The 71,013-nt window shown below is 49.2% G+C and overlaps 3 long non-coding RNA genes across 8 annotated transcripts; 1 reads left to right on the top strand and 2 right to left on the bottom strand.

Moving 5' to 3' along the window:
- Window positions 1-16,833: 16,833 nt before the first annotated feature.
- LOC125755241 (uncharacterized) lies at window positions 16,834-25,508 on the bottom strand. 6 transcript variants are annotated; one of them, XR_007411138.1, is made up of 4 exons: window positions 25,289-25,508; window positions 23,211-23,420; window positions 18,615-18,809; window positions 16,834-18,149 (listed from the first exon to the last, which is right to left on the bottom strand). It is a non-coding gene; the product is annotated as an uncharacterized LOC125755241 (long non-coding RNA). The 6 variants fall into 6 exon arrangements; XR_007411139.1 differs by lacking the exon at window positions 16,834-18,149 and adding an exon at window positions 20,691-20,728 and having other exon boundaries at window positions 18,177-18,809; XR_007411140.1 differs by lacking the exons at window positions 16,834-18,149; window positions 18,615-18,809 and adding exons at window positions 18,913-19,632; window positions 20,691-20,728.
- A 24-nt stretch (window positions 25,509-25,532) lies between these two features.
- On the top strand, window positions 25,533-35,761 carry LOC125755240 (uncharacterized). Its single transcript, XR_007411134.1, has 3 exons — window positions 25,533-26,168; window positions 29,331-29,540; window positions 32,388-35,761. It is a non-coding gene; the product is annotated as an uncharacterized LOC125755240 (long non-coding RNA).
- Window positions 35,762-42,457: 6,696 nt separating this feature from the next.
- LOC125755242 (uncharacterized) lies at window positions 42,458-49,632 on the bottom strand. Its single transcript, XR_007411141.1, has 5 exons — window positions 49,509-49,632; window positions 49,048-49,207; window positions 45,465-45,576; window positions 44,932-44,999; window positions 42,458-43,947 (listed from the first exon to the last, which is right to left on the bottom strand). It is a non-coding gene; the product is annotated as an uncharacterized LOC125755242 (long non-coding RNA).
- Between the last annotated feature and the right edge of the window lie 21,381 nt (window positions 49,633-71,013).

Genomic DNA, 71,013 nt, shown 5'->3' with positions numbered 1-71,013 from the left:
GACAGTGAGGGGGGCGGAGGCAGGATGAAAATGAAAGTAGGGAGGCCTGTTATAAGAGGTTACTGTGTATTGCAGGTGAGCACTATTTGTGGCTCATGTGTGGCGGTACCAGCAGAGGTGGTAAGTGGTCAGATGGTCAGATCCTGGATGTAGTTTGAAGACGGAACCATAAGATTTCCTGATAGATTGGATGAGGGATGGGAGGGGTTCAAGGCTTTGGCATCATCCAAATAGGAGGATGGAATTGCCATCAGCTAAGGGTGGGGGAGGTTGTGGATGGAGGAGGTTTTTGGGTGGAGAACAGGAGTTTGGGCCATGTTAAGTTTAAAATGTCCATTAGACCCCAAGTGAGGATGTGTGGAGGCACTAAATGTATGAGCCAGGAGCTGGGAGGATATAAATTTGGGAATAATTGATGCAAAGATGGTATCAGCAGTTTAAGGTCTTAAAACACTTTGGTTGGTTATAAAGAGAAACTTTTAAGTGCAGCATTGTATATACACAGGGCTGATTCTAGGGACTTTAGATGAGAATTATGGAAGATGATGTTAGCTTACCTTTGATGGTGTCAGAGGAGTTATGTTCTCTTTGCTTTAGGAATGTCGAGGGCATGGATCCATTACATCAGGCAGTGCTCCCTCCATCCCTTCGTCTTTTGCTGAATCCTGGGAAAAGCTCTACTTTCTCTGATGAAATGAACCTGCTTCCTCTTCCCCAAAAATGAAAATCATGAAAAGATCGTGCATCTCTTTTCTCTTTAGCTGCCAGGGAGCTCACAGAGTCAAATTAGAAACTCAACTATAATAATACATTAGCCCCTTGGGTCTGTAGGGACTGCATATTTGTGTTTTTATTTTCCCTCGCCTTGACTTCTTTTAATTCCCAGTCTTAGTTTTAAATTTTTTACTTTATCGGGATCCCTGGGTGGCGCAGCGGTTTGGCGCCTGCCTTTGGCCCAGGGCGCGATCCTGGAGACCCAGGATCGAATCCCACATCAGGCTCCCGGTGCATGGAGCCTGCTTCTCCCTCTGCCTGTGTCTCTGCCTCTCTCTCTCTCTCTCTGTGACTATCATAAATAAAAATAAAAAAAAAAAAATTAAAAAAAAAAAAATAAATTTTTTACTTTATCATATGTCTTCTTGCTAGAGTTGTCTCACATCTCTATGGCATGAGAAGTGTTAAAAAAAAAAAGAAATAAGCATAATTGAATAAAGTTGCTTTTTAATAACAATACGACTCATTTATAAGTAAAAAAGATATTGAGAATTTGTCTCTAAAGTAATTTTCTATATGCAGAATCGTATATTCCAGCTGACTTTCATTATAAAATTGAAAATGTGTTCCTTAAGGAAAAAGAATGCTAGTCCTGAAATGTTATAAGAATCACTTTAAAATTGCAGCAAATAGATAAATTCACATATTTTAAAGCAAATAAGCAAGTTATTGCCAAGATCCTGAGAATAATATGCAAAGGAGGTCAAAATACAAACGCAAAAGAACTGGAGTTGTTTTTATGTTTCAGTCCAATGATTTAAAGTTTGCAGGGGAAGGATGTGGATTTTCCTAACAGGACACACTACTCTGTGACACTGCATAACCCATGTTTTCTGGAATCGGCTGAAGCAGAGATTCTCAGACTTTAGCCAGCCTCAAATACCTTCACCTACCTAGAAGCACTTGTCTTATTAGTCTGTCAGTGTTGCTTATTCAAATCAATACCTTTTCTAAACTCAAACTTATTTAAAGAGAAAACAGTTTAAATAATATACCATAGGAAGAAATCCACAGGTTTCATACTTTCTTAAGTTAGAAATTAAAGTCAATTCCTAAATATGAGAATTAAAAATTACATGGTGTGGAGCGTGTGGGTGGTGGTGCAGTTAAGCGTCTGACTCTTCATTTTGGCTCAGGTCATAATCTCAGGGTTGTGGGATTGAGACCCATGCCGGGCTCTGTGCTGAGCATGGGACCTGCTTGGGATTCTTTTTCCCTCTCCCTCTGCTTGCCACCCCATCACCCCTGCTGGTAGGTGCATGCTCTCTTTATCTTTCTAAAAAAGAAAAGGAAAGAAAAAAAGAAAAAAAGAAGTCACCCTGGACCGGTGAGATCTACCGGTGAGATCTCCAGGGATTCTGATGGATGTTGAAGTTTGAGAACCACTACTCTAGAATAGTGACCCATTTTTGTACAGTAAACAGAAGGCAATCAGCAAGGAGATCTGATTTCTAGTTTGCATCTATAGCCAATTAACTGTCACCTAATGCCAAAAAACCAAATCACTCTAAGTTTCAGTTTCCCCATTTGTAATGTGAGGAAGAGGTTCCCAGCCCTGCTGGCACAGTGGATCACCTGGGCGGCTTTTTAAATTCCAATGCTACTGTACCAAAGAGTCCATACCATGTAATCTTATTTATATTAGGTTCTAGAACAGGCAACAACTGATTTATAATGGGAGCAATCACAGCATGCCTGGGGTAGAGGGACTGGTGGGTTCACTGGGAAGAGGCAGGAGGGACCTTTCAGGGGTGATAGTACCATTCTGTCTTGATGGGAATAGGAGTTACAGAGGTGTATGCATTTATCAAAATCTATTGAATGGTAGGTACACTTGAGATTGTGCATTTTACACATATTTTGCCTCAAAGGGGAGAAAAGAGTTGTAAACAAATATTGTCTCTAAACAATATTTGTGCTGAAGTATTTATGGGTGAAATGCACTGACATTACAACTCATTTTGAAATGCATAAAAAATAAGACGGCTTGCTAGATGGATAGAGGAATGGAGGGTCAGTTGAATTCTTTGAATTTTTCATTGGGTTTGAAAATGCTTATTTATAATAAAATGTTGGAAGTTCTGATGCTGGTTCCCACACATCTATTAAGCTAGAACCTTTCCTAAATTAAAATTTCTACAATTGGGGGCACCTGGATGGCTCAGTGGTTGAGCATCTGCCTTTGGCTCAGGTCATGATTCTGGGATCCTGGAATCGAGTCCCACATTGGGCTCCCTCCAGGGAGCTTGCTTCTCCCTCTGCCTATGTCTCTGCAACTCTGTGTCTCTCATGAATAAATAGATAAATTTTTAAAAACAAACAAACAAACAAAAAACCTTCTGCCATTGGAGGGAGACACATTTCATTCTCAAAGGTAACAGGTTCTAAGTTATTAATGTACAGATATACAGGGAGAAGAGACATGTCAGGAGATTGTTTGGTTTTATTCCTGACGATGAATTATTGGGCTGGAATATTCCCACAGGTAACAATAATGGGAAGGGAATGGGTTGTGCACCTGGGTTTCATTGTTTGTTAGAGCTACTCCAACCCCTCAGCTGCAAGCATTTAGCCACTGATGGCCACCTCATCGCCAGGTGCAAATTTGGGGATGCTCTCTATAGAACTTCTTGCCTCAGCCACCAGGGGCAGCGCTCACCCCAGCTGTTGCCTGTTGCTCCCGCAATGTTCAAACCCAGGGCTTGGCATCATAATGTGTCCCTCTCGGGGTTCTAGTCCCCTGATGCTTTGCTTTTCCTGTTATTTCCTTTTTTATTTTTATTTTTATTTATTTATGATAGTAACACAGAGAGAGAGAGAGAGAGAGGCAGAGGAGACACAGGCAGAGGGAGAAGCAGGCTCCATGCAGGGAGCCCGACGTGGGATTCGATCCCGGGTCTCCAGGATCGCGCCCTGGGCCAAAGGCAGGCGCCAAACCGCTGCGCCACCCAGGGATCCCCTCTCCTGTTATTTCTATGACCCCCAAAGGACAACACACCACGGACCCTCATTCCAGACCTGTGCATTCTCTAATTGGACTCAATGTGCCCCCTCACCTCCATCCTTCTCACCTTCCCAAGCTGGGCTGATGGCACCATCTGTAACCAGCAAGCTCCTTGAGCCTCGAAGCTCAGCCTTTTCTGAGAAGGTTCTCTTGACTTTTACCTGGTTGACCGGCTCGCCTGGTGCTCTCCACAGGGGGTGGGGTGGTAGAGGGGCTTTCTTCTCTGATGCCCCACAAACCCCTGAATCTAAGGTAAGCTCAGCCTCCTCCATGCTTGCCAAGGCTGCTTCTAAAACATTTCTCTTCCCCTCTCATTCAAGACCCAGCCTTGTCACCTGCTGTCTCTCCTGGTGGCGGCCATCTCTGGTCTCGTGGTCACCAAAGACCTCTGCTCCTACTGTTTCCTCCACGCTCCACGTGTCCTCTTCTCCATGACCCTACAGATGGCCATACTCCTCCCTGGCCGCCTGCTACCTTGTCTTGCTCATCTCCAGCAATCTCCACCAATGCTCTGACCCTGCTGCCTCTTCGTGCGGCCAGGGACCCTACCCGTGTGTGGGGGGGTGGATATTCAAGCACCCGCACCCCCACCTGCCCTACCCCTGCACTCCGCTGGCCCATCCACAGCTCCTCTCATGGCCTCACTGTGGCCCCAGGTGATCACCTCCCTCCTCTCCCGCCCTGCCCCACATACCCTGGCCGGCTCTCCTGCTCCTGCACCTGAACCCTGGCAGCCCGGCAGCCCCGGGAGAAAGCACCTGATCAGTGGGACTCCTCCCACTTTAAATTCATGCTCACAGACCTAGGGGTGCTGCTGGCAGCCCCACTGCTGGCTCCCACTCTCCACACGGACGACTTCGTACCTCCTCTCCTCTTCTCCCTGAGCCGCCTTCGCTCCCGCCCTCCCTCCCTTCTGCTCCGAGGAGTCACATCTGACTTCATGGAGGAATTCGAAGCCAGCAGAGTGAGCTCTGTGTCTTGCTACCCCCGCCTGCACCTTTCTGCATTTCTGCTGTCAGGGCGGAAGAACCGTGGAAAGAATCGTGCCTTCTCTGCTAGGAAGGCAGCTGCCCTCCCCCTGCACCTGGCCCCCCCGCCCCCAGCTTGGTTCCCATCCCTTCTTGCTTGGGGCTTGTTCTCATTTTCTCACCAACAGGAGACTTTCATGGAAGGGTGAAGAACTGGCTCTGTAGTTGGGGACCCGATGTCATTCTGCTTTCCATAAAGAGGAGGTTTTCTCGTCACCTGGCTAGGGATGGAGCAAGCTTGGTGCGGGAGGGGGGAGTCTATTCTTGGTACACAGGCTCTCAGGTGACCCCTGGTCTACAGTCCATGCATGGATGGCTTCAGAGTGGCTTCCTGGAAGTAATGAGTTCTGACACAGAACAGCATCTCGAAACTCTCCCATCCAACACTCAGCCTGGTTCAATCATTCCCACCACTGGCAGGTGAAAAAGGGACAGCTCTGTGTCCATGCAGGACATACCCGAGGTGGCACACCCAGAGGACAGTCCCACGCAGGTCCCAAGAGGGCACATCTGAGGATGCTCGGGATCGGGGGGTGCCCTGGAGGTCCCTCACTAGCGGAGAGGGTGGGCAAGGTGGTCAGAAACACACAGCAGAATATCGTGCAGACAGAGCCAGGGCCAACAGGTTAGATGTGCGCACAGCAGCATCTCCAAGCCTAGCTGCCTGAACACAGGAAGGCCCATCACATTTGTGTACATTAAAGCACCTGCACGCAACACAACACAGGTGTTTCAGAGCCCCCGTGACTAAAAGTGTACGCGTGGGGGACTCCTGGGTGGCTCAGCGGTTGAGCATTTGCCTTGGGCTCAGGGCGTGATGCTGGGATCCAGGATTGAGTCCCGGGATCAAGTCCCACGTTGGGCTCCCTGCATGGAGCCTGCTTCTCCCTCTGCCTATGTCTCTGCCTCTCTCTCTGTGTGTCTCTCATGAATAAATAAATAAAATCTTTTTTAAAAAGTGTACACGTGGAACCCATCAGAAGGCTCATCTGTGGAAGGGGGTAGGAGGGGCTCATGGACAGACAGATGGGACTGGGGTCTTGTGTGGGGCTGTGCTGATGTGGGTCACGGCCCTGGACTGAAGCATGTGATGCCCTCGGTCCTCAGCTGGCTCACCTGCCCTCCCTGTCTGATTCCTGCACCTTCTGCTCCTGTGCTCCCTTGCAAAGACCCATTGTGGGTGCAGCTTCCAGGCCCGGGCTTTCCTGGGTCTCGTGACCCCTCGAAACAAAGTTCTGTTGGTAGAAGCAGAGAGGCCATTCCTTACTGAGACCGTACCCGAGGTCCCAACCAGTGAGAAAAAAAAAAAAAAAAAAAGCCTCCAGCACGCTGGGGACCACACTCCCACAGAGCCCCAGGCCCGGCCCTCGCGTCCCTGGGGTCCAGCTGGGCCATGTCTTGGGGAGCCATGCTTGTGGCACAGTGGGGGCAGAGACACTTCAAGCAGAAGGGTATTATTGGCCTCTCTGCCTATGACATGGGCCACGAAGGTTGGTTTCCTGGAGTCCCAGAGACAGTGAGTTGGAACTGTCAGGGTCTGGGGATGCCCTGATTCCTCTTGTCTGCAGTCCATTGGCCTTACACCAGTGGGATTTCTGGGTACAGTGTGTCTGATTCCAAGCCACCAGCGTGGTTAGGAGCTGGGAAGAAATGTACAGAGTCAGGTGGGTCCGTCTTCCACTGCCCGTGACCTGCCGGAGGTGGCATGAGGGTGCGGAGCCCCAAGGTGTGGAGGATCGAGGGGAAGGCTCCACCTGACGGAAGCTGGGGACCTCTCTGGTTCGGGGCACAGTCACTCTCATTTAAGCCAGACCTGAGGAAAATGCTTAACAAGAAAACTGTCCTCCGTGGGCCTGCGAGGGAAGTTGAGGTTTTGTCTACTTTTATGTAGCAATCCACCAGGACTGGACATTCTCATTAGAATGCAGGTAAAACAGGACAGATTTGGGTTTGTTGGTGAGAGAACTTTCATTTCCAGAGCTGTGGGACATGTGTCAGACCTTTCCACGGAATGAATCAGAAACCAGGGAAATTACTGTCATTTTTATACAAACAAAGCGCAAGTGATAAAGCGCAAGTGATTTCCCTCCGTAGAAACTTCCAGTTAAAAAGAGGGCAAAAAGTCTGATTTCCAAGTACAAATTCCTCGTTTCTTGCCAGTGAATTAATTGCTTCCCACCTTGTAATATTTACAGAATACTGATGGCATGTTGACGGGGGGAAGAAGAAAAAAGATCTCTTGTACAGGAGGAATTTTTTAGGCACAAAAAGGAGTCTCTAATATTAGGTTCTCCAGAGAAACAGACCCAATAGCCTATTCGTGTATATATATATTTTAATCTCATATATATAATCTCACCTGTGATCCAGTCAGGTTGACAGATAAAGTGAGCCATCGTGAAACTGTGTCTGCTAAGTGAGCCAAGATGTGACTGAGGCTTTAAAAAGGAGCAGACATAGATGGTAGGTGACTTCCATGTGCAGAGGCTGGATAAAAAGCCCTCAATGGCTGCAGAGGAGGTCTCCTGGATGTGCATTTAGTGGGTCTTTTTAGAACCTTCTAGAAGTTCCTTCTAGGAACTGTTCCCCTCAACTTATGGTCTAGCACATCTTTGCACTAAAAAGCACACCTCAAGCTTTGCCAGGATTCCATGGGATCCCAATAGAATTGGAAAGCAGAATGGCTGGTTTTCTTTAAACTGAAATCTTAACATGTTCCCATGATTCATTTACAAAGCGGTTCGTTTAATAATAACTTCAAGCCACCAACAGTTTCATTGTTTTTCCAAAAAAAAAAAAAAAAATCTTTCTCACGGGCTAACTGTGAACTGCTAGCCTTGTGTTGCCTGATGGAGAATACTCAGCCTAGGCCAAGCTGTCACCCACATTTTTTGGGTTCTTCATCCTGTAGGAGGCCAGGCGCTTGCCTCGTCTGGCCCCCATGGAAGGATATGCTTCTGAGGCTGGAGGTGAGCTCCCCCAGCCCCACTCCTTCCCACCTGTGAGGCCCACTTTCATAGGTATCATGGCAGGACCTGGTCATCCTCTCTGGGCTGCTTTGGGAAAGATGGCCAAGCATGTGATGCAATCCTGCTCCCTTCTAGACTTCAGAGTAGGACTGGTGCTGCACACAGAATGTCTGTGTCCCTACTCTCCCACCCAAACCCATATGTTGAATCCTAACCCCTGAGACAATGGTATGAGGAGGTAAGGCCTTTGGGAGGTGATTAGGTCATGGGGGTGGAGTCCCCAAGAACAGGATTAGTGCCCTTAGAGAAAAGACCCCAAAGAGCTCCCTCACTCCTCCAGCGACCTGAGGACACAGCAAGAAGGCACAGTGGCGTCTGTGAACCAGAAAGCAGGCCCTCAGCACGTGCTGAATCTGCTGGCACCTTGATCTTGGACTGCCCAGCCTCCAGAACTGTGAGAAATGTTTCTATTGTTTATAAGCCACCCGGTGCTATTTCTGTTATAGTGGCTCGAACAGACTGAGACAGGTGGGTAGGGGCTGCCCAGCCGGTCTCCATTTCCCAGAAACACCCCACTTCTTATATTTTGGGGGGGCCCAGGAGTGGCAGGTTGTTTTTCCCCCCAAATAATGTCAACACTATTTATGGGTTCCTCTGTTCTTGCAGCTCTTCTATCAAGAAGTGGAATAATCTATGTCCTTCTCCTGGAGCTAGGAGAATGTTTTTGTGACACAGCCTCATCCCTCAGGGTAAGTAGATGTAATGCTCTGCAACTTACAAGGCTGGGACATGGAAGGTGACATGGCTCCTGCCCGGTGCTCTCTCGTGACATGTGTTTTTGGGAGCCCCAAGCTGCCTTGCATGAGTGGGCTGTCCGGCAGCTGTCATGCTGGAGAGACCACTTGGAGATAAAGGCGCACGAGGCCCTTTTGACTCTTCCCAGCCCTGCATCAGACATGTGTGAGGAAACCATCTCCACGACAAAGTCCCCTACTCTGCCTGCCACTGTACCCTACCTGCCACTGCACCCGGCCACTGCACCAGCTTAGCAGAACCATCTCGTTGATCCCAGATTACCCTGCATTTTCATGCAAAAAGAGATCTGTTATCTTGAACCACTGTTTTGGGGTGGCTTATCACACAAAAATAGATAACCATAATACCATGCCAAGGGGAGTGAGATGGGTCATTTCCTGATCAAGGTGATTAAGAAGTAGGGAGACCATCTGGCCCAGTTTGCACAGACTCAGTGACACCTATTGTCTTGGCCTAATTAATTTTTTAAAAGATTTAATTTAGGGCAGCCCCAGTGGCTCAGTGGTTTAGCGCCGCCTTCAGCCCAGGGCATGATCCTGGAGACCCGGGATCGAGTCCCACATCGGGCTCCCTGCATGGAGCCTGCTTCTCCCTCTTGTGTCTCTGCCTCTCTCTCTCTCTGTGTCTCTCATGAATAAATAAATAAAATCTTAAAAAAAAAGATTTAATTTATTTTGAGAGAGAGAGACAGAGAATGAGAGCAGGGGGAGGGGCCAGAGAGAGAGAATCTGAAGCAGACTCCATGCTGAGCATGGAGCCTAATGTGGTGCTTGATCTCACGACCCTGAGATCATGACCTGAGTCAAAATTGAGAGTTGGATGCTCAACTGACAGAGCCACCCAGGCACCCCTTGACCTAATTCTTAATAACACCCCCTTTCACTCTTGAAAGTGTCTTGACTTGGGAGGTATGTTCTATGGTCGCCCCAATCAGAGCCAGATGTGCGTTGGGTCTGGTTGGGTTGGTGCAGATGAGAATAGTGACCTTGGAGGAGCTGCAAATGGAAGGCACCTGTGCCACTGAATCACCATGTAGAAGAGCACCCTCCATGGCTCCAGACCCCCGTTCAGGACTCTGCATGAACGAGACATAAACTGCCAAAGGGAATCGGTTTTTGGAGCCCTAAACCAGTTTGTTACAGCAGCTAGTGTTCCCCTGAAATCAGTTAGGAGCAAAAATGAGAAATCTCCATCCTGCTTTACAAAGGGAAAGTACAGGCATCAGTGTCAGGCATCCAAGCCCATTTGCTTTATACCTACAGACTCCTAAATCACATGAACCCACGGTCAGCACTATGCAATTTCTATAAACAAATCTTTTTTTAATTACATACTTTGAGCATGGACAATGTTCCCCCTAGCTTCTTCCCAGGTCTCGCTTTAAAAGATCAAATGTGCTTGTGACAGCAGATTCTTACATTTTAAAGGAATTAAAAAGAAGAAACTCACTGTGTTTTCAAGATGTGGCCTTTGGGAATCAGATGGGCTTAGTATGAACTAGTATGGAGATGTTCACTAGCTGTGCAGCCCAGGAAAACATCACTGAGCGCCTCTGCGTCCCAGGTTCCTTACCTGTAAAACAGCAGTAACAGTGCTAATTCTCCTTTTCTCTCTCCTCTTCCTCCTCCTTTGTCCCTTTGATAAAATTTTGATGAGTTAATCCAGGCACATATATGAAATATGAGGTCCCAAAGTGTATATATTAATGGTAAGTGTGTGGGGGTGACTTCTGGTCTTTACCTTGTACTTGGCCTCTCTCATGCAGAAAAGCAGCACTATGGAGAAATGATGGGATCAGGACCCACATCCTGGTGTCTGTCCCTTCCCCCTCCATCCCTTCATCCACCTCTGACATCATCTGCCAGCTGACAGATTAGCTCAGCCCAGGTGTGGGGGCAGCCCTGCCACGTGAAGGCGATGCCCCCAGGGACAGCCTTCACCCAGGGGGAGACTGGAGCCAGTGCCTGGATGCCCTGGTCCCTGGTCTCAGAGAGATGAATGTGAGGGGTAGTGTCCAGGGCTGCTCAGGTGTCTTGGAAAGATTGAGCGCTGGCGGCCTTCATGGGTGACCGGCATAATCAGTGGTGATTAGCTTCTCCTTCCTCTCTCCAAGAATCTGTTCCTGTAGAAATACCGGCACTGGATCCTTGTCCCAGGTTCTGCTTTGGGCGAACCCAGATTGAGACACTGGGGGCTCGCCTCCCCTCTTCGCAGTTTCCCAGCCACGCAGCCTGTGTTGTGGGGTCTGTTGACTCATCTGGAAATGCAGCGATGCCCTCATCTAGCCTTGTCAACCACTCGCTCCCTGTCATGGTCCCTGAATAAGAAAATGTCTCTTGACTTGGGTTCTAAATCCCAGTGTCAAAACTTTGTGATCTGGGCTGGACCCTACAAAGTTCCCTGTTTTCTAAGGCCTAGGAATTTGGAGCAAAAGGTCAGTTGTCTATCCATATCCATGAGCACATGGGGATGCAGCCAAAGAGGTAGAGAGAGCAGAAGAGAGCAAATCAACCCCCAATGCCTGAGACCCACCTGGCTGGGGGCCTGGCTGCCTCCTGAGAGAGGAGCAGAGAGGGGGTGGTCGGCTGGCATGGGCATCAGGGCATGCTGGCCAGGCCTGGCTCCACTCCCCAATTCTTCAGGATCTGAGGTCAAAGGAGAGAGGCGAGCACCAGAAACGTGTGATCCCTCCAATGCCAGTGACCCACACATGGGCCCAGACAGGCCTGGAATCTGACCCGTACCCCTCACACCTCCCTCCTAGAAGAGCTGGCGGGGAGGGGGGGTCCATCAGGAAAGCTTTGCGAGTGAGTTTTGCCCTAGAACACTGAAGCGCAAGTCAGGCGAGATCGTGTTTGTGGAACTGCTTTATGAATAGTTGAGTGTGAGGTACAGGACAGATACAACTGTAAAAGAGATGGAGAGAACTTGAATTGTGACTCCAGGGAAGTTTCCCGAATCAGAACTCTCTTTCCTGGATGCTGATTGCTCAGAGGGTGGAGGGTGCTAATTACGTGAAATTAGGAGGGAAATACCTCCTTTCACACCTAGAACAAGCTGGGAGAGGCTTCTCCACTAAGTTTCCCTGTGGGCCAGGCCGGGGGGAGCCCTGCCACCGGCAGTGGGCAGTGCGTCCTGCTGGCCGAGGGAGCCCGGGGCGCCGGGCGGGGCAGGCGGGCCCCCCAGCTCCCTTCCACCTGCCCAGCCCCCAGCAGGAGGCAAGCTCCGGACACCTGACGACAAACCTGGCTGTAGCTACGGACTGTGTTTACGGCTTGCTAGGGGCCAAGGGAATCACCGAGGGAGGGAGGTTGCCAGAGGAACCAGAGCCATTCCTCTCTCTCTCTCTCTCTCTCTCTCTCTCTCCCTTACCTGAAAATAAAAGATCACCGCGGCCTTCGGGGGGCATAAACCAGCGCTGCCTGCCCGAGCTCTGGGCTGGGCGAAGCACTGCTGAGGGCCTGGGAGGCGCCGGCCCTGGGGGGCAGTTTCCCTTCCTTGCTGTGAAAGCTTTCTTTTCTTTTCTCCGGCCTCCTCGGCTCCAACCTTACCCGCCTAAAATTCCTTCCCAGGCAAAGCTCCCATACCCGTTTCTGGTTATGCTTCCCTCTTACAGCTCTCTCTCTCCTTTTTAAAAAATTTATTTCTCCATCTACCCACTTTGTTGTTGCTTCCTGGGATTGTTTACCAATGCAACAAATGCTAATATTATATGAAACATGCTAGAAAGTGCCAGCACACAGAGAAGGAGTCCCCTCCTCCCTCCCCCTAGCAGTCCCCCCCACCCCCCAACTGGCCCAGGCCGCAGAAACCCCGTGGGTGCCGGTGCCGGCCTGCTCTGGGACCTGGCGGGCTTGCTCGGCAGGAGGCTGTGCGAGAACCCTCCACCACGGTGCTCTTTTCTTCCTTCCTTGTCTCCTGAGCCTTGGAGGGAACAGTGGGGTGGCCCAGTGGGTGAGCACAGGTATAGGAGACTTTCGTGGGTCCTTCTCCTTCCCACCTGATAGGTTCCTGCAAAGGGCTCATGCCCAGTCTTTTTTTGTTGTTTTTTTAAAATTTTTAAAAATTATTATTTATTTGAGAGACGGCGAGTGAGCAGATACGCTTGCATGCAAGAACAGAGGGAGGGGTAGAGGGAGAGGGAGAAGCAGACTGCCCGCTTAGCAGGGAGCCCCATAGGGCTCTATCCCAGGACCCCGAGATCATCACCTGAGCTGAAGGCAGATGCTTAACTGACTGAGCCACCCAGGTGCCCCATTTAGTGCCCAGTCTTGAAGGGAAATTTATTCATACAGTAGACATTCACTGAAGTCTTCTGTGTGTCAAGCAGAGTGTTTAAGCCCACAACGCTGGGATAGACTGGGTTCCAATCCTGCCTCTACCACATATAAGCTGTGTGACTTTGGACAATGAGTTAACCTCTCTGTGCCTTGGTTTGCTCATCTGTAAACTATCTTTTTTTTTTTTTTGTAAAGATTGTATTTATTTATTCATGAGAGACACACAAAGAGAGGCAGAGACACAGGCAGAGGGAAAAGCAGGCTTCCTGCAGGGAGCGTGAAGCCAGACTTGATCCCAGGACCCCTGAGATCACATCCTGAGCCAAAGGCAGATGCTCAACCACTGAGCCACCCAGATGCCCCTCATCTGTAAAATATCTTATTCATGAAGGTTAAATGAGGTAGTATTTGTAAAGCCTTGGGCAGAGTGCCTGGCCTACAGTGAACAAGGTTTGTTCGGGGCGCCCGGGTGGCTCAGTGGTTGAGCACCTGCCTTTGGCTCAGGCAGTGATCTCGGGATCCTGGGATTGAGTCCCACATCGGGCTCCCCACAGGGAGCCTGCTTCTCCCTCTGCCTGTGTCTCTGCCTCTCTCTCTCTCTCTGTCTCTCATGAATAAATAAATAAAGTCTTTAAAAAAAAAAACACACAAGGTTTGTTCAATAAAAATAAGCCGTTCTAGGTGCTGGGCATGCAGGGATGCTCCAGAGCCCATGGAGCCTTCACATGGAGCGTGGAGACAAATTATAAACATGTGAACAAAGAAATGATATAATTGCAGTGTCACAAGGAAAATTAAACCAGCAACAGGACAGAGGGTAAGCAGTAGGTGTAGGGGAGTGAGGGGGTGGGTGGGGACCTGAAGGAAGGTCTTCCAGAGGAGGGGTGTCTACATGGAGACCTGAATAATGACAAGGAGCAGCCAAGGAAAGAGCAAAGGAGTGGAATCCAGGCAGCGGGAATAGCATGTGCAAAGGGCTGGTGTGTGGGAGGAAAAGGAAGACAGGTGTGGCTGAAGGGGGGATGGGAGGAGCTGTGTGTGGATGAAGATGGAGAGAAGCAGGCCCAGGTCCCGTGGGGGCCCAGCAGGCCCCAGGAAGAAATGGATTCTTCTCTACCTGCAGTAACAGACTGCACTCATCTCTCAGGGCTGCAGCAATGAAGAACCACAAACTTGGGGACTTAAAACAGAAATGTGTTCTCTCAGAGGCCTGGAGCCCACAAGTCTGAAATCAAGGTGTCTGCAGAGCCACAGTCCCTCTGAAGGAAGCCTCTAGAGCAGCACCCTGCCTTGCCTCTTCCAGCTTCTGGTGGCCCCAGCTCTACCCTGGCTTTTCTTAGTCACTGTCTCTGCCCTCACACGGTCCTCTCTGTGTGCGTGTCTCTGTGTCATCATCTCTTCCTCCAAGGACACCAGCCATTGGAAGTAGGGCCCACCCTAAATGCGATAGACAGCATCCTGAGATCCTTCACTTAATTATATCTGCAAAGACCCTGCTTCTGGTGAGGTCGCATTCATAGGCACCATGGGTTAGGACTTGGACATAGCTTTTTTAGGGGGGCTGCAAGTCAATGCGCTACAGATGCCACTCATAGTTTCAGAAATGGCTCGTGATTTAGTGGCATCACGCAGGCTGCGGTGTGGAGATTGGATCAAAGGCAAGTTAGGGGGGCTGTGGCAGGTAGGGGTGCCAGAGATGGTGGGGAGAAAGAGAAAAGGTGTTCTCTTCTTGGACATGAACATTGTCACGGATCACCGTCAGACAAAGGCATGGTGTCCACAAGGGATCAAGAGAGCCACAAGACCCCTCTGAAATCATGTCTGAACACAGACTGGGAGTGGCCATGGTCCAAACCACAAAATTAACCAGACATTCTCCATCCTGGCTAATGTGACTCCTTTTTTTTTTTTTCCCTTAAAGATTTTATTTATTTATTTGAGAGAGAGAGCACAAGAAGGGGCAGAGGGGCAGGGGGAGAGGGAGAAGCAGACTCCTTGCTGAACAGGGAACCCGATGAGGGGCTTGATCCCAGGACTCTGAGATCATGACCTGAGCCAAAGGAAGACACTTAACCAACTGAGCCACTCAGACGTTCCATCCTTTTTTTTTTTTTTTAATCACCATCAGCTATAGCTTTGCTCCATCCTTGTCACCTTCCAGGTAGGAGTTATTAAGATGCTCCATCACAGCATTACCCCTGATTCTGATAGCAGCCATTCCAGAGCAAACCTTGCTTCCTTGAACTTGAGGCTGCACCCCCACATCACACAACAGAAGCCTCAATCCTCTGGCAGGTCTTAAATGACATGCCCTAGGGTTCCCAGTGGTGTGTGCTCACCCTTGTTGCAGCAAATCAGCAAACCTAATTTTGTTTCATTCACAGAGTGCTCCTGGTGGTCACAGTTTGAAGGGCGGCGGGGGGCGGGGACCTTCGTGGCAGTGGGCGATCCACAGGGCCCTGTACCTGGTTTATTGCTGTGCTGCTGCCATATTGGAATTTATAATCATATTCCAACAAGGGTCTCTGTGTGTTAATTTTTCCTGGCCCTTGTAAAGTCTGTAGCTGGTTCTTTTCTTTTCTTTTTTAAAAGATTTTATTTATTTCTTCATGAGAGACACACACAGAGAGAGGCAGAAACATAGGCAGAAAAAGAGAGAAGCAGGCTCCCTGCGGGGAGCCTGATGCAGGACTCAATCCCAGAACCCTGGGATCGCCACCTGAGCCAAAGGCAGACACTCAACCCCTGAGCTACCCAGGTGCCCTGGAGCTGGTTCTGCTGAAGAGCACTGACAGTGGCTAATGGCAGGGTCATTGTGGTAGAAAGAGGGACGAGTGTGTGGATTCAGGACTTTTTGGCCTAGACGTGCAGGACTGGTTGCTAGTTTGGATTTGCGTGGGGGAATGCAAGGAAGAGAGAGAGAAAAATCTGAATTTGCTCTGGGGTAGGGAATGCCCCTTATCAAAATGGGAAATATCGGGTGGTCAAGTCAAGCAGGCTTTGCGTTGGGAGGGTTTGGGTCAACAGTCTCAATCTGGGGATGCCTGGGTGGTTCAGTGGTTGAGCATCAGGTCATGATCCTGGGGTCCAGGAATTGAGTCCTGCACTGGGCTCCCTGCAGGGAGCCCCCTCTGCCTATGTCTCTGCCTCTCTCTCTGTGTCTCTCATGAATAAATAAATAAAATCTTTTAAAGTCTCAATCTGGTGAAAATATCCTTCCTACCTTATTCTAGGAAATAGGCATGCAATGTTACATTTTTAAAAGTTGGTGACTCAGTGCTGTACTACAGTTTTGCAAGATATTACCATAAGGCAGGGAGGAGGGGAGAACAGAATAAAGGGGATATGGGATCTCTTCATATTATTTCTTACAACTGCATGTGAATCTCCAATTATCCCAAAATTAAAAGTTTAATTAAAAAAATTGGTGACCCAGAAAATCAGGATGTGAATGGAACGATAGGCAGCTCCAGGCAGGTGTTACTCATTTGTATTCATAAGTTCTTAAATCTGAAAGGGGTTTAGGGGCAGCTCACACAGGGGACACAGCCCAGTGAGGGGGCCATGCGTGGCGTCTAAGGGGACAGTGGTGGCCACTGTGGCACCTGAGCATCTTTCCTAGGGTCCTCGAGCTGGAGACTAATGGGGTGGAGAACAGCTCATCTCTCCAAGGCCCTGCCAGTGAGGGGTGTGGACTTCACCAAGGAAAGTTCTGTGAGGAAAGTGATCTGGGCATCCAGTTCCTGTAGTAGTTTCTGGTCACTTCAGCAGGGGGTGAGCACAGGGTACTTTGGGCCTGGACACCATGAGGAGGAAGAGAGACAGAATGACTCCTGTTGGCCTCTACTTTTATGCTTCCGTTAGGTAGATTCAGGCTCCTGGGGGTAGGGGTGGGGGGAGCATTTCATCTTGATATTTGCAGATTTATTCACAGAACTCCCCACACATCTGGAGGAGAATATATGACTTGCCCCCTAGAGGAAATAGTTAAATGAATCGCTAAAGCACAAAATGTTCCTGTAAAATTGCTTCCATATTTTATTAGACGCAGATGAGCATGAATTATTGTGAAGCCAACAGGAGGGTTTGCAAATTGGGTTCTTGCCTTTCCATAAACAGCTCTTCCACACCTAGATCATTATGGAAAAGCTTTAACAGAACATTGGTTTGGGATAGGGGCATTGAATAATTCATTCGCTCATCCATCCATCCATCCATCCATCTATCCAACATTTACTGGGCACCCACTGTATGCCAGTAATGTCAGCTAACTGGCAGCTACAGGTGTTATTCTCACTGACCTACCTCTAAATGAGTCCTTTTGAAATGAGCTCACTTGGGGGTTGGAATGTTATGGGAGGGACACCTTTTGTGGGGAAGGGACTCCCTGTCACGCATCCCAGAGGGCCACTGTCCACAGAGAAGTTACTTTTTCATGTACCCCTCAACAGTTAAAAATGCTCCCTCACCTTGAATTCTTCTTTCTTAAAATCTGCTCATTTATGTCAAGGTGTGAAATTTCTTGCAGGAAAAAAATGGACCCGGTTGTGCAAAACTGCCTTTCGCGTTATTCGTTTCTTATCTTCTGTGTGGCTCTGCCAAACTGATCACAGCTGGGCATCTGAAGGATCTGCTTTCTGCTCAGAATGCCCAGCTTGGGGCAGGGAGCAGAGAGCAGGGGATGAGAGGACAAATATCGCTTATTTCTCCTCCTCTGTCTGGAAGTTAGGCATAACAGTGAGGCTCGTAGGATCATTGGAGCAACCAGGGACTAGTACACAATGCTCCCTCGGCCACCATGGACAAGTGAGTAAGGGGAGGATTTTCTCTACCAGCCCTGGCCTGAGCTGGGGATGGGAGTGGTGGTTGCCCCTGACATGGCTGGGCAGATGTTGGCTCAGTGGAGGGCTGGGCCCTCACCCCAACGGGATCCAGAGCTTCTAAGCTTGTCAGAGGCACTGCAAACTGTCTTCTGGGAGGGGGGCATGGAATCTTCGCCAAGGGAGGCTTCTTGAGGAAAAGCAAAAAGTGGGAAGGACACCCAGAGGTGCCACCTGTTGCATGGAAGTCCTTTACCATATTGATGTGTGGGGCTCTTACAGCACCTGCAGGCTGGGCTGGAGCGGGGCCGTCCCATCTCCTCCAACTTGTGAGCATGGAAACAGCTCAGTGAGACCAATAATGTGTCCAGGATTTCCCAGTGATTGGTGGAGGTTAAATTTGACTTGCTATACTTCTCTGCACCACGGCTTCCCAGGCAGGAGCTGTGTGATGACCTCTTTCAAAGGCAAAAAAAAAGAAAAAGAAAGTGTTGCTAAACATGTTTTGGGAGTCCTCTGTGAGGAGACCACTGGGCAGGAAAAGGTGCCCTCCACTGCATCTATTTTCTGGTGAGGTGAGGTGTGGAGGAGGAGGATTGGGGAGTGTCTGGAAGCATCTTCTCCCATCTGAGGGCTGCAATTTATGATCAAGCCAGGCAGACACAATGGTTATCCTCTTGATTACAAGTAGTGGACACCTGGACTCAGAAATGCAGGAAACAGAGTTGGGCATTCATACTAAATTCTCCCAAAATTGAGAGGGCTCAGGGAACCCGAGAGTGGGTGGAGGGAGGTGGCAGTGTCTGGTTCTTAGCAGTTGAATGCTCATCAAAAGACCCTTTGGTTCAAACTTTCAAATCATATTGAAATAATTCTTCAGAATGTCTATTTTGGTAAATAGAATAGGATAAATATGGTTGCACCTTTATTTGAGTCATTGAGGTCCTGCAGTGTTTCTGGGTCAGGATTTTACTCCTGAAGTCTCACTGTGGTGTTCTGGAAATGCCCTGGTCTCGGCATCAGAAGACCCAGCCCCCCTTCGGGTGGCTGTGTGACTTCTGGCAGGGCACAATGTTTCCCTCTGTACAAGTTACAAGTTTGAGCTACAAGTTTTCCCTCTGTAACAGCAAAAGAGAATAGTGTTCACTTTATGGATCATCCAAGGGTGTTGTAAAGTTGACATTGAATGAGCTTCTCAACTTGACTTCTAGATCCCTGTGCAAACACAAATTGGTGCAATCAACCAGAGGAGAGAGGAGACAGGACCAAATGTCTTTTTTAAACCCAAATTAGGCTTGTCTATAGTCAGGGTTCTCCAGAAAAATAGAACCAATAGATTCTATCTATCTATCATCTATCTATCATCTATCTATCTTCTATCATCTATCTATCTCTCATCTATTATCTACCATCTACCTATATCATCTATCTGTCTACCTATCAAACTATCTACCTATCAGATACCACGGAGATTTATATAATGAGGAATTGGCTCAGGTGACTATGGAGGCTGAGAAGTCCTGCTCTCTGCCATCTAACACTGGAGGCCCAGAAAAGCTGATGGTATAAAATAAGATGAGATGAGATATTTCAGCTCCAGCAGTGAGTCAGGAAAAAAGTAGCAAATTCCTCTTTCCTCTGTCTTTTGTTCTTTTCAGGCCCTAAATGGATCGGATGAAGCCCACCCCACGCTGGGGAGGGCCATCTCCTTTCCTGAGTCCACACCTTCAAACACAAATCTCATCCAGAAACACCCTCACAGATATACCCAGAAATCATGTTTAATCTGGGTGCCCCATGGCCAGTCAAACTGACACATAACATTAAATCGACATCACCATCTGGAAAGCTTCTTTCCATTCATGAAATTGGAGGCATGGTCTTTGGCAGCTCAGCTCGTTTCCTGAGGCAGGGGAGGAAATGTTGGGAGCTCTGGGGCAGCTGTCAGGGATGAGGGATTCCAAATGCCAAAAGATGGGAAAAGCACATGAAGAAGCATCAGTGGGCGACATTCTTTGAGAACCGTAGCACAGATCAGAATATCTTTTGATAGTTTTTATGTCATGGGTGTGTTTCTTTGAAGGTGACGCCACCTGGAGCCCTGGGATGAACTCGGATTACATTTAGAGAGTTATTCTCAGAATCTGAGAACTGGGTGTTACATTCAGTTGCAGCCTGTATGGTACATAATCACTCAGTACCTGAGCTATTGTATAATAAAGAATCTGACTGGCCTTTGTTCCTGGTTCCAGGAAGGGAGCTTCTAAGTCCTTGGAAATTTCTGAGTTGTTGGGAGTGTGTGTTAGTCATGGTGGCCTCCTTGAATGAGGCCTGAGTTTGATGTTAATGAAATGACTAAGGATGGGGGCTGGCCAAACCACAGAGACTAACCAGGTGATGAGTAGGTTGTGGCTTCAAGCGGGGGAATATCACCTTGTTATGGTCGGAATGTTTGGGGCTCCTCCAATTCATGTGTTGAGATCCTAATTCTCAGTGTGATGGTAGGAGGAAGTGGGGCCTTCAGGAGGTGATCAAGCCTTGAGGGTGGAACTCCCATGAATGTGATAGTGTCCTTATAAAAGAGACCCCACAGGGGCACCTGGGTGGCCCACTGGTGAGTGTCTGCCTTTGGCTCAGGTCATGATCCCGACAGGGTCCTGGGATCAAGTCCCACATCAGGCTCCCTGCAGGGAGCTGCTTCTCCCTCTGCCTATGTCTCTGCCTCTCTCTGTGTCTCTCATGAATAAATAAATAAAATCTAAAAAAAGAGAGAGAGAGAGAGACCCCACAGAGCTCCCTCACCCCTTCAGCCATGTAAGAACACAGTACAAAGATGGCCATATAGGAACCAGATGTACCAGGAATCTGGTTCATGCCAGACCCAAGGCTGGGCGAAGCTTCTTGGTTGGTGGATCATAGGTGTGCTGGAGGGTGACATGCCCAGATTCCATGGGGAGAGGGCACGGAAGCCGGGTATCCAAGTCCCTCCCAGACCTCACCCTCTGCAGCTCTTCGTTTGTCTGGTCCTGATCTGTAACTTTTATAATAAAACCGTAATCAGTAGTACAGCACTTACCTGAACTCTGTGAGTTATTCTAGCAAATTATTGAACCCGATGGGGGTCACAAAATCCGTCCTCATCCCCCCCACCATTTGTGGCCAGTTGGTCAGAATTGCGGTGGCCTGGGGATCCCTGAGCCTGTGCCTGGTGATTGAAGTGGGAGCGATCTTGTGGTGGGGGGGTCGTGCCCTTAAACCTGCGGAATCTGTGCTAACTCCAGGCGGCTAGAAGTACATTGCGGTAACCGCAGAGCCAAGAGAACCCCATATCTTATATCATCTCTTTTCCACCCAGAAATATTTTTCGAGAGCTTATTTTGTGTCAGGCATGGTGGTGGGTGCCATACATACCACCTCACTGCTGAATGTCATGTTACTAAAGGAATTTGTGAGGCTTGGAACACCACTAGTGTCAAAGGGGCGATGTTGTGAAAAACACATTGAGATCGGAATTACTATTTTTAGGATGAGGCACAGATTTGGAGGGGCCAGATTTCCACATACATTCATTAAACCAAGGAAGTCTAAAAGCTTCACGAAGTTAAGGCCTGGGAAGTAATTCTCAGCCTCGCCTGAGGAGGTACCCATTTGTGAAGACCAAGTTGTTTCCGGGGGGAGAAAGGAGGCTGGTGGCAGATGTCCCTGCTCTGCACTTAGGATCTCCTGCGATGTCCCAGTTGGGGGTGAGTTTGCCGTGGGGGAAGCTCTCACACTGTGAGGGCAGGGTAAGCTGTTGGCAGGGGTGTGAGGACTGCAAGGGACATGGCATGTCCAGAGCAGAAGGGAGGGCTTGGGGACGTCCCGAGTCCTCGGGGGTGGGGGGCCCTGGGCAGAGATGCACGGAGGGATGAGAGTCTGCAGACTCCACAAGCTTGTGGTTCCTGGGCCTGGAAGCCAGGGCCTCAGTTCTGAGAAGGCCAGTCTCTTGGTCCCACAGGAGCATCAGGTTGGGCTTCATTTGTTAAAAAGCATCTCAGCAGTTGGGGAAAATGAGTCACAGTGGACTACACTGCCCCTCCCCAGTTAGGGACAGTTGAACAACATTTGGAGATTCGGATGTGGTGGGCCAGGTACTTATGAGAACTTCCCGAAGGTGGGAGTTGCTGAAAACACTGGATTTCCTTACACAATAGAGTGGCTCCCGATTCTCACAGTTAGACTCACCAGAGGCGGGGGTGGAAAAGACACCCTCTCAACAGCCTCTAAGACCAATGGAAAGGGAGCATGCTGAGCACCAGACAGGCTCGAAGACATCATGCGGGTGTGCCCAAGCCTCTGAAGCAACCCTACAACCAGTGGGTGGGGTGATCAGCAATCCCCTCCAGAGCCAGCTGGGGCTGGAGGAAAGCACGGTGTCCCCAACCTGCTAACGGGGGGCTGGGGTGGGTCAGCAGCCCTGGTATTTCACAGAACCACTCAGGGGCTTTTCAGAAATCTGGGAGTGGGGATGGCCTGACACTTTCCTCAGGTCTTCAGCAAAAAACATCCAGGAGCCGACAAACCCCACAAGGGAAGGATGTGCCTCCCTCTCCCAACATCAGACACAGACCCTGGAGGGTGGAGAGGAAATGCCAACCCCAAGAATTTCCTCCTATCTCTGCTCTGCCGTTCTGCAACAAAAGCTTTATCCTCAATTGGCTCCCCCTTATGGTTCCACATCATCTACCTCGCTTCTTCATGTCCCATCATCCAGATGGTGACGGGAGGCTCTGTCCCACATCCAGGCATGAGTCCCAAGATCCATCTGGGCCTGTAGCCAGGGGAATGGACATGCTAGTAGGTTTATGTCCACTGAGACTCCAACTGAGCCAGTCTGTGGTGGGCTGAGTTGTGTTCCCTCTCAATTCATATGTTGAAAATCTAACCCTCAAGTAGCTAAGAATGTGCTATGTGGATATGGGGCCTTCAAAGGGTTAATTAAGGTAAAAAGAGGTCATTAGGGTGGGTCCTAATCCAGCAGGACTGGCGTCCTCGACTAGGGTCCTTACGAGAAGAGGAGACCAGGACAGACACAGACACACATAGAGGGGCACCCAGGTGAGGACACACGGAGCCATCTATATGCCAAGAAGAAGGGCCTCAGAGGGAACCAGCCCTGCTGACACTGTGATCTTGGACTTGCAGCCTCCAGAAATGCAAGAAATAAATGCCCGTTGTCTGATATGGGCACATATATGCCCTCCCATATATGCCCTCCCATATGTGGTACTTTGTCATGGGGCCCCTGGCAAACCTTAATACCTGGCCTCAACATCTGGGGTAGATTCACCTTCCTCAAAGCACATGGACAGTACCCATGGGCAAGAGCAGCAGCCCAATGGGAATCTGGGATCTGTTAGGAGAAGGGAAGGGGACCCAGAGTAGACTCTACAAAGATCTCCCACGATGGAGAAGAAGAGACACTCTCCATCTTGTTCTAGGTCTTTCTTTTTTAACCCAGCACCAGATTTAAGACTCACCGATGTTGCTGGTATGTCTCCTTCACCTTCTCTGGTTGCTGGGTTGAGTTCCACGGTACGTGCTGCCGTGTGGGATTCCTCTGTTTCCCGGAGCGGGAGGGTGCTGGCTGCCTTCCATTCCCTCATTCTGCTCCTCCAGCTCTGTCCCCAGCAGGCTGCCCTGTATGGACCCCAATGATGGTCCTCTTGCTCTCTGGCTTCCAACTGGGTCTGGCGGGCAAGGGGAGGGCAGGGCGGTTCTTTCTGGGGCTCCTTCTGGCAGCAGCACTGTACCTGACTGAGTCTTGCTCATCCACACCTCTTCCCATTTTGGTTCATTCACTGCTCCCTTCCTTCCTCCCTCAGGCCTGGGTAATAGCCCTGCTGCTCTGAACCTGGGTCTTCTGCACTTTCTCTGGGGTTTCCCTGTACCCACACTTCTATAAACCCATTTGCAAATGAACCCTCAAATGGTCCTGATTTGGCCATACCACCTGTTTCCTGCAAAGACCCTGAGGGATCCAGCCTGGGTTCCTTCCACAACCTGCCATCTCAAACAGGTCCCTGATGGGTGTCCTGGCATGGGTCCCTTCCCGGAGTGAGAGGCAGCTCTCCAGGACAGAACCTGACAGTCCTCCTCATCAGTGCCACCCCAGTCTGCCATGCACAAGAGCTTCCATGGCCCTGGGTTTTCATCCACATTTAATAGTATCCTGATTCTTGTCTATTCCGCGGATAAAAGTGGTATCTCCCTGTTGCCTTCATCTGCATGTACTTGTTAGCCACTTGGGCTTTCCCTTTGCCTGTTCATGACTTTTGATCTACCTGAATTTCTTTCTTTTTTTAAAAGATTTTATTTACTTATTTGACAAAGGGAGAGAGAGCACAAACAGGGGGAGTGGCAGGCAGGGGCAGAGGGAGAACCAGCCCCCCTGCCAAGCATGGAACTCGATCCCAGGATCAGGACCTGAGCTGAAGGCAGCTGAAGGTGATGCTTAACCAACTGAGCCACCCAGGCACCCCATGTATCTGAATTTCTTGACCCTGTATTGGTCTTGGTACTCCTAAAACATGCCCTGGGGGCTTGGGGTGGGGGTTATCTTGACTGTGAAATAAGACTTCCTTCTGTATTTGATAGACTAAAACTTAAAAAAAAAAAAAAAAAGAACAAGTTCCATTAAAAAAAAAAACAAACAAACACAATTACTTTTAAACTGAGGTAGGAACAGGGGCACTGCTGAGCAACACAGCCTGGACATAAACCAGCAGAGGGGTGACCTCTGGGTCCCACTGCTTGGCTGTTTGGGACCAGAGCTACTCACTCAGGAGCAGGCCTGCTCTGGGGGAAGGACCCCCGAAAGGCTGCCTGTAAGAGGAGACAGCCCCAGCTTCCTGCATTGCAGTGTAGTCCTGGGAGGCCTCAGGTCAGCACATCTGTGACCTCGGGCAAGCAGGGTGGATGGTTGGGGAGGCTGGCTCCCCATCCAGAAGGCTCTCTGTATTAGTACTGCCAACGGGAGGCTTGAAACAACAGGGATTTACTCTGCCGGGGCTCCGGGGCTCCAGAGGCCAGAAGCCCAACATCAAGTTGTCTACAGGGCCGTGCTCTGTCTGAATGCTCCAGGGAGAGAATCTGTTCTGGTCTCTCCAGCTTCTGGCGGTTCCTGGCACTCCTTGATCTTCCTGGGCTGGTCAACCTCACTAGTCTCTGCCAGTCCTCCCCTGGCCTTTGTCCCTGCGGCTCTCTGGGTCCTCCTGTGTCTCTGAGGAGGAGACTCTCACTGGATTGGAGCCCACCATAAATCAGTATGATCTCAGCTCTAACCTCAATCATTCCTCTGCAAAGACCCTATTTCCAAAGAAGACCATATTCTGAGGTTCCAGGTGGACATGGATTTGGGGGGACACTTATTCAGTCCCTTAGGCCCTCTACAGGTGAATCAATTGGCAGACAGACCAAAGGGGCCAAAAGAGGCCACCACGAGCTGGGGAGGGCAGTGGGGCCAGCCCAGTGGGAAGAGGGAGTATTTATATACTCTTGCTCAGTGTCCCCACGCAGAGAAGGTCCAGAGCCACTGCCCCCTTGACCATGGTGATACCCTCACACTCTTCCTGGAGACCCTTGGCCTTTCCTGTGGTCCGATGTTGGCACAAGCTAGGTTCTGAGCCGAGAGCGGGATGCTCATCCCGGGCTGGAGCAGAGAGCTGCTGTGGTCCACACCACCCTCACGGCTGCAGGAGCAGAGGAAGTGTGGGCCCTGGCTTGGTGAGGTGAGGGATTGCATTCCAAAGGGCAGCCGGGTTCTGTCTCCAGGCAACTTGTAATTCTTTTGTTCTGAGAAGAAAAGCAGAGCTGCACACTGGAGAGGGGGGCTGGGCCCCTGAGAGTTCTGAAGCCAGAACGGGCTCACCTCCTGGCCCTAACTACGCTCCGGGCCTGTGAGGGCATCCGGTGGGCACCACTAACACGTATGGGGCCAGAGCAGAGGCCGGGTCCTGCTGCCCATGTCCCGGGGCTGGCAGAGGAGGGAGGCCGGCTCCTCAAGTGAGAGGCAGGAGCACTGTCCCTTCTTCCGCACCTCACACCTCGCACCTCGAGGCTCCAGGCTCCTGCCCAGGGAGGAGCCGGGAGAGGCGGTCTTCGGTTTCACGGTAGCACCCAGCCCTCGACGATCACGGAGGTCACCGGCCCACCAGGACAGGGAAGGGTGGACAGCGTGGCTCTCCCGGTGTATCCCCGGAAGGCAGAAGTGAGAACAGGATTTCCTATCTTATAGGCCAAGCTGAGAGCAGAGGGGGGAGCTTCCCTTGGGGACCAGAGGGTTTCTGGGTCTGCCAGGAGGGGATGGGCTGTGGCCTTTGGCTCTGCCCCCACTAAGCACCACAGAGGCCTCCTGGGACCAGTGCCGAGCAGTGTGGATGGCTGGCCAGCGGGTGGTGCGTGGTGCTGGGATGCCAGCTGCCCCTCTACAGCCACAGGTACCAGGCTGGGGACTGAAGGTGGCCCTACGGCAGAGCAATGGTGGTGATGCTCAGGGGGTGGTGCCGGTTTGGGACTTCTCAGGAGGCCCTCTTCTCACCTTTGCTCTCTGTGATGGAACTTGGTCCAGCGGCAAGTGGCCTCTCCATGCATCTGCCTGCATCCTTGGGAGGCAAGCTGGAGGCTGTGGATGAGAAGCTTCAGGATCCAGGCAGGGCCTCAGCTCACCCAGGGAGGAGAGCAGGTTTTCCTCTCTCCTGGTTTTGCAGGAGGGCTGTCCTTAGGGCGGGAGGGCCGTGGCTGTCCCTGGAGTCAGGAGGGAGATGAGCTCAGGATGGCAGATCTTGAACGAGGGGTTGATCTGAGCAAACACCGGAGGATTCCGGGGGGGGGGGGGGGGGGGGGGGAGGAGGGGGTCACTGAGACAGGGAGTCTTCAGGTCAACTCCGCAGGGAGTCCCCAAGGTCAGCCCCAGCCACAGCAGGCTGGATGGGGGCTCAGCTCAGGCTCGAGGAGGAGCGTGCTGCAAGTGGGTATAAATAATGAAACATTGCAGCTACTTACAGAACACCATGCAGAGAATGCTTGTGGATTCTCTTTGATGTCTCCTCTTCACCTGTGGAGTGTCTGTCTCCTGTGTTCCCACCTGCTGGGGAAGCCGAGACTCCAGGCTGGCTGTTTGGAGCTTGGTTCATGGTTGGGCTGATTGCTCCGGAGGCAGTTTGACATCCGGGCTTCTGCTTGCTCCTCGTGTGCCCCAGTCGGGGGGGTGGATTGCTGGGGGTTGCTCCCACAGCGCCCCTTGCCTCCTGGCCACACACACTGGTGTGTAGTACAGACAACCCCAGGCAGGAAAAGAGAAACCACTCCGGGTATTGAAACAGAGTGAATTTGTTGGTTACCCAAGTGATTAGGGAGCAGAGAAGCCAAGAGGGTAAAATGAGGCAACTCAGAGATTATCAACCTGGAAGCTGCAACCACCCCTGGGATTGGTAAGACCAATGGAGGTAGTGGTTTTACTGGAGCCCAGTGTCTGGGGCTTGTTGTCAGGAGAAGGGATCAAGGAGGGAATTATTGTGTAGCAGGCGCCAGAGCAATGGAGGAGGAACGGCCATCCTGCAGCCTCCACCGGACAGTGGGGGCCAGGTCTTGGCTCCTTCTTCCATCCTTGCCTCCCAGTCTTTAAAAAAAAAAAATTAGTATAAAATACACATAACAAAATTTGCCGTCTTAACCACGTTTAAGTGTATGGCTTAGTGGCATTAAGTGCATTCATATTGTTGTGTGACCATCACCACCATCCATCTCCAGAACTTTTTCATCTTCCCAAACTGAAACTCTATCCCCATCAAATACTGACTCTGTCATTGTCTTCCCCCAGGCCCTGGCTCCCACTTTCTATTTCCAGTTTCTATGGATTTAACTGCTTTAAAATATTTTATTCATTCATTCATTCATTTGGAGAGCATGAGTGGGGGGACGGGCAGAGGGAAAGGAAGAAGAAAAATCTTAGGTGGACTCTAGGCCCAGCGTGGAGCCCATCACAGGGCTCGATCTCATGACCCCAAAATCATGACCTGAGCCAAAACCGAGAGTCAGACACTTAACTGACTGAGCCACCAAGGTGCCCCTGGACTACATTACCTAACGTATAAGTGTGATCATATGGTGTCTCTTTAGGTTTGGCTTATTTCACTTAGTCTAACATCCTCAAGGTCCATCTGTGTTGTGACAAGTGCCAGAACGTCCTTCCTTTTAATGGCTGAATAATATCCCACTGGATGGCTAGACCACATTCTGTTTATCTGTTCATCTGTTGATGGACGCTTGGCCTGCCTCCACCTTTTGGCTCCTGTGAATAACACTTCTATGAACACAGCTGTACAAATATATCTTGGACACTCTGCTCTCTATTTTTTGGATATGTACCCGGAACTGGCATTGCTGGATCCTATGGTAATCCCAGTTTTAATTTTTTGAGGAGCTGCCATACTGTTTCCGGCATGGCTGCACTGATTTACATTCCCACCAACAGCACACAGCGGGCCACTTTTCTCTGCATCTCTGCCAACACTTGTTAGTTTCTATTGTCGTTGCTGCTTTAAATAGTAGCCATCCTAATGGGTGTGAGGTGGTATCTCATGATTTTGACTTAGATTTCTCTAATGATTAGTGATGTTGAGCATCTTTTCTTGTGTCACCTTTCAAGTCTTGCACTAGTGCCTCCCACTGACTAAACCTATCTAGAAACCAGAGGGCAAGGGAGCATGGGAAATGTGGTTTTCTGCCCAAGTGAACAGGGAAAGGCACAGGCTGGGGATAGGGGGCAGAGAGGTACTGTAAAAACAGCAAATATCAGGGATCCCTGGGTGGCTCAGCGGTTTAGCGCCTACCTTTGGCCCAGGGCGCCATCCTGGAGTCCTGGGATCGAGTCCCACATCGGGGTCCCTGCATGGAGCCTGCTTCTCCCTCTGCCTGTGTCTCTGCCTCTCTCTATCTCTCTCTGTCTCTCATGAATAAATTAAATCTTAAAAAAAAAAAACCCAGCAAATATCAGTGTCTATAATAAGGGACTTCAGGGTCTCCCATGCATATTAATGTCCTGAGGAGTACACTAAACCCCTACAAAGGGATGGACCCGCCAAGATTTCACAGAAAGGAAGCAGCAGAGCTGGGGTTTGAACCTGAGCGTGTCTGACTCCCAAACCAGTGCTCTTCCCACTCAGTGATTTCTGCTGCCCATGTGGGGCTGGCAAGAATGGGGATCACTGGTTATGAACATGCCATGGCTTTTCACACCTCAGCAGCTTTGCTCATGCTGGTCCCCCTGCTTTGAATGCTTTTCCCTCCTTTCCCATCTGGAAAACTGATGCTTACTCTCAGCAGCTCAGCTCAAATGCCAACTGCTATAACCTGAGCCCTGGGGAGAACAAACCTGACAAGTTTGTTATTGCTTCAGTCTGTGTAAATAGCACAGAACAGTGATGGGGCCTCTGTCTTCACGCCACACTGGGTCCCTGGTGTTTGTCTCTTCCCAGCATACTGTCCCTGTACTTCTGATGACTCTGAGTTTCCTCTAGGGCTCTCTTCCCTCATTTTGTGTGGATTGGTGGTGCTGACACCACTCATTCCCAAGCTCATCATTCAATCCATCTTCTCAGGTCATAGAGATTTTCACTGAGCCTGTGGACAAGAGGGACCATCCTCCACAGAGCTGGCAAAGCTGTGATGACATCGCATGGGAGAGGCCTGTCTGAGAATGAAGCCAACAGAAAGGAAGGCAGCAGTCTTGGGCTGCAGCACTAGAGAGTCTTGACAACATTGTTTCTATGCCTGGATACAGCTGTATCCTGTAGCATCCTCACCTCCGGGTCCGAAAAAGTTCCCTCTTTATGTGAGGCCAAGTTGTGTTGAGATTTGAATCACTTACCACTGGAAGTCATGATGGATGGATGTGCCTTGGGCCAAAGCCCTGGCCTTTACACACATTCCTGATTCGATGGTTCCTGGCCCAGCAGCTCTGTAGATCTTGCCCCCAGGACAAGTGGTCCTTCTGAATACCCCCAGAGCATAGAGACCAGCTGACCAGACATTGGTGGGATACCACTTGGGAAGTTTTAAGTCAGGAGGGCACAGGTTTAGTGAGTTGCCCAACAAGGCCTGTAGGTAGTAGATGGTGGATCTGGGACTGCACCAGATATTGGACCCCTTGGCCACTTTGCACAAAGCTCCGCCTCTGGTGAGGGCTATAGGGGGATATCCTTGTTAGGTAGGATGACAAAGATATCCTTGTTTTTTAAATGGCCACAGAGCCAACAGAGCTATACGTGGTAAATGGCTGCAATGTCGGGACTCTGAGTCTCAGTGGTCCTGCCCTGGCTGAGATAGGCTTCTCTCTGTCCCAGGGCCCAGGAGGGCCACTACTGGGCACATGGTGCTTTGTGCTTCAAGGACAAAGCCGGAATGAGGCCCTAGCATCCCAGTGCCTCGTCAGCTCTGTGCCATTCCCCATCCTCCCTGGGCACTTTGCACATTCAAAAGCTATTTTAGAAGTAGCAGCACATCTGATTCTCTTTAATGCACTTCCAGGCAGCACAGATGTGCATCAATGAAAGAATGTTCCCTGAACCAAAGTGCTTCTGTGGGCCTCATGATCCTCTCCCTTGGCGCTCACTCCCAGGCCAAGAGCCTCCCATGAATCATGCATTAGCTTCTGTGATTGCTGCTCCGAGAGGTGGCAACTCTTACAGAAGGAGGGGGAGTCACTGTATGCTGTGGGAGGCAAAGGGACTGGGTCTCCAGCTGGGAGCAGGGGCAGAGAGCAGGAGGCAGCAGACCCTGTAAAGGGAGGCGGATGTCTGCTAGTGGAGGTGAAGCTTGCAGCGTCCAGAGCCCTGCCACCAGCTCACATGGCGATGGGGCCCTGGCTCCTGCCCTCCCACTCCCGTCCCTGTGTGACAGACTTTATCCTGAATGAAGGGAGGATTTGGCGCCCAAGGAACTCCCATATGGAGCCCAGCTTACACGGGGGTGGGGGTGGGAGGGGAAGGGAACCAGCAGATACAAAACAAAGGGGTGGGGGGAAGAACCCTCCACAGGTGAGGAGATGACAAACAACCAGGCTAATGAGAGATGCGGAGCCACACAGCAACTCCCAGATCAAAATAATTGTACAGAGCTCATTAAAACACACAAAGACATAAATTAAGCACTGCAGTCGCCTGTCCCTAAAAATGTGTCTGTCAGACAGACAGATGACTGAGGGAAGATGTCTGATGATTCTGTCGTTTGCAAAAATACATTATTTTGAATTTGAGGGGGAGGCACAAAAATTCGTGATTTAATGTTTAAAGCGATTTTCAAAGTTTTTTGTTTTGTTTTGTTTTGTTTTGTTTTTCCCTCTTAAGCTTAAAAACGTCCCTGGAAAAGAACATGAAGGCATATGTTATTAAGAGATGAAAGTCTCAGGGCACCTTGGTGGCTCAGTGGCTGAGCATCTGCCTTTGGCTCAGGGTGTGATCCTGGGGTCCAGGGATCGAGTCCCACATCGGGCTCCCTGCAGGGAGCCTGCTTCTCCCTCTGCCTGTGTCTCTGTGTCTCTCATGAATAAATAAAATCTTTAAAAAGAGAGAGAGAGAGAGAGACAGAGATAAAAGTCTCTCCCTTGGATGAAATGAAGGCACCAGCCAGGTGGGTGTTCCCAACAGTGGTGGTCTCCGTGGGGAGGGCCCAGGGGATAGCAGGTATTCTTCACTGCGTGGGCAGAGCTCAGACCCAATAGTGCTTTCCACACCAACGGTTCTCTGCTGAAAACTTCCAGGTTCTTTCTCTGGGTCACCACTTCAACCTCCCTCCTGGCCCGTCTCTGTGAGTAGGGAAGGACAGGAGCCACCTGTTTTTGAGGGGGGACCCTCCTGCCCACAGTACTGTCCAGAAAAGGAGGCTCAAGGCAAAGCAGCAGGAGGGATCTGGAGTTTGAGAGCTCAAAGCTCAGACTGTTTGAGGGATTCCCTTTGAGAAAAAGAATACATGAATGCAATACAAACTTGGGTAGGGAAATGAGTATTTATTTAGAATGACAAAGGAAATCACCACGAAGTCCTGAGGCCCTGGGAATCCAGCTCCTTTCCTCCTGCCATCTCTTTAGGCAAGTTACCAGAAGTGTTTGCTGATTTCCTCCTTTTTCTCCCCACCTAGAATACTCTATGACTCCCAGGAACTTCCCGCTCTCACAGGGGCCCAAATAGGAGGTCCTGATGCTGAGGCTTCCTTAGCTTTACCAAAACTCTCCCTCTGGAAATGGGGCTGCTCAGAGACGTTACATCTCTGCCCTGGCTGGGATTGGCCTCTGGGAGGTCGGGGTTGGGAGTTCCAGGGCTGGAGGCTTTGGAAACACCTAGAATTCTGGGATTTGGGGGCACATGTCTGGAGGTAGCCTGGCATAGCTCTGCAGCTTCAGTCGATGGAAATCTGGCCAAATTGAATTATACTCTGTTCGGAAATAGATCATGTAGCAAGAGGGGGACTGGTAAGCCAGGGCCTGGAGACAGTGGTGGGCAGGGCCATGCAGCGGGGATGGGGCAGGAGGCATCTTGGCTGAGGCATCGAAGCCGGCTTGCCAGGGCTGATCGCTGGCACGGGAGAGAGAGCCTCGGGCTGTGCAGGCCCAGAACCCCTCCCCGCTCAGGTTTACCTCACTCTCCTTGTTCTGATTCCAGGCTAATCAGGCAAATTTGAGGGCATCAGTCATTCTCCGGGAGGCCTGCCTGCTGGCCAAGAAAGTGCGGTTACTCTGTGAGAAAGTCTGTCCACCCACAGTGGCCCCCGGGGGTCATCTGGCTCTCATTGGAGGTCGTCTGCGGGAGAGAGGCTGCTGGCCTGTCAACCTGCACGTCCGACGGCTGTATCTCACCCGGCACATCACTCACCTGGCACTGTGGTTTTTATTTATCACTTTCTTTGAACTTGACTGGTGCCAGTTCACCCCCAAGACAGATGGAGCCGTTTCACGGTGCCCAGAAAATCGTCTGGTGCTGAGCCAGCTTGATAAATTCACTCGAATGAATGAAAATTAGATTTCTGAGCGTGCTGGGAAGGCTGAACCCAGACGGCAACAAAGTCCCAGGAAAAACCATCGCCTCATGAGGGCCAGTCTGGGGGAGCAGCAGGCCTGTGCTGCGTTCCTCCAGGTGTCACAGCCGGCCACGGGCTTTGAGTGCAAACTGCAACCAAAACAAGGGTATCCCTTTGTTCTGCACTGAACTGTCTCCCTCCAAATTCGTATGCTGGGGGCTAACCCCCAATACCTCAGAATGTGTCTGTATGTGGAGACAGGGTCTTTAAAGAGGTACATGAATGGGGTGCCTGGGTGGCTCAGTTGATTAAGCGTCTGACTCTTGATTTCAGCTTCAGGTCAGGTCATGAGAGCATGAGCCTGCTTGAGATCCTCTCTCTCTCTGCTCCTCCCCTGGCTCGTTTTCTCTCTCTCTCTCTCCCCCTCAAATTAAACAAATAAGTAAACAAAAAATAAAGAGGTCTTCCTTCTAGAGCCTTCTGTGTTCCCTGCTGGCACCATTCTGGCTCCAGAAGGCCCCATTTGCCCCAGCTGTGACTTTCCTCACACCATCTCTGGAGTTAACCACTGACACATGTTTAAAGGACACACCTGAGTGACTCAGTCGGCTGAATGTCTAACTCTTAGCTCTCCCTCCACCTCAAATAAATAAATAAGGGGTGCCTGGGTGGCTCAGTCAGTTAAGTGTCTGCTTTTCGCTCAGGTCATTATCCCAGGGTCCTGGAATCGAACCCCAAGCCACATCAGGCTCCTGGCTCAGAAGGGAGCCTGCTCTTCCCTCTTCCCACTCTCCTCCCTGCTCATGCTCTCTCTCAAATAAATAAATGAAATCTTTATTTTTTTTTAAAGATTTTATTTATTTATTCATGAGAGACACAGAGAGAGGGGCAGAGACGTAGGCAGAGGGAAAAGCAGGGTCCATGAGGGAGCCTGATGTGGGACTCGATCCCGGGACCGTGGAATCACACCCTGAGCCAAAGGCAGACGCTCAACTGCTGAGCCACCCAGGCATCCCATTAAATAAAATATTTTAAAAACAAGCAAATAAATGAGTCTTAAAACACACACACACACACACACACAGCTTTCTTTCTCTTTCCCCTTCTGCCCCTCCTGCCCCTCGTGCTTCCTCTCTCTCAAAGGAAAAAAAAAAACAACACAGGTTTTTGAATTCTCTACTGATGCGAAGTCAACTACTACCCAGTGGGGAGAAGACACTAGGGCCACAGCTGATCACAATTCCATTCACACTTTGTGAGTCAAGATCACGTAGATGTCAAGGCTGTTCATTCCAGAGCTCCCAGGACTGGAGTGCCAGCCCAGCCCTCCATAGTAAGCCCCAACTCCAGCTCCATGCAGGCTTCAAATGATTGACACTCACCTGGGCTGCACTGCCACCACTTTCTGGGGAGTCTGAGCTTCTGCTCGTAAGCATGTTATAGAAGATCAAGTGAAACAGCAGGAAACTGGAGATGGAGAGAGAGAGGGTCACTTCTTAACTGTGTCCCATTTAATATGGGTTCAATATATGTGCATTTGGATTGAAAGATTAGGATGAGGTTATTAGGGTAGCCCTCACCCCGTATAACTGGGTCCTTACAAGAAGAGATTAAGACTCGGACAAACACGGAGGGACAGCCACATGAGGACACTGGGAGGAGACGTCCATCTGCAAGCCAAGGAGAGAGGCCTCAGGACACGCCAACCCTGCCGACACCCTAATATTGGACTTCCAGCGTCTAGACTGAGAGAATAAATGTCCGTAAGTCCAGCCGCCCAGTGTATGGTGCTCTGTTATGGTGGCCCATGCATATTGACACACTTCTCACTCCTGCAGGCCCCTGGGAGTCCTGCTGACACTCCTGGGACTGCCCAGTCCCCGCCACTCCCTTGTCCTCGATTCTATCTCTTGTGTAGGTGGCCATAGCAGCTTCCTCCTCTCTGTGGCCAGAGTGGGTTTCCTAAAGCCCAAGCTGACCACCCTCCCTGCTGGCTAGAAGGCCTGGTTTCCACACTGACCAAAGATAAACCCTAAACTGAACATGGCTCTCTGGAGCCCCCTCCTCTCACTACCCACCTATACCACTCATGCTTCCTACCTGGCTACAAACTGTCCGCAGTCCCCCACACCATGCCCTCTCATTCAGGCCTCTGTGACTTGGCGTACTCGTCTTGGACTCTGGCCCCCAGAACCGTGGAATAATGAACCCATGTCGTTTAACCCACCTGGTCCATGGGGCTTTGTGACAGCAGCTCTAGCAGTCCAAGATCAGTGTGCGGGTAGGCAGGTTCCTTTCGGGGCTGTGAGAGAGAATCTGTTCCAGACCTCTTTCCTTGGCTCCTCAGTGGCTGTCTTCTCCCTGCGTGTCTTGCCATGGCCTCCTCCTATGTGAGCATCACTGTGTCCCCATTTGTCCTGAATGAGGATACAGGTCATACTGAATTAGGACCCCTACTAATGACCCCATCTTAACTAATTACGTCTGCAACGAACCTGTTTCCAAGTGTGATCACGTTCTGAGCTGCTGGGGTGTGGGACTCCAACATGTGAAATTTTAGGGGCACAATTCAATCCCTAACACTTGGATATGCTATTCCCTCCATCTGACATGTTCTTCCCCTTGTTCTTTCTCTGGATAACTCTCACTCATCCTGGAGGGTGTAGGTAGTGGCAACCACGCATCCCCAAACTGCCCTGCGGGTGGCCCCAGTTACTGGGCCCCAACTTTGCCCCAACCCCCCTCTACTTCCTGCCCAAGCCCTCCCCAGTCCTGTGTGCCCAGCCCCCAACCTGTGGGCCCTGCATCCAACCTGTGGACTCCCCCTTTCTGTGCGCCCTGCCCCGCTCCTGCCCAGCCCTGTGTGAGCCGCCCCATCCTGTGCACCCTGGGCCTGGTCCTGTGGACTCCCCTTTTCTGGGCGCTCCTCCTCCCCTCCTAAGCGCTCCATCCCTGGTCCTGAGCACCCCGTCCTCCCGCTCCATCCCTTGTCCTGAGCACCCCCCTCCTCCCGTGTGCCCTGCCCCCTCCTGAGCGCTCCCCCCTCCTGTGCGCTCCCCCCAGCCCTGAGGCCCTGCCCTCTCTTGTGCGCTCCCCCCCAGCCCTGAGGGCACTGCCCCCTCCTGTGCGCTCCTCCTCGCCTGCACTCCACTGCCCCCCCCTTCAACCTAGAATACTCTATGACTCCCAGGATCTTCCAGCTCTCACAGGGCCCAAGCAAGTCCCGCCCCCCGTCTGGGCGCCCACTCCCAGGCCTCATCCCACTCCTGGGGTCCACCCAGCTGTCTGCCTCAGTGCCGGAGCCTGGGGTCCCCGCATCCTCGCGCCCCCAGGTACTTCGGTCCCCTCATACCTTGTCCTTTAATTTGAGCCATCATCTTCCTTCTCCCTGCGCACTGACTTGTTTCCAGAATTAATAAGACTAAAATTACTTTCATAACTTTTGGGGGATTCGGGCCGTCCCTTTAGGAGGCGGGAAATGCTGGGGGAGGCCTGCGCCCCCGGGTCGGTGGAGGATTTCTTCGGTTCGGCGCTGAGCCGGCTCCGGGGAGCGCGGGGAGCGGGGAGCCGCGGGGCCTGGGACTCCCGACGCACAGCAGGAATGATAATGACAATGACGGCGCACCTCGGGGTAATTCACTAAGCGTGTTTGCCGCCACCATCTGATTTGATCCTTATTAAAAAACAAAAAGCAAAAAATCCCCGCGCTGGCATATTTTCTATCCCCATATTAAAGGCTGAGACATTGAGGCCTGGAACCAGACAAACTGGAGCCTGGTCTGCCTCGGAACCAGAAAAGGAGACAGAGAAGGGAGGAGACCTTGGAGGTGAAATCCTGGACGGGAACCTGGGGGAGAGGGGTGAAGCTGAGAGAGGGGAGGTCCTTAGCCTTCTAGCCCAAGCCCAGCACCGAGGATGCGCTGCAGGCCTAGGTGGGGCTCACTGGGCCCCCTTCTGCTAAGAGCAGCTTCCCCCGACCCCAGGACCCCAGACCGCTGGCTGAACTGACCAAGGGAGGACCTTCTACACGCCCCAGGCTTTTTTTCCTTGGAAAGCCACATTCAATACCCATTCCAAGCTGTCAGCTGACCAGGCCCAGAGAGTGGTTGTCTCAAGGAAACCATAAACTACATGAAGGATGCCTTTCTCCTATTTGGTTGACATGCTTTATGTGTGATCACTCTTATGACAACAGAAGGTATATAAAAAGGCTCAGTTACAGTTTCTTGGAAATAATAAAATAGCTTGGAGGGACTCGCATGCCAAGGAGTCTGAAGATGAATGCTTGGCTATAAAAGAGGACTCATGTCATATTTCATAAAGCTGCGGTTCAGCTGCCTGGCAGGTGAGGAACGAGAAAAGTGAGATTATTTTGAGAACGTTTTACGATGCATCCGGAAGCGTCCAGTTCATTGTGTGATCAACATTCTGATTTGAACGGAGAGAATGTGCATTGTAATTTCCTCCTTTTCAAATATCCTTTTGGGAGATAGCAATTTCAGGACTGATTATAAAGTCTAATAATTATCAGCTACCACGATAGAGGGAGAAATCCACCTTCGGTCTCTATAGTTTGTGCTACTGGAGGTGAGGGGCTCATCAGCTCTGTGTTACAAATGGAGAAACCGAGTCTCTGTCAGGCATGGAGACTTGTCCACAGCCTCATAATAAACAAGGACAGGGACTGAACCAAAGGACTGGCTAGCTTCCAAGCCTGGGCCTTGTGGGAACATCATTATATACTTGTTTAAAAACTTACTTGTTCCCTTCAAATTGTACTTTAAAAATGTGTAATCAGAAAGCCCCTTTAGAAAAAAAAAATAAATAAATAAATAAAAAAATAAATAAAAAAAAAAGAAAGCCCCTTTAGGAAGTCTCAGAAATAAAAACTTCCATTAGAAAAATAAAATCAAATTTAAAAAAGCCACTCATTAGAACATAATAGGATATATTCCTTAAAATGATTAGCTCACGTTAGTTTTCTCTCTACTTGCTAATTAAAAAATATTTTTTAAAAACATTTGACAAGAGAGTTCCATAATTATTCATTTAATTTATTATGGTAAATCTCAGTGTTTAATATATTTTCAACACCTTTCTCAAGCGAGATCTCACTTTGGTGTCTTTCCCTTTTTTTATTTCTGTCTAAAATTAGAAGTTGGGTTAAAAGAGGCAGAAATGCAGATCCAACGTGGAGGTTGGGCTCTGCTTCTCAGACCGTTTTATTCCAGTTCCTTGAGTTAATGTTTTTCCAGTTTTATTGAGATAGAATTGAAGTACTAAACTACATATTTGAAGTGTAAAATTATATATATATATACACACACATATAGAAACTATCACTACGCTCTAGATAAAAATTTCTGTTGCCTCCCACAGTTTCCTAATAGCCCTCTGAAATTCAACCCTCACCCTCCCACCCCCAAGTGACCACTGATAGGATTTCCATTCATTTGCATTTTGTAGAATTTTTTTTAAAGATTTTTAAAAATTTATTCATGAGAGACAGAAGCAGAGACAAAGGCAGAGGGAGAAGCAGACTCCCTGTGGGGAGCCTGATGTCGGACTCATCCCAGGCCCTTGGGATCATGACCTGAACCAAAGGCAGACACTCAACAACTGAACCACCCAGGTGCCCTGCATTTTGTAAAATTTTATATAAATGAAGTCATATTACATGTATTCTTTAGCCTGGCTTCTTTCACTCCATAGAATGAGTTGAGACTTACTCACATTGTTATCTATTAGTGGTTAGCGAAGCAGCTCTCCACTGGGGGGACACACTATAGTTTCTGTATCCATTCACCCATTGATGGACGTTTTGATTGTTTCCACTTTTTGGCTATTGTGAATGAGGCTGCTGTGGACCTGAGTTTGAGTCTCCGGATGGATATGTGACTTCATGTCTCTTGGGTAGACACCTAGAAGTGGAAAGAACGGGTCACAAGGTAGATGCATGTTGAAGTTCTTAAAGAAACCATCAGACTGTTGTCCGAGGTGGGAGTACCATTGCAGGTTCCCATCAGCAGCGCACAGGAGAATCCACTGGTCCACATCCCTGCTAGATCCTGAGTTGATTTTAATGCATAGTTTTGGGTTTGTGCCAGAGAATCAACTCTTGGCTTATTTAATGGTTGTCTACCTCTAAGGCACTCACCAGTGCTATCTTTTAAGTATCTCTCCTTGCTCACTGCCACCGCATCCTCGGCTCTGTCCTATCCAGATGCCATGTCCGCCTTCTCTCCTTCAAGTCAGGCTCCATGCAACAACTGGATACCTCTCCTCAAGACACAGGTCGGTGGTGACTTTGCCTTGTTTGAGACCATGTCATGGCTTCCCATTGGCGGGAACACATTTCTCTCAGAATACAACATCATCCTGCAAGGTCTGCCCCTCTGCCCCCCGCCCCCCCCCAATTCCTGGTATTCAGTCTTTCTCCTGTTCTTTTAGTGGTTGGGTTCAGTCATAAAACATGCTTTGTTTGGTTCCTACATGTTGTACCATACAATTTTATTGTTTTATAAAAATTGAATGAATTGGGGTGCCTGGGTGGCTAGGGGATCAGCGTCTACCTTTGCTTCAGGTCGTGATCCCAGCATCCTGAGATGGAGTCCCACATCAGGCTCCCCCGCAGAGAGCCTGCTTCTCCCTCTGCCTCTGTCTCTGCCTCTTTCTGTGTCTCTCATGAATAAATAAATAAAATCTTAAATGAATTATCAACATTAAAAATATTTTAAAAATCTGTAAAAAAAACATTAATAGACTGGCATTCTGTGCTGTTGGCAGAGTGAGCAGGAGCTGGGGGACTGCCCCTTTAATCCAGGGTGGGTGCCTCTCTGCCCCCCACTTTCTTTCATCTGTTCCTTTCACTCACCTTTGCAAAATTCACACTTGTTTCTCCTTCAAATGTCACCTGAAAGCAGGAAACTTCTGAATCTCCCTTTCCTCTCTAGCACAGGGACCTCACACCGCCAGGGCGGGTGTCCCTGCCACGTGTGAGCCACGGGGCCACACCCTCTTTCTTTTGGCACTTGACCCTGTGAAATTGGTCTGCTGACCGCTTCAAGACTCTTCCAATGTGAACACAAAGCCATTTCAGTTTCCTTGGAGACGGAGTAGGGGATTAAGGCAGTTATACCAGCCCTGCAAAAAGGAAGAAAGCTAATATCAGTTTTGAGGCACAAAATAGGATTTTTAAGTCTGCAGCAAGATTAGGAAGCCAGGTTTGGTCAAGAGAGGTAAGGGTTCTTGAAATGACTTCAGCTTCCACTTTAGTAGATCAAGAAGCTGGCCTGGTGGACTGAATCAGAGGGAATTTGTCCCTTTGAGCTTAATGGCTCACGCAGTGGGAAACATGGGGATAGGGATGCTGAACCTGTGTCATGAATACCTCTTGATAGGCTAGGGGCGCACTTGGGGGATGCATTACATAGGGGCTTCTGTTACACTTCCTTTTTAGGACTCTGGGTGGGGGTAGGGGCAGGTGGCCTCCCAGCCTGCCTTCCCCACCTGGAAGGAAGAGTGAAGCCCTGAGTCCAGCTCCTCCAAGTACCTTTGCTTCTGTATGATGTGGGCAGGACTGGGAGTACCCACATTCCTGGGACAGGGATAAGATGGGGGGGCTTCTGGATTGAACTGAGGTTGGGATCTCTGGCAGGGGCATTTGGGCTCCATATCCAAGGGTTCTAGAGGGCCCTGTGCCCTGGTGGGGGATGGGACACACCACTTCTCTCAGAGGCAAGAAAGCTCAGCTTCATCTGTGGCTCTGATCAAGTCTCAGGAGAACAGACTCCAACAGCCTTCACTTGGCCATAGACTTTAACAAAAGGCAGGTCTGCACAGAAACACCAGGGGCGGTGTTCACAGGGCCTGCACTTAGAAGGGCTTGTACTTGGTTTAATGCTCTGCTGTCACTATCTCGAAATTCTTAGCAATTTTTGAACAAAGCACGTCATATTTTTCTTTGGCACTGAGCCCTGAAATCCTGTAGCCAGTCCTTCTCAGGAGACACCAGCCACATGTTCATCTAAGGACAAGGGACCCTTCACCCTAGGGCCAGGAGGGCATAAAACCACCTACTATCCACACAGACTGGGACACTACCTTGAGGCACAGGCGCAGGGGGAGGTGTTTGAGGCCTGGGTGGTGGTGGGGGGGGGGGCAAGAAAAACCCTGAAGAGAATAAAGAAACTATTAGATTATAGAAGGATGCTGTATTTGCTGCATTGCCCTGCATTTTGTTTTCTTCTCTCCCTTCCCCTTTCTCCAGCTACAAATGGGGTAGGGGCCTGGGAGGAAGATCAGATTATTATTTTTAAAAATATTTTATTTATTTTTTCATGAGAGACACAGAGAGAGGCAGAGACACAGGCAGAGGGAGAAGCAGGCTTCCTGTGGGGAGCCCAATGTGGGACTCAATCCCAGGATGCTGGGATCATGACCTGAGCCAAAGGCAGACACTCAACCACTGAGCCCACCCAGGGCTCAGGTGTCCAAGATCAAATTATTTTATAGATATTATTTGCAGAGGAATAAAGAAACCACATGTTGCACATCTCCATGCTGTGTGAATCTGTGTGATCCTGACACCAATGGATAAAGTAGCTCTGTTTTTCATCCAGTTAGTAAGTTTGGGGAAAAAGTAATGGATAACCTGATCTGATAGGAATAAAAGTAGCAGTGGTGAAAAAAACAAAAAGAAAAAGGAACTGGAAGGAAAATGGAAAGCTGCTTCTAGACTTGCGTAGTGACCTGGCTGCTTTCTGGGGTGGGGAGTGAGGGAGCAGAACAGCTGGTTGCCTAGCGATGCCTGACATCCACCCTCCTGGCACTGAGTTGGAAGAGAGCATGAGGGTGATGGAAGTTTTGCTCCATTTTAGCGATGGAGGATCTAATCCAAAAAGGAAGCCCATGCCCCTTCCTGTGGGTGGGGGAGTCCAAGTCCCAGGAACAGAGAATGTTCCAGCCAATGCAGGAAGGATGGATTATTCATCCCAACTGCAACATTTGCTGGAATGGCTTCTTATCATAAGTCTCAGAGAGTGTGAGGAAGACGGAGCCATTCACAGGAGAGAGGAAGAGACTTTTCCTGAGAAGAGGACAGAGACCAAGTGATGAATCCTATGAGAACCAGCCTATGTAAGAGGGGCCCCCATTAGTCTCAGAGTTATTTCTTTAAATCTTGCTCCATAATTCCTTTCCTCAAGTCATGTACAGAGGGATTTTAATGAAAAATAGCAGTTTTCATAGAAAAAGTTACAGGCTCCAAGGGACCATTGTGGGGAGTCATCTGGTTCTCCCTTTGCCTCTGGACAGAACCCTGTCATAATGACCCCAGAAAAAAAGCTGTGCTGCTTTTAAGGTTCTTCAAAGATGGAGCTGTGTCATCTTCCTTGAAGCTCACTCCAGGGCCTGCACCTGCAAAGTTCCCTTCACGTCTCACCGAAATCCCTGCTGCTGTAACACTGCCACTTGTTTGAGGTTCGACCAGATGAGAGGGTAAAGCAAGACCCCAGCTGAGTGGGCCATCCTGTCCTGGGGGCAGTGTTAAGCTTTCTTTAACCACAGAAAGGGCAGTCATATTCCCAACCACCCAGAGATGGTCAAAGTAGATTGCTCCTCTGGCGGGGGTGGGGTGGGGGAGCAGGCATTGGACAGCCCTGTGTCCTCTTGCTCCGGGGACCCAGCGAGATGAGACATGCGACAGAGCGCAGCTTATCACACAGACCCCTGTGACGTGGAGAAAGCCTGCCCACTTTCTCCTAGCTTCCACTCTGGACTGCACAAATGTGAATCTCTTCTTGGTAACGTGACTTACCTTCCCGGAGCTGCAGTCTTATTGTCTGCGAAATGGCGTATAGATACCTACGTGGTTGCCATGAAAATGAAATGGGGTAATGAATAGAACACATCTAACATCATGCCTAGCACCTGTCAAGAACTTGGTGTTAATTATGACTGTTTTCTGGGCAAGTTGACATGCTGCGTGAACAGATAAGCTCTCCCCCTTAGACCTGCCTCTCCAATTGGCCACCACCAGCTACACGTGGCTGTTTACTTTTAACTTAAGATTTTATTTATTTATTCATGAGAGACACACACAGAGAGGCAGAGACACAGGCAGAGGGAGAAGCAGGCTCCATGTGGGGAGCTAGATGCGGGACTCAGTCTCAGGACCCTGGGATCACGACCTGAGCCAAAGGCAGACGCTTAACCACTGAGCCATACTTTTGACTTAAAATTAGATTAAAATGCAGTTGTCAGTTGCATGAGCCACATTTTAAGTGCTCAGTAGCTACATGTGGCCAGTGGCTACCTATTGGATGGCATGGATAGAGAATATCTCTGCCACCGCAGAATGTCCCTTTGGACAGCATTACCTGAGATCAGTGAGTGGAGGCAAGTCCCTAAAAGGAGCCCAGGTAGGGCAGGCAAGCTTTGAGGGAGTGAAGGTCAGGGTCCACAGCGGGTGTCCCTCGGGGCAGTGAGTAGGAGGCAGCATGTGGGTGGGAACAGGGTGTGTGGGCCATGGGGGCCACAGCAGGAGTGACAGCAGAGGGTCTGAGGACTCCCGGCCCCTCCCAGCAAGCCCCTTCCAACCAGAAGACAGCCTGCTGCCTCCCCAAGGGATTCCATCATACTGGTTTCATCCAACACGCTTTTCAGGCATTCCATGGCCATGTCAGTCAGTGGGTCCCTTGTGAACCAGGGGACATATCTGTTGCCTCCCCTGACTGAGGAGGGATGCGGCCATGGCACCTTGAATGTCCTCTGTGGCCCCAAGAGGCTGGGCAGTTTGATTTCATCCTCGTGTGTCCTCCCTAAGTGCTAAGTGATCGGTGATACATCGAAGCCCTGATTGCTTCTGAAGGGTTCTTTTACGAGATCTCCAATAAAGTTCTAAATGATCATGCCTGTTTGGGGAAAGATAATGCCGGAGTGGGGCCAGGAGTTTGTCAGAAGAAATTCCAGCTGGGCGAGCATTTACAGAGCGAGATAAAGTCAGCGCTGGGAGATGGTGAATTAGACTGCTGAATATGTCACCATGATAATGATGAATAATAAATGACCGAGAAGCTGCTGTAACTCACAGGGTAGGAGTGGAGATGGGCGAGGAAAATTTATGGCCTTGTAGTGCCGGGGGAAGAGAACATCTCAGACTTGCCTCCATCTCTTTTGAAGAAAAACCTTCTCGAAGAGATGCTCCTGTGGAAAAAAGCCTCTTGTCAAAGGAGTGCCTGCCTCTGGGACACCTGGGTGGCTCAGTGGTTGAATGTCCTCCTTTGGCTCATGTTGTGAACTGGGGGTCCTGGGATCGAGTCCTGCATCGGGCTCCCTGCATGGAACCTGCTTCTCCTTCTGCCTGTGTCTTGGCCTCTCTCTCTGTGTGTCTCTCATGAATGAATAAATAAAATCTTAAAAAACAAACAAACAAACAAACAAAAAAAAAGAGTGCCTGCCTCGGTTTCTTGGAGACAAGGGGCTCTGGCCCAAATGTACCGTCCCTGCATCCAGCCCCATCCTTGTCCACCTGACTCCCTGCACACTGTGAGCTCCTGCCAGCCAGAATCAGGGCAGCTGTGGGGACAGGCCACTGCCTCACCCTCCTAGGGCAGCCTTTCAACCCCCTTCTCTGCAAACAGGGAGTGGGTCCCAGGATCGACAGCCCCATGGGACGAAGCCAAGGTGGGAAGAGCTAGCTATCAGCAGGAATCTCACTCTGGGAAAGTATTTCGCAGGTGTTTTTATTAGGCCCAGGGGTCACCTTCTCCACATCCATTCAGAGCAACCACTAGAAAAGACATAGTCAAAAAAAAAAAAAAAGAAAAGAAAAGAGAAGAAAAGACATAGTCAGAAATAAAATGGGCCTCAGCTCTGTGGATCGATCTTTAATCATTTATTGATGGTCTTTGGGGAAGCACCGGCACAGTCCAAGGGGGCCATGGGCAACCTGGCCCGCCCTCCCAGACCCTCCCCGCCAGCCTACAAATGTGCGTATGACCTGTCTTGACCTCCCTGCTCATGCCAGTGTGGCCTGTTCCTGGGCTTGGAGTCCGAGCCAGCTGCTTAGTCAGCTCTCTGCACCTGCTGAGTGCGTGCCCTCCACGCCCTCTTCCTGTAATCCCTCGGGCACTGTGCACAGCCGAGTCAGCTCAGGGCTCTGGATGGGTCCAGCAGGAGCAGCCTTACCTCTTTTCTGAACAGCCATTCTCTTCTTTCTTGTCTTCTGTGACCTCACCTTCCCCTGGGTCTGTGATCTGTAATTATGTCTTAAATTATAAAGGTGACTGAGTCACAGAGTGGGGAGGATATTGTCATTAAAAGAAAAGTTTCCTGTTACAGTTCTCCTCCAAACAAGAGGCCCACATCCAGGCAGGCCGGTGGGGAAGCACCCAAGTCAGGAGGCAGAGGCGAGAGGGAGGGGAATGCATAGGCTGAATCCTGCACTGGGTTCCCCCCGGGGTGAGGCAGGGCAGGACAGGGCAGGGGAAACAACGTAGGGCTGGCTGGTTTGAATAAGGTGAGTGGGCTCTCAGCCACAGCGAGGTCACCAGCTGTCTGGTTCCAGGCTCTGGAAGATTTAGGGCAGAGGAAATATTGGCTTGGGGGCTTGACAACATCCCCCTTTGTAGCTGCCTTCCTTCCCGTATTAGTTTGGTAGGGCTGCTGTGACAAAAAATTATTGACAGGGTGGTTTAAGCATCAGAAATTTGTTTTCTCACAGTTTTGGAGGCTGAAAGTCCAAGATGAAGGTATCTGCAGGGTTGGTTCCTGATGAGAGCTCTTCTGGCTTGCAGAAGGCCTCTTTCTTACTGTGTCCACACAGCCTCTTCCCTGCTCGTGGACAGAGAGACAGACAGAGACGGAACAGGTGCTCTGGGGTCTCTTTCTCTTCTTCTTTTTTAAAGATTTTATTTATTTATTCATGAGAGACACACAGAGAGAAGCAGGGATAGGCAAGAGGGAGAAGCACGCTCCCTGCAGGAAGCTTGATGCAGGACTCAATCCCAGGATCCTGGGATCACGACCTAAACTAAAGGCAGGTGCTCAACCACTGAGCCACCCAGATGTCCCTCTTCTTTTTTTTTTTTTTAAAGTGGCTCCAACATGGGGCTTGAACTCATGACCCTGAGATCAAGACCTAAGCTGAGAACAAGAGTCGGACACTTAATCAAATGAGCCATCTAGATAACCCCTTCCTCTTCTTATAAGGATACTAGTCCTGTTCGATCAGGGTCCCCCACCCCACTTATAATTCATTTAACCTTAATTACCTTCCAATCTCCAAATACAGCCACACATTGTGGGTTAGGACAGCAACATAAGAATCTTGCAGGGACACAATTCAGTCTAAAACACCTGCCCTGCTTCTCACAGTGGGGATCTTGGGGTCACCTCCCAATAAACTACTTGCCTTGAATCCTTATCTCAAGTCTGCTCTAAGACACAGTGGGGCATACTGATGCCTCTCAGACTTTCCCCTCCAGACAATAGGCCCTGTAACCTAAGATGGTATAAGTGTCCTCCCATCTCTCCTGCCAAGGTCTCACAACAGGGAAGTGGGGGTGTCTCTACCCAGGTGGTGGAAAACCCTCCTGGTTTCCAGCTGGGGCTGGATTCCACTGCTGCATTCCTGTTCTCTTTGTTGCCACCATAGAGGATTTTGGATAAAACCCAGCCTGGGTTGCACCCAGGGCATAGGAACAGCCTTGGGGCCAGTCATGGGGCTCCCATCTGGGGCCAGATGCAGCCAGTGGGGAGGGCAAGGGAGGCAACTCTGCTGCCCATGCCTGGGGGGTGGCAGTGGGCAGAGGTCTGTGCCCTGGCTGGGACAAAGCCTGCCCTGGTGGCCCCTGTCTGCCTTGGCCCGGCCCATCTGCCTGAGAAGGGAGGCATCCTTCTCCCCTGGGGTTCCAGGAACCTGGAGGGGATGAGGCCTGATCTCAGAGCTGTGGCTGCTCATTCATTACTGATGCAGCCCTAGGCTGCCCTCTCTTGAGCAGCCCCACTCCGGATATAAATTCCAATCTGGTTTCAGAGCCACAAGGACCCAGCGCTTTGGTGGTTGTACGATAGTGGCTGGGGAGGAAGGCAGATTTCAGTAAGTGCCTGCAAGTCTCTCCCCTCACCCCAAATCCCCAAGTTCACATCATCACGTTGAGCTGGGGTGTTAAGGCTGAGGTAAAACAGTAGCCTGTGTTTGTGCACAGCACAGGATGGGAAAGAGGAATGAGGGGTTAGTGCTGCTTGAACATCCACCAGCCACTGGCCACAAGCAGCTATTCATATTAAAATTAAATAAAAGTTAAGATTCAATTCCTCAGTCATAATAGCCATGTTCAGATCCTCAATAGCCATGGTAACCAGTGGCTACACCACTGGGCAAAGTAGATATAGAACACTTCCATTGTCATAAAAGGTTCTTTTTTTTTTTAAGATTTTATTTATTCATTCATGAGAGACACCGAGAGAGAGGCAGAGACAGAGGCAGAGGGAGAAGCAGGCTCTGCTGAGCAGGGAGCCTGATGTGGTACTTGATCCCAGGACCCTGGGATCACAACCCACTGAGCCACCCAGGTGCCCCATCATAGAAGGCACTTACATTCAGCCCTGATGGGCAATTATGGGTGAGCACCTGTGGTTCCCAGCTTCTGTGGAATGAAGAGTCCTCTGCTAAAAATGTAGCTTCACAGGGCAGCCCGGGTGGCTTAGCAGTTTAGTGCCGTCTCCAGCCCAGGGTGTGATCCTGGAGACCCGGGATCGAGTCCCACGTCAGGCTCCTGCATGGAGCCTGCTTCTCCTTCTACCGGTGTCTCCTTCTGCTGGTGTCTTTGTCTCTGTCTCTCATGAATAAATAAATAAAATCTTAAAAAAAATGTAGCTTCCCAGAGCAAGCAGACTCTAGCTTGACTCTGAGTGCCTATGGCCTCCTTCCCTCTACCCTCTGCTCACTTCGGCTCTGGCTCCTGGCCCATGCTGGTCCTTCCTGGGCTCCCAAGGTAAGGCTGGCCCAAAGATGGATTTACCAGCCACCCTCAACCCTACCAGGAGAGAGGGCAGGGGAGTGTGGGGGTTCTCCATGCAGCCACCCCTCTGTAAAGCCTGTGTGGTGCCGGGGATGGTGTCACGTTGGGGCTGTGCCTGGAGCAGAACATGTGTGCACTGGAAGCACAGCTGGAGGGACCAGAGGGAACCAGTGTATCTGACCATTATGAGCTAAACGGTGTCCCCTGTGAAATTCATCTGCGGAAGTCTTAACCCCCCAGACCTGAGAATATGACTGCATTTGTAGGCAGGGTCTAAAAAATATGTGGCTACCTCGGTGCCACCCCCAGAGCTTCTGAGTCCACAGGTCTGCACTGGGCCCAGGAATATATATTTTTAAGAAGTCCCAAAATGACTTTTAAAAACTTTTCATGTTGAGTTCATTTGAAGCTTACAGAAAAGCTGCAAAAATAGTACAGAGTTCTGACATAACCCCTTCCCTTGCTCCCCCTATAGTTACTGTCTTACAGAATCATTGTGCAATGGTGGAGCTCAGAGGATTAATGTGCCTGCAGCCCCACTGGCTTTGTGCATGTGTGCATGCAGGCAGGTGTGTCTGCATGTGTGTTTCTAGGCATCTCTGTGTGTCCATAAGTGTGTGTGTGCATAGATGTGTGTGTACATGTGCATGTGTGTGGAGAGCAGGGAGGTGTCAGGCAGCAGAGCAGTGGGGCTTGAGGCTTGTAGCAGGGCTGCTAATGCAGGGGAAAGCCCCCAGAGAAAATCTAAAAGTCTCTTCACTATCAAAGGAATATTTACTGCAATAATGAAAGACTAATGTTAAAGATTTTTAAAACGAGATGTAAGTGGGGCACCTGGGTGGCTCAATTGGTTGGGCATCCAAGTCTTGGTTTTGGCTTGGGTCATGGTCTGGGGATCGTTGGATTGAGCCCCATGTCAGGCTCTGTGCTAACCGGGAAGTCTGCTTTTCCTTTGCTCCCTGCCCATTCCCTCCCCCACTCTCTCCCTCATAAATAAATAAATCTTTAAAACAGAAAAATGAGTAAAATATATTGTGAAAAGTAGGGGAGCCATGTAAAGATGTGTAACGTGCATTGAAATGTGTCCCAAATCCTGGTGATTCAGGGCAACCTTTCATGATACAGGAGATACTAATTAACTTCAGGTTTGTTAGGTTAAGTATCCATATTAAAAAAAAAAGAAAACATAAGAGCAACCACTAAAATATTGGAAACAGGATGCCTAACTACCAAAACAGCAGAGGGAACAAAGTGTACAAGGAGTGTTGCCCACATTTACCTGGAGCTTGCTGTGAGCAGGCCCTGTTCAGAGTTCTCCCTGTGGTCTTCTGTGTGGAGATTCTGTGTCATTTCCATTTCACAGATGGGAAAGCAGAGACATGGAGAAAGAGAGCCCACCCGGGGCCAGGATTGAGGTCCAGACAGTTTGGCTCGGTGACCTTGAGGAAAGAATAAGAACGAAGCTAAGGAAAAATATGAAAAGCAGAAATTCAGGGCAGATGTTCCTCCAGGTGCAATCTGTAGGCTGCACAGAAGGACGCCGGGGCTCTGAGGCTGCTCGGCCGAGGTCACATCCAGGGTGAGGGTGGGTGGGGCCGGGGCTCAGTGTAGCCCCCCAGCCCACTGCCCCACACCGCACCTCGCCCAGAGAGACAGTGGCAGAGGAGTAAAAATATAAGACTGTTGGTGTCCTCAATAATAGAAGAAACAAGTCACCACTCAGGATACACATCAACTCACAAATCCTAGAGCAGCGTTTCTGGACGCCAGGTGCTGCTCCCAGAACCAAGCCCAGAGTTGCATCTGGAGCACCTGCCTCATTGCAGCTCACCCAGACAGCCACGCGGGGCAGGTCAGTTTCGAGATTCATTTCAGCAATATTTGCTTCTACACCACATTAAACAAATCTGAACCTTTTTTGAGGGTAAGTCTTAGAGGGACATAAGTGCAGAAACAAGATTTATTTGTTTCGCAAACAAGCGTGCTTCCTGTTTCACAATGAAACAATTCTGGTCGCTGTGGCCACGTATTTCATCGTTTGCTGATTGCAAAAGGAATGTATATTTATGATAAGAGCTTGGAAAATACGGAAAAGAAGAAGAAAACTAAAAGTCACCCATAATTTGGAGATTGCTCCCGTCAGCACTTCTACAGATTTTTAAAACATGCGAATAGGCGATACTTATCATATATATATATTATGTAGATGTAGGATATGTGTTCTATGTATTTAGGGATACATACATATATGGAAAACATTAAAGAAAGGCAAAAGAATGACTCATACAAATGAAAGATAGTGATTAACTTTGGGGGTGTTGGGAGGGGGCCGTGATTTGGGGCACATGGGGGCTCAAATGAACAGCATTTTTTTTTAAGATGTTATTTATTTATTAGTGAGAGACACAGAGAGAGAGAGAGAGAGAGAGAGAGAGAGGCAGAAACATAGGCAGAGGCAGGCTCCATGCCGGGAGCCCGATGTGGGACTCAATCCCGGGATCACGCCCTGGGCCAAAGGCAGACACTCAACCACTGAGCCACCCAGGCGTCCTTGAATAGCATTTTTTTTTTTTTAAGCTGGATCCTAGGTACTTGGGTGTGCATTGTTCTTTAAATATATGTAAAGGTTATATACACCTTTTGGCATATGGTATAGTTTACAATGAAAGAATTTTGTTTTTATGGCATTCTCTTCCCGCTTCATTTATTCAACAAACACTTGCTGAGTGCCTCCTCTGTTTGAGGCATTGGAATCCATTGGGATGAACACAAAGATCCCTGCCCTGGGAATGTATGTTTGAATGGAGGACACTGAAGATCACGAGGGTCGGGGGCAGTTGCTAATCTTCATAGGATGGCCAGGGGGGGGGTCCTCATCGAGAAGGAAATATTGGAGCAGAGACTTGGAGGAAGTGAGGGAGGGAGTCCCTTGGTTACCTAGGGAAAGGCCATTCAAGGAAGAGAGAATAGCCCGTGTAAAGGCCCTGGGGTAGGAGTATACTGGGGGTAGTTGAGAATTGGAAGGAGCCTAGGTGAATTGGAGCAGAGGGCTGGGAGTAAGGGAAGATAAAGCTCAGAAAAGTAATCAGCGGTCCAATCTGGGAAAGACTGGTAGGCCTTACAAGGATTTGGCTCTAAGTGAAATGGGCCGCATGGGAGCAATTGAGTGGAGAGTTGTCTTGAGCTGACATGTTTTCACTGGGTCACGGTGGCTGCTCTTGAGAATGGATTTGGGTGGGACAGAAGGAGGGAACCACCACTTGGGAGGTTCATGTAGCATCTGAGAGAGATGAGGGCCCCTGGAGGTCAGGGGGTGGTGAGACAAAGTTGGATTCAGATCTTTTCTGAAGAGGGCGCCCACAGGACCTGCTGGTGGATGGGATGTGTATGAGGGAGAGGAACTGATGCTGCCGCCACGATTCCTGACCTGAACAACGAGGAGGGTGCGGTGGTGACCCCATGGAGGAGGAAGCCCTTGGGAGGGAAGGTTGGGGAAGGTGGGAGGAGAGCCACGGGGAGAGTGGAGGTCCTGGAGGCAGAGGGAAGGGGCATCAGAAAAGAGAAGTACTGGGTCAGATGAGATGCAGATGGGAAAGCAATAGCAGCAACATGGGATCCAGCATCTTTCACTGGCAGCCTCGACACGCCCAATGTTTATGGACGTCAGGGGTGGAGTGAGGACCTCCCCAAATACATGTCTGTCTGAGTCCTCACCCTTCATGCCTGTGCATGTGACCATGCGGTCTTTGCAGATGCAACTAAGTTAAAGATCCTGAGATGAGATCACCCTGGATGTGCAGTGACCACACAGGGGATGAGGGCCACCTGACAAGGGAGACAGAGAGGGGAAGGATGATTCTACAAGGGTTCTCAGAAGCCACCCAAGCAGAGAATAGGAGCCTGGGACAGAGTGGCCCTCAGAGCCTCCAGGAAGAAGTGGCCCTGGAACACCTGGGGGTTGGACTTACGGCCTCCTGGCCTCCTGGCCAGTGACAGACTCTGCTGTGTTTAGCCACCCAGTTTGTGGCGCTGTTACAGCACAGGGCTGTATTATTTCTCAGGAAATGAGAGCACAGGGCAGTGGGGAGTGTAAGAGGCTACAGGAGAGGGAGGGGGGTTGTGACCCAGGAGGGAAGTGGGGTCCAGGTGGGGTGTGGGTGCAGGTGGTACTGAGGCACCTGTGGCCGAGGTGGGGAGGGCCCAGGGAGGCTTCCTCCTGCTTCCTTAGACTCTCCCGGAACACAGAGTGACTATTCTCTATCTTTACGTTTTATAACATTTTAGAATTTTAAATATAAACCGATGGATTATTGAAGACCATTTCATTATTCATCTGGTGAGACATTCTTACCTTTTGATAGCAAGCATAATTTTCCACCATTCCCTTGAAATGTCCTGGGCTTCCTGGCACCACCCGCACACCCTCCTCTCCAGGAGCCAGGGGAGGAGCTCCCAGCCTTGCAGGCTCCGTGTGCCGTGTGGACAGGCGCCCAGTGCCTGGGGCCTTGAATCGCAATCGATTCCTGAGGCGAATGATGCCTACAGCTGTGGGGATTTCAAACGGCCAGCTCTGTCTTGCAATGGCCTCACATAGTGGTTTAAAATTCTAGAACTTAATCATCACGATTGGCATAATATATAAGAGGGGTAGGTGGTGGGACAGGAAAATCCTGATGTAAACACCCAGGACTGTGGGCCCCAGCTTGAGGGGGGAAGTGTGTTTGTTCTCCAGGCTGGGCAGAGTGGATTCTGGCATATAAACCGATTGCTTTGTGCAGCCAGGCACGGAGCACCAGGCAGCCCATGGCTCCATCCACAGGAGTGCAGCCTGGGATACGGGATGTCCTGTGGTGATGCCAATCTGGCCCTTCTGGGAAATGATGCAAAGCTCCCAACAGGGCCGGTTAATGTGGCCATAGATCCCAGCCAGGGCAACACTTGTCTTGGCTCTCTCTGGCTCATGGAAGGGCTTCTCCAAGGTGCTTTGACAACACACGCATTTTGCTGGAGCATTAACTCATCACCCCAGAGGAAACCGTGGCTTCCCTATAGCCGTGAATCCACTCATTCTGTCATTCATTAAAAGCATTAAATGCCTGTCGTGCATCAGGCACCCAGCTTAGGGTCAAATGAAACAATCAATTGGCAAATAATGTGTCCACTCAAGGCCAGGTTATCTGGGTAATCGACTGGAGGGCTTGCAGTCCCCATGGATTAGAGTTTTTTGTGCTGTGTAACATGTTTGAATGGGTTTAGCTCTGAGCTGAAATAAGACTTCAACACGGCTTCTGGGGAACACATCAAAGCATCTATCAATTTTGCACACTCTCAGGCCACTCCCTGGGGGCAGGCCCCTGGGGCCCTTGTTTTGACCAGGGCTGCAAGCATCTTATTCCAGGCAGACAGCGTCCAGCCTTTTCACCCCGCCATTGCTCTGCCTGTTTGTACCTCTGGCAAGGTGGCCCTGCCGACAAACAAATTCATCAGATTCCATGTCCTAACCTTCACTACGCTAGTCTTGTACTCTTTCCCTGGCTTGTACTCTTTTCCTGGCCATTCCTGATAAGGCCTTTGTCTGCCTGGAAGGCGGGGAGGTCAGCCCTGGCCCCACATCACCGTGTGGGGTTTTCACTTTTCTTCATCGGGCATGTCATCTGGGACAAGTCAAGCGTTGGATCTTCCAGAATATTACAGAGAAAACATCTCCACGTGTTTCAAAAATCTACCTCAACAAGAGGTTGCCAAGGGGAAATTTACCAACCAGCTGCTTTTTTTACAACGATGAGAGGGAGAGTGGCCAGGCTCATAGCTGGCCTACGATGCTGTCACGTGGCCCCAAGAACAGTTTGCAAGAGGTTCCTGTGTGTTCCACCTTCTGGCTCAGTGCAGAAGCGTTGTCTTCTCCCACCACCCCTCAAGCGTTACCAGGATTGACTTTGGTGTCAAAGCCATGTGTTTGGGGTGCCTCCTTCTAAATTCTACTCAAAATTACAGTTGGTTCGGCTGTACCAAGGGGGGGTGGGGAAGAAGGGGTGGATGATACAGAAATGGCAGGAGGAATGTGTTGTCCGTTTTGCAGTGCCTCTGTATCTTTTGGACCTTGACTAATGATAACCGGATTTCTACTCTCCCCCAGTTTACCCTCATTTAGGGGTGTGAGGAAAGATAGGGGGATCAGGATGGAAGCAGGCTGCCCCAGATTCTGGGCGGCGGAGGGGAGGCTGGGCCTCTGGGTGAGGAGGTGCTGGCCACTTAGCAGACAGTGCGGTAGGAGGCACTGTCACTCACCAACATGCAAATGTCATGTGCTTTCCAGCCACTTTCAACCAAACATCTGTTTTATTAATATTAAATGAAAGTGCTTTTGGTTGTTAAGAAAACATTACTATAAAATGTGTAAGTATAATCATCACATCCTCAATACAGTGCATAAGATCCCCTCTATGGAAAACAGGCACTTGTACATTTGCTTTTTATCATATGCGAGTGTGATAGGTAATGAGAACATCAATCCACGTGAAATGATAACAATAAAATTTACGGCATCCTCCTGACATTAATAGTGTCTCAGAGTGCCTCATGCCCCTTTTCTCTGTGAGATCAATTCGGGCTTCTTTTAAACTTTGCCATGTTCATCTGATACATCAGTTCAGCAGAGTCTAATTACCAGGGGCCGATGGAGTAAATTTGTATTAGTCCGTTGACTGGCAAGGGCAGAAGGACCCGGCAGCAGATTGCTGATTCTCAAGCACCATCCAGCTTCCTGGAGGAAAGGCATGTGGCTGAAGATCTTGCTTGAGTGGAGTGCAAAGATATTGGGTTGTTTTGCAAGCGCCTGGCATACACTGAGAATACAAACTTTGGAGGGAATGAGGGCAAGTAACTAGGGTAATGTACATCTTCATTAAGACAGCATTTGCAGGAGGGAAAAACTGTCCTCATCTGTATGTGTAACCTCTCCAAGTTGGCAAAGGGTGTAGATCATAAGAGATGGTTGATGCAGCATCATCCCTACCAGAAATGTCTATTAACCAGCAGATCTGCACATTTACGGGACAAATAGAAACCGATATTCATCATTATGACTCTCAGGCAACAAAAAGTCCTGGTGAGACTCTGTGTTTATCAGAGCCAGATTAAATTATGGTCACTGAGGTTTTAGTGCCAAATGCATTTTATTGTTTTATAATTCTTTGAGAAGGGGGGATCCATGGAAGGTAGAGATGTAATGCTCCATTAACCAGGATATCTGATTGAGACAGGTCTCCTCTGCCAGCCTTGCTGGAGAACAGAGTTAACAGAAATCACTCATAAAATGTACAAATGGCAGCCTCGCCAAGTCCAGCTTCCCTTATCGTGGCGATGGTAGGAGATAGGTCAGGCTGGGGTTTGTACCCACGAGCGCACCACAGGGTGCAGGGGCTACACGATGGGGAAGAGCTTGTGGGCTGTGGTCCCTGCAGAATGTGACATGCAGAAATGTGTCTGGGTCTCAGTGACTTCATGTGTCCCATCCTTGTTGAGCAGCCAAAATGTCTGCAACAGTGAGGAACTCTGAGGAGTCCTGATGCCTGGTGACAGGGACACGTGGGTGGTGTCCACAAAGGGCACTCCTTGTTCGGGTCACACGAGGCTTGATGGGGAAGGGGCTTGCCCAAAATACCTCAAATGCAAAGTGGCAGAGCATGACTCTAGAACCCAGCTTCCTGCCTGCTGGATGTGGGTTTGTCTCCACACCCTGCAGAATCCTCTCTGCGCTGGTCTCAGCATTCCAGCAGCTCTGGTGCTCCTCTGTTCTCCAAGCACGGCAAACTCATTCCTGCCTCAGGACCTTTGCAAGGGTTGTTCTCACCACCTGAAATGTTCACCTCCTTGATGTTCACGTGCTTGGCTCCTTCAGACATCCCATTTACAGCTTGGGTGCCCTCTAAAAATGTCGAGCATCTGTGATAACCCATCCGAAGTGGGCATTGGGTCACTTTCCATGATGTCATCTTGTTGTGATATCCTGCACACATGCCTCACACCCAGCATCTCAGTTACTTGTCTGGAGTTTGTCATCTGTCTCTCCGTGAGGGCAGGGGACCGGTGGGCTCGTCTCAGCTGTGTCTCCAAGGCATAAAGCACACTGTGGGTGCTCATTACAGTTTGATGAAAGGAACAAAGTTATCAATTGTTTTGGGCAATTGTAGTTTGATCATACATCCAAATCCATCCATCACATACTCCAAATCCAGGATTGAGGCTTGGAGCTCACCCCTGGCTGGCAGTCCTCAGTGTCCCCAACCACATAGGTGATGACATGGACCGGAAGATGCCTCCAGTGTGGGTGCTGCTTCAGGCCCAAGGGAGGCCAGGAACACTAGTGGACATCGTCCTCCACCAAACGTCACTGGTAATATGGTGACACTTGCACACTCCCCTCCAGCCTGTTACATGCTGCACCACACCCCTTCCCAGCTAAACAAAGGTTTTTCACAGAATTGAGTCATAGGTGACAGAAGTAAGCACAGTTTTTAAAAAGCCCCCTAAACCTACCCAAGATGTCCCCCAGGAGACACTTGGACCCCAAATTAAGGAGGCGTGGGGAAGACATCCCCAGAGAAGTTTCCAGAGTTCTCCCATGCAGGGGTGAGGAGTTAGGAGGCAGAGAAGCCCAAGATAAAAACTCAGAGGAATAGCACCCAGACAGAGCTGCTGGCACCCACATCTGCCCTGCATACACATGACCTTGGGGAAAGTCCTCTGTGTGGCTTGTTTACATTATGACTGGCAACTGCCTCTCCAGCCTCCTCCCAGGGATGCAGGAAAGGCTGCATGGGCCAACAGGCACAGGTGGGCATGGGGATGGCACAAATGTCAGGCTGTTATTAGTGGTCACAAGCCAATAATCAAGACCCATTCCTCAGAGTGACACTGGTCCAAACCGTGACTGACATCTCTGGTTCCAGCTTGGTCCTTGGAGCCCAGATGCTCACGTATTTCAGACCAGCAAGTGATCACGGCCTTGCCTTATAATAGCACTTGTCATAGCCATGAAGTCAATACTGACAGTTTGCATTTCTTTCTCTCTCTCTCTCTCTTTTTTTTTTTTAGATCTTGTTTATTAATTCATGAGAGACACACAGAGAGAGGCAGAGAAATAGGCAGAGGGAGAAGCAGGCTCCTCACTGAGAGCCCAGTGTGGGACTCAATTCCAGGACTCGGGGATCATGACCTGAGTCAAAGGCAGTTGCTCAACCACTGAGCCACCCAGGTGCCCCAACAGTTTGCATTTCTGAAGACTGTTCCATGGGCTGGATAATGTGACAAAAACATCACGTATGCTACTGTATCTGATTGAGACCAACCCTGTGGAGTATGTACCAATGATGATATGGAAGCTCAGAGAGGTTAAGTGACTTGTCTGCCCAAGGTCACCCAGCTGGTAGATGGCACAGTGAGGATTTGAACCCTGGAGTCTGACACACGAACCTACCTTTGAGCCACCAAGACTCATGGTCATCCCTGGGGGTAACCAAGACCCAAGAGGGCCTGGTCACAGGAGAAGTGACAGGGTGGGGTAGCTGGCCACCAAACGTCACTGGTAATATGGGGGGCATCTTGCTCCCTAAGAGTGAAGGTGGTGATGTGGTTCATGGAAACAACATCGTCTGTGGCTGATGGTTGGAAAGTTGCCAGCAGGGTCTGGATCTGGTACTAACAACTATAAAAATAGTAAAAAAGAGGAGAGGGTGCTTGAAAGAGCTTAAATGCAAACTCCTCAAATTCAGGAGAAAGAACATTAAAACTATGATTTCCTTTAAAATAACACACAGGCCAAATGGACAGAATGCATTCAGAAATGGCCCTGCACAGGCATGGAAAGATATATGGCATTTCAGATCAGCGGGGGGAAAAGGTGAGATTATCCAATAAGTGGTATTAAGGTAACTTAGAGTAGTCTGGAAAAAATGAAGCTGGGGTCCCCACATCACTTTTTATGTGAAAATGAATTCTAGATGGATCAGAGGTTTAAATGTATTATTGAAAAAAGAAGGCCATGGCTCCTGGGATGATGGAATAGATATTTTTTTTCTTTTTTTAAAGATTTTATTTATTTATCCACGAAAGACACAGAGAGAGAGAAAAAGAGAGAGAGAGAGAGAGAGAGAGAGGCAGAGACACAGGCAGAGGGAGAAGCAGGCCCCATGCAGGGAGCCCGACCTGGGACTCGATCCCGGGTCTCCAGGATCACGCCCTGGGCCGAAGGTGGCGCTAAACCACTGAGTCCCCCAGGCTGCCCTAGATATTTTTTTCTATTCTGCCTGTTAAGTACAGCTAACATCCCTGAACACTATATGGAAAACAAACATAAGAGGTCTCTGAGAGATGGAGAGAAGGCAGACAGGGCGGGGAGTTCAGGAACCAAGAAATGACATGATACTGTGTTCCTTGAAATTTGATGTGTGTGTGTGTGTGTGTGTGTGTGTGTGTGTATGCACTTTATATATTTCAGACTAGGTCCCAGAGAAGCTGGCAACCTGGAAATGCTAATATGTGCAGACAAAAATAGCCCTAAGAGGAATCTGCTGTCTCTGGCCAAAGGACCAGGAAAGGAGCAGCCTAACAAAGCAGGCAACTTTAGACAATGAATAACCTCTGTACTCCTGCCGACCACCACTGAAAATAGATGCCCTACCCCGACCATTGTCAGCACTGGATGAATGAGGAACCTAGACCTTCACCCCTTCCAGGTTATAATGAGACACCCCAACTCACCCCCTCTTTGTTGAAGTGGTGGCAGAGAAAGCCTCAACGGGGAGCCACAAATTTTACTCCAACTGGTGGTAATGAGACTCTCTCCCTCTTTGAATTTGGTGGACACTGTGTGTGGAGTCTGGGGCTAAGCCGAACCCAGTGGTAACAAGGTCCCCTGCCCCTGCCTGCTGGGGTAGTGTCAGCTGAAGCCTAGAAGGAAGCCTGCACTTCTACCTCAACCCAGCAGTAAGGAGTTTCCCCCTCCCTTTCCCCTACTGGAGCGATGTCACAGGAGGCCTGATAAAATAGGAGATTTAAATAAGATCCAGATTTTCAAAACACAATGCCAAAAATATCGAGGTTTTGGTAGAAAAATCACTCATCATACCAAAACCCAGGAGCATTTCAACTTGAATGAGATAATCAACAGAAACCAACACTGAAGTGGGCACAAATTATTAGAATGATCTGACAGGGATTTTAAAGGAGTTATAAAAATGCGTCAACCAGAAATAATGAACATACTTGAAACAAAAGAAAGTGTAGAGCATCTTAGCATATAGAGAAAGTTCCAGCAAAGAGATGGAAACTATAAAGAACCAAACAGAAATTTTAGAACTGAAAAACCAGACAAGTAAAATAAAAGCTCAATGGGTGGGTTTAACAGCAGAATGATGGGACAGAGGAAAGAATTAGAGACCTTGATTAGAACAATAGAAATTATCCATTCTTGAACAACAGAGAGAAAATAAACTAAGAATCATAATGACAAAAAAAGAGAGCTTTAGGGGCCTTGGTATGAAAACAAAAGGTCTGACATTCATTTCATAGGAGTCCTGGAAGGAGAGGAGGTAGAGGGTAGGACTATAAATTATTCAGAGAAATAATGGCTGAAAACTTCCCAAAGTTGACAAAAGACATAAACCCATAAACCCACAAATGCAAGAAGCTGAGTAAACCCCAAACAGGATACACCTAAAGAAATATGCTAAGATATCATGTTCAAATTTCTGTAACCTAAACAGAAAGAAAAAAATCTTAAACACAGCGAGAGAAGAAACAACACCTTACCTATTTGAGAAACATAATTAGAATTACTACAAATTTTTCATCAGAAACTATGGAGGCCAGAAGAAAGTAGCACAAAAGCTTAAAATAACTGCCAAACCGATTCTATATCAAATAAAAATACCCTTCAGGAATGAAGAGGAAATGAAGACCCTCTCAGATGAGGGAAAACTAAGAGCTTTTGTCACCAGTGGATTGATCCTAAAAGGAAACTAAAAAAAAGTTCTCAAAATAGAAATAAAATGATAAAAACAGGACTTTTGGAACACCAGAGAGGAAGAAAAAGCAATAGAAAGCATAAAAATATGAGTAAACACAATAGACTTTCCTTTCATTCTCGAGTTTTCTAAATTATGTTTGATGATGAACCTAAATTCTAACACTATTTCATGAAGTACTCAATATATTGTAGAGGAAATATTTAAGACAATTATATTATAAAAGGGAAAGTATACTCAGATGTAAAGGGAGGTAAAGTTTTTATATTTTATTTGAACTCGTTAAATGTTGACACCAGCAGACTATGATCTATTATGGATGTCTAATGAGATACCTAAAATAGCCACTAAAACGATGCAAAGAAATATATTCAAAAATATTGCTTATAAATCAAAATGACTTTCTTCCAGGTGGGAGAATTCTTTTCTTTTTTTCTTAAGATTTTCTTTATTCATGAGAGACACACAAAGAGAGGCAGAGGGCTAGGCAGAGGGAGAAGCAGGCTCCATGCAGGGAGCCCGACGTGGGACTCGATCTCCAGATCCTGGGATCACATCCTGAGCCGAAGGCAGGTGCTCAACCGCTGAGCCCCCCAGGTGCTCTGCCAGGTGGGAGAATTCTAAACAATGTTCAATAACCCACAGAAAGGCAGGAAAAAAAAAAAAAAAAGAAAGAAGAAATGAGAAACAGAAGGAACAGAAAACCAAAAAATAAAATGGCAGACTCAAGCCCTGACAACAATAATTACATTAAATGTAAATAGTCTAAACATAAGGATTAAAAGACAGAGGTTGGGATGCCTGTGTGGCTCTGCAGTTGAGCATTTGCCTTTGGTTCAGGCTATGATCTCAGATTCCTGGGATCGGGTCCCACATCGGGCTCCCTGCATGGAGCCTGCTTCTCCTCCCTCTGCCTGTGTCTCTGCCTCTCTCTCTGTGTCTCTCATGAATTAATAAATAAAATCTTTTTTTTTTCAAAAAGACAGAGGTTGACAGAGTGAATTAAAAACAACAAACAAACAAACAACCGTGCAGGAAAATAATTTGGCAGTTTCTTCACAAAATTAAACATTCACTTATCCTATGGCCCAGCAATTGCACTCCTGGGTATCGATCCCAGAGAAGAGAAAAATTATGTCCAGAGAAAAGCCTAATTATTCATAGAAGCTTTATTTGTAATAGCCAAAAAACTGGAAAAAGCCAAAATGTTCTGCAATAGGTGAGGGTTAAACAAACCCTGGAACTTTCATACCATGGGATACTTCTCAGCAGTAAAAAGGAATGAACTCTTGAAAAAGGCAACAAATTGGGTGATCTCCAGGGCATCATGATGAATGAAAATAGACAATCTCAAGTGGTTGTATATTTTGTGATTCCACTTATATAAAACTTTCAAAATGAAAAAAATCTCAGATATGGAAAATAGATTATGGTTGCCAAGGGCTAGAAGTGGTGAAGGAGGGGAAGGAGGACAGGTCTGTCTGCAAAGGGGCAGCTTGGGGGACATCTCTGTGGAAACAAATAGTTCTGTATCTTGATTGTGGTGGTGTCTACACAAACCTATTCAAGTGATAAAACGACACAGGAGTACACGTACACATTGAACTGATGTCCTGGTTTTCATGTTGTACTATAACTAAGGAAGCTATAACCACTGGGGGAAACTGGATGGGGTACAGGGACCTCTCTGTACTGTATTGGCAACTTCCTGAGAATATATGATTGTTTCAGAAGAAAAAATTAAAAACAATAAAGACATAAAAGTATAGAAGAGAGCATGAGCGAAATAAAACACAAAACCGAGAGCTAAGAAAAGGAAATAATCAATAAGTTTAGCTACATAAAAATCTGAGACTTTTGTTTGATAAAGTTGACTGTAACAGAGTCAGGAGAGAGATGAAATTCTGGGAAGAACATATTTGAAACATCTGTGGCAGACAATGTGACAGACCAATTTCCCTGCCTTACAGAGTTCACGTAAATCGATAAGAAAAAAATAACCCAATAGAAAAATGGGCAAAGGATGTGAACGGGCAATTTATTGAAAAAATAAATACAAATGGCCAAAAAATGCAGGAAAGATGCCCAGTGTCACTCTTGATGAAGGGCATATAAAACAAACCACAGGGAAATTTGTTGTTCACCTGTCAGATTAGCCAAAGTGGAAAACTGAAATGCCCTAGGGCTGATAAGGATGAGAAGTAGACACTTTCCTACACTGTGGGTGGGAGTGTGAATCAGCTCCCTCTTTCCAGAAGACAATTAGGGCATAATTTTGAAAATTTAAAATCCTCCCTGTAACCCCATTGCCATGAAGTTATCCTAAAAGCACACTCTCAGGTTTCTTGAGATACATGTTTCTGGAATGTTTTTGTACCAAGAAATGAGTCATATTTGTAAAATGGTGCCTGGCACATAGCAAGTGTTATGTAAATGTTTATTAAATAAATCAATAGGACTCAGCTTGGGCCCAGGAAGGCTGTAGCTTCAGGGACACTGACACACAAGACCCTCAGCACAGATGCCAGGGTTGTGGTGCATACAGTTGGCGCTCACTTGTGATGGTTCATTTTATGTCTTGATTGGACAAAGGGATGCTCAGATATACAGTCAAAAAATATTTTGGGAGTGCCTATGAAGGTGTTTTTGGAAGAGATTAGAATTTGAATCGGTAGACTGAATAAAGCAACTGGCTCTCCCTAATTTTGGGTGGGCCTCATCCAATCAGTTGAAGGTCTCAACAGAACAAAAAGCCTGGGTAAGAGGGAACCCCTTTTGTCTGACTTCATTCCAGGTGGGAGACATCAGTCTTCCTCTGCCTTTGGATTTGGACTGGAACTTACACCATTGGCTCTTCTGTACAGAGAGTCTTGGTTCCTGGGGGCACCTGGATGGCTCAGTGTTTGAGCATCTGCTTTTGGCTCAGGTCGTGATCCCGGGGTCCTGGGATCGAGTCCCATATCGGGCTCCCCACGGGGAGTCTGCTACTCCCTCGGCTTATGTCTCTGCCTCTCTCTGTGTGTCTCTCATCAATAAATAAAATTTAAAAAATAAAATAAAATCTTGGTTCCTCCCTATTTTCCCTTTCAGGGATGATGGTGATGATGAGTGTTTGGTGCAGTGTCTTTTCATACACATGAGAATCTCTACTCATTCTAAACATGTCCCAGGACAGAGTATGAACACCCAGCATCCAGACAGCCAACACTTGGGACCCATAAAGTCTTTCCCTCCCCTGCTGAAGTGAGTCATTTGCAGTGTAGACATTGGTCTTCGCCATAGGGGACACACCGTGTTAAATGTAGGCCCAGCCTCATCTCTAGTGAACCCCAACCTCACAATGAGGGCTGGGCAGGATATGAAAAGTGATGGTCTCACCTCTCTAGTCTCACGTTCCTGAGCCAGGGGCATCTTTTGTCTGGTGTGAATGTAGCTAAAAGGCAAATGATGGGATGCAGGCCTGTGCAGGAAAGGCAATTTGCAGAGACATTTCTTGCCCCTCTGTTCTCACTTATCTAATCTTTATCTAATTAAACAAGATGCTCAGCCTGCAGTCAAGGCAGTCGCACGTACGGACCTGGCGATTTGTTCACCCGGGGGACTATTTGCATTTGCTCACATGTGTATTTGTGGCAAAAGTGCTTGCTTTAGGTAAAAGAAAAAAAAATCATTTTCCTCTAGAGTAGAAATAGAACCCAGAATTTTGATTTTGCACCTTTAGTGGTCCTGATCTATTCTTTAGCCCATGAAATGCAAAGAAAGTTCTAGAACACATCTCAGAAGGACCTCAGGATACCATCTGCATTCGCTGAGCTGTCACCTTTGGATGTGCACTGTGAGCTCTCAGGGCTACTGTATCGGCACTGCGTCTTTTACTTTTTAAAAAGAAATAGAAGGTGGATTGGATACTCTGAGTTCTAGATGTGTTTTTTGTTTTGTTTTGTTTTGTTTTTCTGCCTCTCCCTTCATCCTGCACTTCCTTCTCCCTCTTTTTTAACCAAATCGGTTTGCCTCAGGTGCGCTGGGGACAGGGCAAAGCTAATGTCTTCTGAGCAGATGTTTGCTAACAGTGTCTAAAATTGGGGAGTGAGTTTCTCCATTGTGGTGGATGCCCAGGTCCCATCAGTGTCATGAAAATGTTCTCGGGTTTCAAAAACTTTACAGAAACAATTTACAACAATATAGATGCTCGGCTGTAAATCAGACCGAGGGGAAGAGCATGAGATGAAAAGCAGCAGTGTCCTGGCCCATCCCCACCCCCATCTGACTCACTTCCAGACAACCTCCTTGTGTCTGCCTGTAGGATTCTAGTGGTGGTGGCTGGAATGCTAGACACTGTGCTTCTTCCTCTGCTTCTTCACTTGCCAAGTTTAGGGAGTAACTACTGGTCCATGAGAACTTAGATGATTCATACCAGTCTCTTCTCTGCTTCCCTGCTTCTCCCAATGGGTGGCAGTTATGCTTTTTGGGGTTTTTTTGTGTGTGTTTTTTTGGTGTTGGTTCCCTGAATGGGGTCTTGAACGCCAAGTAGATATGCTAACAACTGGGCTCCCTCTGAGGGAGGAGTGGAAGGTCGGCCCCAGGTGCCCCGAGTTCTGCTGAGGAAGGCAGTTCTGGGGCACAGTGTCCCTCTCTCCTGATGGCCCTGTGGTCTGCCTCTGCTTCCTGAGCTGTGAGTGGAGGGTCTGGGAGGGGAGTTGGTGGAGGGCGCACAGAAGCAGGTGTTTCATAACCGTCCTGCTCTTGGGTCTCTCTCCTGCTCCCACCCCCCATCAGGCCTGGAGTGCCCTCACGCTGGATCCTGTGTCTTGGCTTCTTCTTCCCATTTCATTGTGCACATGGCCCCATCCATTTCCTTATCTTCCAGAAACCCACTGATGTTTCCTCTTCACTGATAACCCTCCCTCGTGGGTACAGTCCTTCTATATTTCTTTCCTTTATTTGGTCTGTCTCATCAACAGGAAAACCACATCAGCCTTTTTAACAGGTCTCAAGACGCCAAACAGAGGCCTGAGCTCGGCAGCCAGAGCTGCCCTGGGCAGACAATCCACAGAGCCTGAGCATGATCTTCTGATGATCGGCTGCCTGGGCTTTCTAGGTTCCCTTTATAGATGTTCCAGACAATTCTATTCATCCCAAACTTCGTCATGGCTTTAAAACAATTGCTCAACCTGGGGCAGTTTCAGGGGGGGAGGGGTATCAAGTCATCTTTAAAATGGTGGAAATGAACTGGCTGTTGGGTCAAATCAACCCATGCGTTCCCTGCTCCTGTGAGGATGGTCCCTGTGCCCAGGAACAGACATATTTCTGCCAACTTGGTCATTCAGGGGCAACCAATTCCTGTGAAGTCAAGTAAGAGTTCTGAATGATTCCAAAAATTTCCATGAACACTTTCTATCTGTGAGCCTTGTGAAACCTCCATGGGGTTGTGGTATTCCACTTGCTGAAGCAGACCCATGGGTGTAGAAGGGTGCCTGGACTTGCCCAAGGGCTACAGACTGAACCCAGATGTTGGAGCATACACCATCAGCATCCCACTCTTGTCCTTGTCTAAACTGGGCGGTGGGGGGGAGGTTTACAGACAGCAGATGATATATTGGTATCCTAGTTTGTGTGCCCATGTCATCTTTTTCCCATCTTCAGGTTTTGTTATGGGTTGAACTGTGTTCCCCCCACAAATTCATATGTTAAAGTGCTAACCCCTAGCACCTCAGAATACAACTATTTGGAAATAAGGTCTTTGTAGATGATTGAGTTAAAATGAGGTCATTAGGATGGGCCCTAATCCAATACAACTGTGCCCTTCTGCAAAGGAGAAATTTGGATGCAGAGACACGCCCAGAAGGAAGACGATGGGAAGACACAGGGGGAAAAGCAGCATCTACAAGCTGAGGAGAGAGACCTCAGAAGAAACCAACCCTGCCCACACCTTGATCTGGGGCTTCTAGGCTTCAGAACTCAGAGACAATAAATTTCTGTTTTGTGAGCCACCCAGCCTGTAGCTCTTAGTTACGGCAGCCCTAGGAAACACATGCAGGTTCTAAGCAGGAAGCTACATTCTTTGCATTTCCTTGTCTTGAAAAATTTCCAAAAGGCAGTGCCCGAAGCTGTACTACAGTCTCTTTGTAAAAGCTGATTATCATAGAAGGTGCTTGGTATGGCAGAAAGAGTCATAGTCCCTTCTTGTGTTGCCTCCAGATGGCCTCTGAGCCCCCATCAGGCTCCAGGCCCCCAGCCACAGAACCACCAGATAAGCTCTGAGCCCAGAGAGCAAGAAGGTGCCAGGGGCCTCCTGATGGGGTCAGAGAGGTGCCAGATGGAATCAGCCATTTGGGACTGGCTGCAATCTTTGTGGGACCCAGAAGCTGGGCTTTTGAAATGAGCCTGTTCATATGGTTCCTGATGACTTCCTCTCAGCTTTCCTGGATCACCTGGTAAAGTCTTGTGAAAGGCTGAGCCTTCCTCCCTGGGCAGAAAGAAACCACGGTTTTCATGGGCACCTGCATTGCTCTGGGGGAGTATTTACCTCCAGTGGCCAGCAGGGGGCAGCATCACACACCACAGGCAGAAGCCAGCTGCAGGCGCTGGGCGGGGGGGGGGGGGGGGGGGGGGTGGTGGAGGTTGGAGGGTGGCTTGAAGAAGCAGCAGTGAGAGCTGGGTGAGGTGAAGGCCATGCTCACCACTTCCTGGTGCGCTTCAACCCTCAGCTCTAGAGCCCCATAGTAACTAGAAATGAGCCCAAGGGACTTTCTCTCTAGATATTCTTAGGTCCCTCACTTGGGGCAGGCACCCAGACACACCTGTGTGCATGCATGGACCTGAACAGAGAGACCAAGGTCCGGGGTATGCAGGCTTCATCCATCCACATCTGAGGACCATTTTGCAAAACACACATTTTGAGCCTCTCATGGGGTAAAACTGTCACCCAATAGTATTCGCCTGGGTTGGAGGTTTCCAATCAGTGCTCCCTGGCATGGCCCTGGAAGTGCCTCCTTTTATGCTCAAGTGCCAGCACACTGAGAGCAATGAACAGTTATCAGCTGCATTAGGACGTTTCTTCTTTCTTTTCCTTTTTCTGGATGGGATTACAGCTGCTGCTGCCAGCTATCCCCAAATCTCGTGCCAGGTGCTGCAGACCTTCAAGACTAATTGGGTCAGAGCCTTATTGGGTTGCAGGCGGCCCGGACATTGTTTTGGACAAGGGCATGCCACTCCGAGATTAAATTCTTCCACAGTGACGGAGTCTGTCTTTCCTGGTAAAATATGAGTTTCTGTCAACACTGGAGCCCTCTGATCTGATCGTCAGGGCTCTGCGGCTGAGTTTGGGGGAACAAGGACAAGGAAGGAGATGACACAGGGCAGACCTGAAACACCCAATTCTCTAAGGCCTGCCCACCCCTTGGGGAAAGACTGCAGGTTTGGGATGAGAAAGTCTTGGATTTGAATTCTTCTTATCCTACCAACTTGGTGACCTTGGTTGGGTGTCATTTTACCTGCTGAACCTCAGGGGTCACTCCCAGGAGTCGGGGCACAGGGCTATGGTGCAGCTGCAATGTGTGGAGGCAAGGAAAGCAAATGTTTTCTTACGTTGGAAAGAGCTCTGTGTGAAACCAGGTAAGGAGCCAGGTGCCAGCTCTATTCTAGGTGCTTGGGAGATATTAGTGAACCAAAAACGGAGACATCCCTCACTTCTGGGTTTACATGGGAGAGAGACAGTAAACAAAAAAACAGAATACATAAGGAGTTTCTGTATCAGGCTGGAGGAGCCGAGTGTTACGGGAAAAGGAAAAGCCTGGCTGGGTAAGGGCTGAGAGTATAGCCAGCCAAGTGGAAGGGTGGCCACTAGGAAGGGGTTTCCATGTGGAGTAAGGCTGTTAGGGGAAGCCTCGATGCACAGGTGGCATTGGAGCAAAGACTTGAATGACACGAGAGAAGTAGCCAACTAGAGACCCAGGGGAAGAGCATCTGGGCAGAGAGAGAGTCAGTGCAAAGGCCCTGTGGCAGGAGCATGCCTGACATGTTTAGGCGCATGGTGGCAGCTGAGAGAAACCACTGAAGGATTTGGATTATCACTCTGAATGAGATTAGTAGGAACTGCAGGGTTTTGATAAAAGGAATGACATTACCTGCTGTGGGGTAGAGAGCAAGGTGGCCAGTTAGCAGAAGGCCACAGTAATCCAGGCATGAGATGATGATGGGCTTGGACCAGAGTGGTTGCAGTGGAGTGGTGAGAAGTGATGGTTTCGATGTGTTTCCAGACAGATCGAATGTGGAATATGAGTGAAGGGAGGAGTCGAAGATACCTGAAGGCCTTGGCTGCCATCAACAAGGATGGATGAGACCATATGAGGTGAGGTTTGGGGTGGAAGGTCAGGGTTAGGGCTTTGGAAAGATGGAGTTCAGGTGTCCATTGGACAAATTCCCTGGAGATGCCCAGCAGGCAGCTGGATATGAGTCTGGACTTTGGGAGGAAGATCCAGACTGGAGATATACACTGGGAGTCATCAGTCTATGGGATGGAATTTAGAGCTGGAGGTTAAGGGAATGAGGGTGTATGAAGAGGAGAGGAGGACCAAGGTCTGAGCCCTGGGGCCCTCCAGAGTCAAGAAGTCAAAGAAAAGTGAAGGAACCAGCTCAGGGGGCAGAGAAGCTACCTTTGGGGGCTGGGACCATGAGTAACACAGGGGTCACTATTGACCCTGACAACTGTGATGTGCTGGATCACATCCTCCCCAAATTCATAGGTTAAAGCCCTAACACCAGGGGATCTTGGAATGAGGCTGTATTTGGGATAAAGAGGTGATTATGGTAAGATGAGGTCACTAGGCTGGGCCTTAATCTAGTAGGACTGGGGTCCTTGTAAGAAGAGGAGATTAGGACACAGATATGCACAGGGGATATGAGGACCCGGAGAGAAGACAGTCGTCTACATGCCAAGGAAGGAAGGCCTCGGAAGGAGCCAACCCTGCCACTCCTTGATCTCAGACTTCCAGTCTCCAGAACAGCAAGAAAAAAAATGTGTGTTGGTTGAGCCCCCCATCTGTGGTGCTTGGTCTTGGGGGCACCAGCAGACAGATGCCAGCACCGCAGGGGATGGGGATCGCAGAGTATGGACAGCTCTCCTGACGAAGAAAAGCAAAGACAAGGAGCGCAGCTTTCAGAGGAAGTGGGATCAAAGAATTTTTTTTTCTTTAAAAACATTTCTTTGAGGATTTTAGGTAGGAGGCGTAACAGCTTGTGCTGGGAATGGTCCAGTCGCCGTCACAGAAGCGATGACGATGCGGGACAGAGGCGGAGTGGGGGTCTGTGCCCAGAGGAAGGGGGGCGCAGAGGGGCCTCCTGGCAGTTTGTGGGCGCAGCTCATCAGGCAGGCGAGATGGCAGGGCGGCCAGGCTGGCTCACCCTTCTGCTATCTCTGCCTTTCCTTGTCTTTGCGCTTTTCTACTCTCCCAGTTGTGGAAAACTGACAACCATGTCGCTAAACATGAACCGGCAGCAGCTACTGGAAAGCAATGTGTTGCCGCCTCTGTTTTTTTTTTATTTTTATTTTTTAATTTTTTTAATTTTTTTTTTCCGCCACTGTTTTGCATCCATTTGCGGACCCGCATCCGCCAGCCTTCTTTGGGTGATTTTAGCAGTGCTCCTTTAAACCACTGGTAACGTCTTACTGGTTCCCCCAGTAACTGATGACTTAAGTAAGATCTCTGACACATGTCTATTTTCTATTTGTAGGAGAGTCACTATTTTACCTTAAAAAACCCTTTCACAAGACACCGATAGGTACATATTCTCTTCTGATGGGTTTACTTTTTCCCATGATACCAGAGCCCTGGGCCAAAGTGGACCCCTCTCTGAAACCCTTATCTGAGGAGTGCTGGGTGACAGGAGGAGGATACGGGCCACTTGGAGGGACTCTGTAGGTGTGCTGGGCAGGCAGTGGCCCACCTTCCCAAGGGTGACAGCCCCCTGGACCCGTGGGGGTTGCAGGGAACTTCCATTTGTACTCTGGCTGCAGGCCCACTTGGCAACACTATCATTTTTCACCTGGAAACCCCCACTGAAGTTTGCTTCTCCTCCCCTCAACCCCAACCAGCCCGGAAATGGCCAATTTAATGTATTTGTATGACTACAACACGGATGAAAGCAGGGTAATCCAGAGGGCTGGTGCAACCCCAAGGGAACAAAGTCTCCCATTCGAAGGTCTGCCCTGAGGAGAACCAGTGGGGGCTGGGGCTGCTCCAGGACGGAGAAGCACTGAGCTCAGGGCCCCCTGCCCACTCCCTTTGGGACCGACCTCTGACTCCAGTCTGAGGGCTGAGTGATGTATTGAGCATTTGTACAGCTCCAGCTGTACAGCTCCTCTGTAGCTCAAATCCCCTTCCCATCCTGGCTGCATTTAGATGTTTAGATTGTTTCCTCTACTAGGCTTATTCACTCACTCATTCATGTGTGCATTCATTCATCCATTTGGCTGAGGTTTACTGAGCACGCACTATGCACAATGCACAGGCCTTGTTATAGGCCTGGTGCTCAGGTGCAAACATATCAAGTCTCTGCCTTCAGATGCCTGTATCCTCAGGCACTGAGCAGAGCACCTGCCTCCCAGGTCACAGGTGTTTGGTAATATAAAGAGATACTGTGAGTCCATTTGTCCTAACCCCTTGCACTTAGCATACCCTGTTTGTTTAGATTTTATGGTGCCTTTCCTAAAGGCACGTTCTTTGGCCCCCTGCACGTTCTTCCTCCATCTGTGGGAATGCTAGGATTGTGTAACAGTTTGGAAATCACACTGTTGGGAGTCTCCCTGTTGGTCCAGCCTGGGCCCGGGGCAGCCTGGTTCCCACACTGGCCTCATGTCCTGGGCAAGCCCCTGTCCCTCCATTCCCAGCCTGCTGTTCTCCTCTGTGACCTTTGAGGAGATGAGGGCAATAGGCTGGCTTGAGCCCATCCTAGTGGTGTGGCTGCCACGGCCACCGCTGAAGTCCTACCTCCTGCCTGGTTTTGGACTCCCATCTCTGGAGCCAGCTGAGCCCTGCAGAAGCAGCATGTGCCAGATGGGGCTAAACCAGGCAGAAGCACCCTGTGCTTTGCCCTTTGGGTGATGCTGTATCCCCCCAGGGGCCCGGATGTCTCCCAGCAAGTCCACCTCCAGGGGAAGAACAGGGGAGGCCATAGACATAGGTGCCCATGGTGATGAGCAGACCATGCATGTCACACCG

Source organism: Canis lupus, chromosome 6 (genome assembly GCF_003254725.2).
Source record: "Canis lupus dingo isolate Sandy chromosome 6, ASM325472v2, whole genome shotgun sequence".
NCBI classification, from domain to species: Eukaryota; Metazoa; Chordata; class Mammalia; order Carnivora; family Canidae; genus Canis; species Canis lupus.
This window is presented reverse-complemented; position numbering and strand designations above follow the sequence as displayed.